Consider the following 72,089-nt stretch of genomic DNA (forward strand, 5'->3'; position numbering starts at 1 on the left):
ACCGCCCCCTGGCCCGGGAGGGCAGAGGCATCCCTGCCGTGGGAGCCGTGCCTCAGGGCCCCGGGGTCCCCCGCGGCGGTCGGGGCGCAGCAGGCCCTCCCCGGGGGCACAGACGCCGCAGGTGGATGGAGGCGGACGGAGAAGGCCAGAGGCGGGGAGGCTCGGCCGGGAGCCCAGGCCCAGAGGGAAGCGGGGGAGGAGACCCCTGGATGGGGGGCGCACAGGGCGGGGGGCACACACCACCCCACGACACCGGGGAAGCCCAGGGCACCCCCCCAGCCCCCCCGGAGTCCGGACATTCCAGCCTCGAGGGGGGAGGGGCGCTGACGCCACCATCCAGGCCCTGCCGGACCCGCCAGCAGCGCGGCTCCTCCGCGGGGAAGGTCAGGGCAGCCCGGGCAGGGCGCTCACGGCCGCCAGGGACTCGAGGGCTCGCGACCGTCTCGGGCCTGGGGGCGCACAGGGGCAGAGGGTGAGGGGCTGACATGGGGGCCAGGGGGCGGGGACCTGGGGGCGGGGACACAGGACCAGGGGGCGGGGACCCGGGACCAGGAGGCGGGACCCAGGACCAAGGGGCGGGGACCTCGGGACCGGGGGGCAGGGACCTCGGGACCAGGGGGTGGGGACCTCGGGGCCAGGGGGCGGGGACCTCGGGACCTGGGGGCAGGGACCTCGGGACCAGGGGGCGGGGACCTCGGGGCCAGGGGGGAGGGACCTCGGGACTGGGGGGCGGGGACCCAGGACCAGGGGGCGGGACCCAGGACCAGGGGGCGGGGACCTCGGGACCGGGGGGCAGGGACCTCGGGACCAGGGGGCGGGGACCTCGGGACCAGGGGGGAGGGACCTCGGGACTGGGGGGCGGGGACCCAGGACCAGGGGGCGGGACCCAGGACCGGGGGGCAGGGACCTCGGGACCAGGGGGTGGGGACCTCGGGGCCAGGGGGCGGGGACCTCGGGACCGGGGGGGCAGGGACCTCGGGACCAGGGGGCGGGGACCCAGGACCAGGGGGCGGGACCCAGGACCAGGGGGCAGGGACCTCGGGACCGGGGGGGCAGGGACCTCGGGACCAGGGGGCGGGGACCCAGGACCAGGGGGCGGGACCCAGGACCAGGGGGCAGGGACCTCGGGACCGGGGGGCGGGGACCTCGGGACCGGGGGGCGGGGACCTCGGGACCGGGGGGCGGGGACCTCGGGGCCAGGGGGGAGGGACCTCGAGGCCAGGGGGCGGGGACCCAGGACCAAGGGGCGGGGACCCAGGACCAGGGGGCGGGGACCTCAGGGCCAGGGGGCGGGACCCAGGACCAAGGGGCGGAGACCCAGGACCAGGGGGCGGGGACCTCAGGGCCAGGGGGCGGGACCCAGGACCAGGGGGCGGGACCCAAGGACCAGGGGCCGAGGACCCAGGACCAGGGCACAGGGACCTTGGGACCGGGGGCGGGGGGACCCAGGACCAGGGGCCGGGGACCTCGGGGTGACCCCAGGGCGGGGGCATCGGAGCCGCCAGTGCACCCCGCAGGCGCAGCGACGCCAGGGCCTCTGCTCCGAGGAGCCGCCCGGGGCCCCGGGGGCGAGGGGGGCACGTGTTTTTCTGGGCATTGATTTTTTCGGGGGACACGCGGAGCCGCGGAGCAGGTGGCAGGAGGAGCCGGCGCCATCCCGACAGCGGTGCTCGCGGGGCGCACGTGCCTGGAGCCCCGGGGCCAGCAGTCGGGGTGTCGGCAGGTGCGGGGCCCGGGCAGGGAGGCGCTCGCAGGGGTGACAGCTCAGCTGGGGACTGTATTTCCGAAGCGAAGCGCCGGTACACAGGTGTCTCCTCTCCTTCTCTATAAATTTTAACGTCCCTGAAGTCAGGATGCTCTTTAAATGGCTGTCGGCCGGGTGGCAGTTGTGATGTAGTCGCGTTGTCTTAGAAACACCTTACACGATTTCTGTCACTAAGGCTTTCCTGTTTCATGTAATCGCAAGAGGAACATATCACAAAAATCTGTTCTGGCCTGAAGGATCATTTTTAAGAAGTATAAAAAATCCTAAATGGCAAGAAAAACAGGTAAGTTTGACCGCTCCAGCCTCTCCTGAGACCATCTCAGTGGCTTCCCATCACGCGTAGCCCCAAATTAAAGCTCTTAGGGGAGCTTTCCAGACCTTCAGGATCTGCCTCCTTCCTCCTGGGCCTCATGCCTGACCCCCCTGCGTGCTAAGGGCTCTTCACCCTCCTCGCGGCTCCCCAGGCAGGCCTTTGGGGAGAGCCTTTGCATCTACTATTCTGCCTGATGTGCCCTTCTGCTGGGCATCCCACACTGTTCTCCCTCCACTCTGTTTACAAAGATACTCAAAGAACCTCAGAGTCTCTTGATGCCAGCTTCTCCAATGTAGAAAATTCCAGAACGAAGAGTCATCCCAACTGAAAATTTCATGACCTCTCTAGTTACAATCCAAGCTGATTTTCAACATTGATTTCTTGGTCAAACGTTGCATCCCCAACAAGAGAGAAGCTTCTTGACTCCGTGGGAAGTTCAAACTTCATCTCAGAGGTATTCTTGCCAAAAAATAATGTACTTGAATCTAATCGCGAGGATACCACCAGATAAATCTAGACTGTGATGCATTTTACGAAGCAACCGGCCTGAACGCTTCAAAAATGTCAGTACCACAAACAGCAACAATGAAAGCGGAGGAGAATGTTGTAGATCAGAGAAAAGTGAAGAAATGTAATAACCGAACACGAGGAATGAAACTCCGTTGGATTCTGGGGGAGAAATCTACAAGGGATCATTAGGAGATAATTAGGAAAATTTGAACATGAACCGTACATGTGATTATATTGAATTACTGGATTTCTTAGGTGTGATCATGAGGTTGAGAACACATGGGCAAACGTTGCTGTTGCTGTTCTTAACACATACGTGTGGAAGCAAATAGAAGGCACATCATGACATTTGGAATTTCCAAATGTTTCAACAAAATAATGTGGTAAGGGAAGCAAATGAGGCAAGATGTTCACTGATGGATCTGGGTAAAAAAGGTTTTTGATGTTCATGGTATTATTCTTTTGACTTTTCTATATGCTTGAAATTACAAAATAAGAAGAACTTAAAAATCCATTTCTCCTATATTGGAAACAAAACAAAAGAAAGATTTTTAAAACCCAAAGAATATCCTGGCCCTATCAATGTTTTTAAATAACTTACATAATGTAAAGAAAGTGTGCGCAACAACCACACAAAATTTCACCCCTGGAATTAACAGGAATATAGTGAGGGATAGGATATCGATAGGATGTGGATACATGCTGTCAGAACTAAAATCCTTAACCTGTTTTCTGAAATCTAGGATGTCTCCCACTGAAGGCCTGCAATTTATTTCCAGCAATAATCAGCTGGATACATTTATAAAACTTTCTTGTTATCAGGGTCTATTTAATTTTGCCAATACATGTCGTCAGTGGAGAACAAAGTGCCTCAACATTTAAAATGTATTTTAAAATGACTTAATGTCTACAATGTCAGAAGAAAGACTATAAAATATGGCAATCATTTCTACAGAAAGCAAAATATTAAACCTAGTAAACATTGAAAATATCCCTCAAAAAATGGTTTCCATGATAGTGAGACATGTAACTGTTTCATAACAAAGAATTTAACTCAAAATTTTCTAATATGTTTAAAACTTGAGCTATCATGTTATGTTCAATAATTTGATTTGTAGAATTCACTTAAAATGGCTTTGTTGCAATTATTACATGTAATTATTGTTGATGAGAAAAAAATAAGATGCTCTTATGTTTTCTTCTTACTTGAGGAATGACCACTGTTCTCACCAGAGCAATGAGTCATTATCAGTCCTGGTGAATAATGAAACAATACTAGTAAGGAGGATTACAAAAATAAAACAAAGAAATAAAAATACAGACAACAGAGTAGCAAATTTAAATCCATATTATTAGCACATTGTTAGGCATTTTAAATCAAGCACCGATTAGCTTTGCAATCTTTGAAATATTCCTTGCATGTTTTGTCTCCTTCTCAAGTCATTTAAAGTACCCAGAACACTTGATAATATTAGATTTGTGAACACCTAAATTAAATTTGTAATCAATATTTAAATGTGGGGAAGATCAAATTCGTTAAATGTCTAAGTTCTTTTTCATTTAATCACTGTGTAGCTAGTGTCTGAATATTTAGATAAATGTTGATGGTTGAAGATTAATAAATTGGACATTCAACTAAGTAGAAATTGTATCAAATATTTCTCTGCATGCACACACACACACACAACAGGAAAATTCCAGATTCTGCCAAGATTCACCATGTCCAGGAATAGATGCCTGGGCCATATATAAAGGCCTCTTTAGGCTAGTGGCCTAAGAGGAGCCTGGCAAGAGAAATCTGCCACTTTGCACTGCGACTAACCAAGGCAATCGGATCCCCTCTCCTACGGCTTGACTCTGAGATAAACAGACTCAACTGTCCATGTGTAAAACACAGAGAGAAATAGAAGAGCAGTGAGACACTTGTTTGCAAGGTGAGTGAAGATGACACCTGTTTCCAGGGAAGCAGCAAGGGGTGTCACCGTAGGTGCTTTCAGGTCCCTCCAACTGCTATTGGGTCTGGAACATCAATGAGCAGCATTCCAGGGCCCCATGAGCACCTGCAGTAATTTCCTGTACCTTCCACTTCTCCCCACAGCCCACAGTGCCATGGGAGTCCCCAACAGGACCAAAGGAAAGTCCATTGTAGGTTAAAGCCAGGCAGGAAACATTAGGGACATCTACCATGGTCACCTGTGCTGTTCCAAGCACCAGAGTAAATAAAATGTGACTTCTTCAACCTCGAGACACTTTTTTTTTTTTTAAGATTTAATTTATTTATTCATGAGAGACACAGAAAGAGGCAGAGACACAGGCAGAGGGAGAAGCAGGTTCCTCACAGGGAGCTGGATGTGGGACTCGGTCCCTGGACCCGTGAGCTGAAGGCAGACGCTCAACCACTGAGCCACCCAGGCGTCCCCCTCAAGACATTTGTAATCTAGCACTTAGAACGTAACATACTAGGGGCACCTGGTGGCTCAATCAGTTAAGTGTCTGCCTTTGGCTCAGGTCATGATCCCAGGGTCCTAGGATAGAGTCCCGCATCAAGCTCCCTGCTCTGTTGGGATTCTGCTTCTCCCTCTGCCTCTGCTCACTCCCCGGGACTGGTGCATGCTCTCTCTCTCTCTCTCTCTCTCTCTCTCTCTCTCTCGTAAATAAATAAATAACATAATATAACATAACATCTCTAAAGGCATCAACAGTACATATGAGCCAAGTGCCCCAAGGGCACCTAGAAGGAAACAATGAAAGCCTTACAAGCCAGAAACAGGAAGAAATGAGAATGGGCCGATTGGGTTGACCTTGCAAATCACCATAAAGGATTTTACCAAGAGGCAGAAAAGGGGAGGGAGCTCACAAACAAATGGTGCAGGGGCAGCATAGCCTGGTAGGGGTAAGAGGACAGATTTCTGCATGAATGCCTATTTTCTTATTTATTTATTTATTTATTTATTTATTTATTTATTTATTTATTTATCTATTTATTTATTTATTTTTGAATGCCTATTTTCAAACCTAGACCCCCACCATGTGCTAGCTCTGTGATCTGGCCCAGGCTATATAATCTTACTATCCCTCAGTTTCCCTATCTGTAAAATGGGGGTAATAATAGTGTCTACTCGTGAGATTACAATGAGGAATAAGTAAGGTAAAACTCGTAACCCTCTTAGATTAGTGCTTCACCCCGTGACTGGCACTTAATAATGTCAACTACTGCTTGCACCATTTCCATACCTCATACTGGTATGACAGTGCCAACTTTCCCTCCTTCCTTCTGCTTTTGGTAATTTGGGGGACACTTCATTCTTTGTGTTCTGTGCTTCCACACGTGTGTACTTTGGCTTGGCGTGTTCAGGCCCGGGTCTGCCCGGCATTGCACCAGGCTCACAGATGTGTTCTTGCGCTCATCCCATCTGCCGGCATTGTTTTCTCCTGCTTTAGACACCTTCCAGGCCGGGCCCATGGTCCACCTCAGTGAGTCAAAGAGGTACCTTAACCAGGGGCTCTTGATCTCGAGACAGATTCAAACGCAACTCTACCCTTTGATACCTTTTGTGAGACAAACTTGCTGAACCTTAGTTTTTTAATCCATAAAATGAGGGCAAGAATGCATATTTCATGGGGTTATCATTGCAAGGCTTCCATAAAAATAAGTAAGTATGCAGAGCTGTTTGACCCAGTGCCCCACACATAATAACGGCTTAACAATTAGTAGCATTAACATTAAAAATAATAACCTTGCCGTAATCTATAAATTTTATTATGTATTTGTTCATTTTTCTGAAGGGAGTCATAGCTTTTACCAAATTATCAGAGATCCTTACTCCTGCTTGGCATTTTCCCAGATAGAAAGAACCCGTATTCAGACTAGAATGCATGCATATCCTCTACTGCTGTGCTAGGACTCTCCTAAGCATAGAAGCTGTGTAATGAGTAAAACATAGAAGGGAAGCCTCCACAGACTTTGTCTTCCTTTACGGTGTCACCCACCCTGAGGAGGCTCAGGGAAGATGAATATGACACGGAAAAAAATTGGAATGAGCCAACTCAGGCTGCCCCTCCTTTCTTCTTTCCTCACACCCTCACCCCCAGTTCCCAGGGACCCCAATGTGTTCAGCTTCCTTTTCCCAGCTAACCTTATTTCCAGAAAAGGATCTGAGAAATACATTGGTACTGAGACCAGGATGAAAAAGAACACAAGACTCCCAGGGATATTTGCATTTGAGTAGCTGAGCAAAACTAAAAATCAAAGGGATGAAGGTCTAATTAGGGAATTATGGGCTTCGGGAATGTCAGCAAGGAAAAAACAATGTCAGTCAGGAAAACATTGAAACCAGGAGATGTTTGTTCCCGGGGCCACCGGAATGAGAATACACGAGGCCTGTCTCAGGTGTGGCAGTCTGTGGCTGGCCAGAACAGGAGTGGAAAATGGAAATGAAATCTCATTGTTTGAAAAATTGAATTAAAATGTAAAAGGTAAGACTAACAGCCTTGAAAAAGAATGAAGGGGATACATACGAGCTGATATGGGAAGAGACGTTAAGTGGGAGAAGCAAGATACAGATCAGTATGCCTAGAATGAATAGACATGTATATGCTTGCATATACATGGAAACTTCCAGAAAGATACAAAGCAAACTGGTTACAATGGCTATCTCTGGGGAGGGAGCCTTGGAGGATTCAAGTCTGGAGTGGAAGAAAGACTTGTTTCTGCTTGTTCACTTATATCATTTTATATTGCTGAGTTTTGTTTTGTTTTGCCAAATGTATGTATCACATTTTTTAATTGATACAATCAATCAATCAAAAAATTGATTTGAGAAGATAGTGTGAGTAAATTCAGTGAGCCATGAAACCTTTTGCTAAAACCAATAGCATGACATATTATTTTTGAAAGACTAATGAGAGACCGTAGTTAACGATAAAACAGGATGCCATGAATGAAACCCATAGCCAAAATATTTCACTAAGATTCAGAATTCAAGTTAAAGTCTGTGATTCAAAGTGTCACTAAAGGCAACTGAAGTACCAGGAAAATTAAGAGGAAAAATCCCCAAAGTTTGAGCTAGCTTTCTTAGCGATGTACTTTTTTTTTTTTTTTTCATCTTAGAAAGACCACCCACTACATTTCTACACCCGTTTTTGCACAGAGAAAGGGTTTCAGGAAGTTATATTCCTCATTAGCCAAATTGGCCCCCATGCCAAGCCTGCCTTCGCTTGTGAGCCTGAGAACCAGCACTACACACGCCAGCTGCCTTGTTCCTTATAAATAGAATTTTCCCCACTAGCTTGGAGTGATAAGTACGAAGGCGGGTCAAAATCAAAAGCCATAGAAGGTGTAGGTGTGTGCACACTCACGGGCCTGATCATCGTACTCATGATTCCAGGAACTGCTCTGAGAATTTTTGCTCAGTTTCTCATGTTTCTGCTTTGGGGATTTGATGATTACATTTGTTGATGGAGAAAGAGAAAACAAAAGCCCCACAAGTCCTGAAAATTAGAAAATTTCCCAGTGGAACACTCTATTAAGAAGGAGGGGGAAAAAAACTCACGTCTCCACCAGCCAGACACCACCATCAATTCCCAAAGGTGTTGAGAACAGCAAGAGAAAGTACTCCTGGAGAAATTACTTAGAAATATTCTGCTTCGCCAAATACTACACAAGTCAAACCAAAAAAACATATATTTTTTTAAAAGTTGGCTTTGAAAACACGCTATTAACATCCAAAATACTCATATTTTCTCAGCGTCACGAACATAGTAAATAAATTTGTGAACTAAAAAGGCAACTGAGAAACTAAAAAAGCAATTGATGAACATGTAAAGGCAGATGGATCTATAAATTGGACAGTAGATTTCACATTATAGGCAGTTTCCCGGTGATTTTCTTTAAGCATGTTGGCTCAAACATGCCAGAAACATTTGTTAAGAAATAGATCCAGAGAACCAAATTAATCCGCTGGAGAATCTACTGCATTTGGCACCGTGGGACAAAATAGGGAGATACTCCATTCTTAAGGAATTACTTTTTTGAGAGAGACGTATATAAATGCACTGCAACAATCAGAATAACACCGTATCCTGAGTGCGATCAAAGTGAATGCCTTTATTTTTTTTTTTTCAAATTGACCTCTATGAATAGTTTACAATATGTACCAGGCACTATGCTTAATGACTCAAACGTGTCATCTTATTTACTTCTCACCCCACCTCCACAGGGTAGATGCTACTACCATCTTCATCTTGCAAATGGTAAAACAGAGTCTTGGAAAGATCGGGAATTATCAAGTTCAGGGCTCAGGTCCTCAGCAAGTGCAATCCATTTCCTCTGAGCATTAATCTGATACAAGCAACAATCAGAAGCCACACATTTTCAGGCATTGGATCTGTGTCCAATCCTCAAATAACATCAAAAACCAAAAACAAACAAAAACAAAAACCTCCCTAATTTACTAGGTTTTCCCATAATCTGTTCAAAATCAGGTGGTAAAAATGTCACCTCAGTCATTGTGGTTACCTTTATGAACAATCCTTTGCCAGGTTTCACGGACCAAACATAAGACTCCGCATTTTCTTGGCCAGAAATGAAGGGGAAGCAAGTTGTCCTGCTATGTAGCCTGTAGATTATTCTTTTAACATTAGTAGGTTATATACAATTTTATTTCTCTTCTTTGCTTTAAAATGTTCCGTTACTTATACAAGGAAAATTAGATCAAATCAAAATATGTTTATATGACATAATAAATGTGTTTGAAGAAAGCGATATACAAACAGAATAGTAAGCTAAATACACTGAGGGAGCTAGGTATTCGAAAGAAAGCTATAATGAATCATTTTGTACTGCAAAGAAACCTCTCGCATGTATTTATTTATAATCCACTCCACGCCAAACACATTTCAGGCAGCTTACAAAGATGCATTTAACCCTATAAAATATAAAATCCGAAAACAGCAATGGATTCAAGGTAAACAGAACATAACGGCAGACAGGGGTGAACTGAGTGCCCCAAATCTGCAAAGGCCTTTGCATTTCACAGAGGTGGGACCCAGAGTGCCTAGCAGCCAAGGTCTAGGGCAAACCATAGCTGGTTGCATAGTGTAGTCATATATGATTTTACACAACAGGTTGATATTTTCAGAATGATTCCACACTTCCTGACCTAAGGAGACCCTCCATCTGCTCTGTGACTGGGTCCCCTGCAGCCACCTCTGGTGGAGGCTGCTCTTTCTCCCTCTGCCACTTACCTCAAGATCCTCGAGAGTTGGTACCATCTTCCACAGTCCCTGTTGTTTCCAGACCACTTTCCACCTACGTTTTTGTAAAAGCCTCCACTCCTCTGTCATCCTCCAGCTTCTGGGTACTTCCTCTGGTCCCACAAACACTTTGGCACCTCGCTCTCTTTCTTCCATTGCACACCTGTGTGTACCTGAGCAACTCTGGACCGAAATGGATGGCATTGAGCAATGTCCACTTGAAGCCTGTCTGCATGGTTTTCAGCATCCCGCTGTCTTCAACCTCATTGGGTTTCCTGATGCAGGAACCCTCTCCTTGGCACGTATCCACCCATGCCTCTCCTGTCTTCCTTTCTCATGCCTTTTGTCTCCCTTCCTAATTTCATTTCCATGTTTCATCACCTCAGCCACCCTTTTGCCAGTATCTTAACCTCTGTTGGCCCCCCCTTTTTTTTCATTAACAACTTCCCAAAAAAACTCCATGCTCAGTGAACCCAACTGTTCCCTTTTCAGTGCCTACAGCAGGACTTCTGAGAAGCGCTCAGGGGAAAAAAGAATCAATATTCTTCATGTACATTAAAAATTAAAAGAAAGAAATCTTAGCAAATTAAAAACAAAAGAATTTCCATAATTATAAAAATATGGATGGGGTGCCTGGGTGGTTCAGTTGGATAAGCACCCAGCTCTTAATTTCAACTCAGATCATGATCTCAGGGTCGTGAGAACAAGCCTTGTGTGGGGCTCTGTGGTGAACATGAAGCCTGCTTAAGATTCTCTCTCTCCTTACCCCGCTGCTGATAGATAGATAGATAGATAGATAGATAGATAGATAGATAGAATCTTATTAAAAATAGAATTTGCAGCAAACCATTTACACATAAAAATTCCAAATTATTCAGTTAAATTTTTAGAATTAAATAACAAATTTAGCACATTTTCTGGATAGATTATCAACATTCAAAATCAGTCATATTTCTCTATCCCAGCAGCAAAGAGTTTGAATTTGAAAAATGAGAAAACTTTTAAGATACCATTTACTTCAAAAGGTATCAAGTTGTCATAGTATACAATTGCCCAACAAAAATTTTTAAAAAACCACACACCCAAAAATCTACACATGAAATTTTACAGTGGCTTTCTTCATGACTGCCAAAACCTGGAAACAATCCAAACATCTCTCAACTGAAAAATGGATAAACTGGGGTATAAGCCTTCAGTGGAAAGTTGGCCAACAACACAGAGAAATTAACTATGGATACACACACAAAAGCATAGAAAAGTCTCAAATGCGTGATAGTAATAGAAGACAGATTCAAAAGGCTACACGCTGTAGGAGTGCAGTTACATGACATTATGGAAAAAGTACAACTATAGGAAGAGAAAACAGATGAGGGATCACCAGGAGCAGAGGTGGAGAGAAAAGATTACTAACATGTAGGACAGGGACCAATGAGACTGTTCCATAACCTTTTTTTTTTTTTAGCTTTATTGAGATACAATTGACATATACAATTTGTGAGTTTAAGGTGTACAATGTGATGATTTTATATACACATATATTGCAAAATAATTACAATAAAGTTAATTAACACATTCATCACCCTCACATAGTTACCTTTTGTGTGTGTGCAGTAAGAACTTTTAAGATTTACTGCCTTAGGGGGCATCTGGGTGGCTCAGAGGTTGAGCATCTGCCTTTGACTCAGGGCGTGATCCTGGGATCTGGGATTGAGTCTGCATCGGGCTCCCTGCAGGAAGCCTGCTTCTCCATCTGCCTGTGTCTCTGCCTCTCTCTCTCTCTGTGTCTCTTATGAATCAATAAATAAAATATTTTTTAATATTAAATATTTATTTTAAAAAAGATTTATTGTCTTACCAACTTTCAAGAATATAGTATGGTAACTCTAGTCATCATGCTGTACATTACATCCCAGAACTTACTTATCTTATCATTGGAAGGTTGTATTCTTTGCCCACCTTCACTCATTATCCCCAGCCCCCAGCCCCTGGCAACCATCAATCTATTCTGTTTCTATGAGTTTGATTTTTTTTTTTAGATTCCACGTGCAAGTGAGATCTTACAATATTTGTCTTTCTCTGTCTGACTTATTTCACTTAGCGTAGTATCCTCAAGGTTTATTTAAGTTGTGCAAATGACAAGGCTTCCTTCTCTTTTTATGGCTGAATAATATTACGTTGTGTATATAGACCACAATTTCTTTATCCATTCATCTATAAACAATTAGATTGTTTCCATGTCTTGGCTGTTGTATGTAATGCTGCAGTAAACATGGGGTGCAGATATCTCTTCAAGATAGCAACTTCATTTCCTATTGTCCTATATCTTGATTGTGATGGTGGTTACACAACAAAATGAATTTGTCAAAATTCACGGGCATGTATAATAATGAGTTAATTTTGCTGGATGAAGATTATACGTTAACTGTATAGGGTTTTGTTTTTTTTTAAGAAAAAAGAAACATTGCATTCCACTTGGAAGTTAAGTTTTCTTTTTCTTTTTTTGGAAGTTAAGTATTTTGAAATCTCAGTAGTAGAATTGTTTCAAGGGGAAATTTGCAACAATTCAAAATTGCTATTTGTGTGTTCTACAGTACTATATATTCCTGTGTTTAATAATAGATTTAAAATAAGCAATGATATATGTTATAATTTTAAGATAAAGAAATAGAACCTGAATTATTTAAACTTTACCCTTCTGTGAGATGGTTTGGAATTTTGATAAGCGAATTTTTGGGTTTTTTTAATTATTTTTTTAAGTAGGCTCCACACCCAGGATGGAGCCCAATACAGGGCTTGAATTCACAGCCCTGAGACCTGACCCGAGCTGAGATCAAGAGTTGGATGCTTAACTGACTGATGACTTATTTAAAAATAAAGAACAAAATAATAACATGCAATATTACATCAGTGGTACAATTCAGTAGCTTCCTAAATTATATCTTTTCCATACTGTTCAGATTTATTAAAAAATTTTTCTTAGATTTATTAAAATTTATTTATTAAAGATCACTTTTAAAGAATTTTTGTAACTACTTCCATACCTGTTTCTTCATGTAAAGGGAAAGTTTGAAATTAAAAGTAAACATATTCTTCAGTCAATTATAGAAAAGGTAAATTTAAAATTCTGGCTATGCTCTTTTGAACATGAATACACCAAGATCAATTTTGGCAGTCATTGGAAAACTTGCAGAAATAGGATTAAAAACAAGAGCAATGGGGAAAAGATAATTTTTTTCAACAAATAATGCTAAGTTAATTAAATACTCACATAGGAAAATAAAGAAAAAAACATTATTCCTCTTTTATACATAAAAGTCCTTTTCAGCTGGACTAAGACCATAATGCGAAAAATAAAACAATACAGATTTTAGAAGATAATATAGGAGAATATGTTCATGACCTTGAGTTGGAAATCAGTAGGTACAAAAGAAAAAATTGATTCACTTGACTCAAACTGAAATCAGATGAACAGAAATCTGTTCATCTAAAAATACCATTAAATGAATGGAAAGAGTGAGCTTAAAACTGATTTTAAAACTCTCTAAAAACTGATAAACTGTTGGCAAGGATGGAATTCTCAAACACTACTGGTAGGAGGGTAAATTGATAAAAGTTCTTTGAAACATCACCTAGAATTATCTAATAAAGATGAAAATAATATATTATATCATATGGATTTCTAGTTATAGCAGAATAAAGAGGTCAGCAAATCCTTTCCTCAGAAAACAAGTATAAAACCGGGCAAAATAATTTAAAACAATAATTTCATGGTTCTGGAAGTTTACCAAAGGTAAACAACAAATGGAGAGATATTTATTCATGAAAAGCTGCTAGAATGTTGGGGGAAGAACAGTAGGCATCTGCAAACATACTGCTGGGGGCAGCTCCAATCCCCTGCCACTTGGTCAGCCAGCTAGTTTTATTAGGTAATGAAAAACAGTAGCTTTGCTGCCATTGATGGGTTTAAAACACACACAGATATTATATGTAATATTTACACCATTATATGTATGTTATGTATTATAACATATAATATAGACATAAAATAATAAAAGCACAAAGGAGAGAAAAGGAGACAGATTTAGAGTAAAGAAAATTGCTGTATTTTACTGAAACAAGTCAATGTTAACCTGAAGTAGACAGTAACACATGGAGATGCATATTATAAGCACTAGAACAACCACTAAGAAAATAATTCATGAGATATATTTGAGATGTCAACTCAGGTGATGTACATGGGAATGGAGGAGTAAGAACATCCAAAAATCCTCTTCTCCATAAAAAAAATGAGAACACTGGCAAAAATGTATCAAAATCAACTTTTTCAGAACTCTGGAGATTAACCAAAGGCTTGAAGGAGTCTGGGAGTGTTTATTCAAGAAAAACAGCTGAATCTCAGTAAGAACAGTGAGTTCCCTGGCATTTTTAACTTGCCCGATTGCCATACCCTCCTCCTCAGCAGTATGGTAGCCTTAAAAACCAGCAGCCCACAATTGCAGTGAAATCTATCATTCCAGCAGTCACTGGAAAGGTTGGAGCTCTTTCAAAATCCCATTCCCAGAAAATTGTCATTATTGGACTTGCCTGGTGGTTCCCTGGAAGATCCCACTCACAAGGCTTGTTTTTATTTAACCTTATTCAGAGCTTGCCCAATAAAAACAACCATTACTCAAAGCTATTTGTTGAAAAAAATCAGCGGCAATCATTCAACATTGCAGTTGCCTGAGGTAGTAATAAGAGTTGGGAGCAAATAAATAATAAAAAACATTAAAAGAAAAGCTGGAGAATGAACTGTCCAGAAAGGGCTTTGGAAAGCTTCAATAAATTACTGGAAACCTGGAAGTCCATATGCATGCAGAGGGCTATGCTTATGCTCAGAATTGTGTGCATGTTCAGGAAAGACTAAGAAGGCCCCAAGCTCTGATTTCTGCTTGACCCTGAGGCTCTACCCAAGCAGGAAGTGAACAGTAAGGGAGTTATAAACTATCTGAGTGAGTCCTGAGCCCTTCAGCAAAAAATGGGAGACTTATTGGTTCCAGATATTTCAGGAAATCTCTTTCCAGCTATTCTCTGACCAATAAGCTAACCATGCAGAGACTCTGGTGGCCACACATGCCAAAGAATACAGGATTTATAGAATTGATTCTGGAGAATCACTAAACAAACAGCAACAACAGCAACTTCTGCATCAGTAACTAAACAACGAGTGCCAGAAAGGAAAAGAATCTGATTTCCAGAGGTACCACATTATATTATTTTAAACCTCCAGGGTTTTTTGTTTCGTTTTGTTTAAGAAAAAGTATAAGACATACAATGAAACAAGAAAGTATGGTTTCTACATAGAAAAAAACCAAGTTATAGAAACTGTCTTAGAAGAAGCCCAGATGCTAGACGTACTTTAAATTAGCTTTCTAAAAGACCTAAAGAAAGAAATGTTTAAAGAACTAAAGGAAAGTATTAGAATAGTAACTCATCAAATAGAGAAAACTAATGAAAAGATAGACTTTTTAAAAATCAAATAAAAATTCTGGAGTTGAAAAGTACAACACTGAATTGAAAAATCCACTAGAGGAGCTAAATTTAGATTCAATTAAGCAGAAGAAAGAACCGGGAACTTGAAGATACATTAATTGAGATGACCTGCTCTGAGAAATTAAAAGAATGAAGAAAAATGAAGAGCTTCAGATACCTATAGGACACTATCAAATGCTTAGTAGGAGTCACAGAGTGAAAAGAAGGGTCAAAAAGAATATTTGAAGAAATAACAGCTGAACATTTCCCAAATTTTTTTTTTTTAACATTTCCCAAATTTGATGAAAAACCTACATATCCAAAAAGCTCAACATATACTGGGTAATATAAACACAGAAAGATCCACATTAAATTCAAAGTTCTGCAGGACAAAGGCAAGGAAAGACTCTTAGAAGCAGCAAAAGAAAAACGTCTAATCGTGTTCAAGGGATCCTCTGTAAGATTAATGCTTGATTTCTAATTAAAGAGCATGGAGGCCCCAAATCAGTGGGTTGACATATTCAGAATGCTTAAAAGAAAAAAGACTGTCAATTAAAAATTTTAATCCAGCAAGACCATCCTTCAAAGATGAAGAGAAATTAAAATGTTGCCAGCTAAACCAAAACTGAGCAAATTCGTCCCCATCTGATCTGCCCAATAAGAAATCTATCCTTCAGGCTGAAATGAAAGGACTCTACACAATAATTTTCATCCACATGGATGTATTTGCATCCACATAGATAAATACAAGACAGTATAAATGTATTTTTTATTGAAAATGTTTTCTTTCATCTTATTTAAAAGATAATAGCATAATGCAATAACTATAAATCTGTGTTGACGGGCATACAACATATAAAGGAGTATTTGGGGGGTACTTGGGTAGTTCATAAGTTTAACATCTGATTCTTGATTTTGGCTCAGGTCATGATCTCAAGGTTGTGACATCGAGCCCCTTGCTGAACATGGAGTCTACTTTGTCCCTCTCCTTCTGCTCCTCCCTCAGCTCGTGCTCTCTCTCTCTCTTTCTCTATCTCTCTCTCCAGAATAAATAAATCTTTTTTAAAAAGAAGTAATTTGTAGGACAATAACAGCACATAGGAAGGAGGAGGGGAATGGAGTTACCTAGAAGCAAAGTGTTTTATACTAATGAACTTAAATTCATACTAATCCAAACTGCATTGTTATAAATTAAGATGTTAATTGTGATCCCCAAGGTAACTACTAAGAAAATAACAAAACATATATTTAAAAATGAGAGAAGAATTACAATAGTACACTAGAAAACATCTATTTAATACAGTATTGGGCAGTAATGGAGGAACAGAGCAACAAAAAAGACATAAGACATATAGAAAAAGAAGTAAAATGGCATGTATAAATTCCACTTATCAGTAATCTCTTAAAATGTAAATGGATTACGTACTCTGATCAAAGGCAAAGATCAGCAATATAGATTTTTTTTTAAGAAACAAAAACGTGAGGCACCTGGATGGCTCAGTGGTTGAGCATCTGTCTTTGGCTCAGGTCATGATCCATGGGGTCCTGGGATCAAGTCCTGCATTGGGGTCCCCACAGGGAGTCTGCTTCTCCCTCTGTCTCTCTCTGTGTCTCTCATGAATAAATAAATAAAATCTTTAAAAATAAATAAATAAAATTTTTTTAAAAAGAAACAAAAACATGATCCAGTTATATGCTATCTATAAAGAGACACCTTTTTGGTTCAAAGACAAAAGTTTACTAGAGACAAATGATAAGTAATGATAAGTGGGTTGACCCATCAAGAAGATAAGACAATTTTAAACATCTATACATATGTGACAAAAAAAGCCCCAAAATAGATGAGGCAAAAACTGATAGAACTGAAAGGAGAAGTAGAGAATCAACAATGGTAGTTGGAGACCTCACCCACATATAAAACTCCACAATGACATCCGAGTATGTATTATTCTAAAGTGCACATGTAACATTCCCCAGGCTAGATAATACATTAGGCCGAAAAACAAGTCTCAATAAATGTTAAAAGACTGAAAACATTTAGAGTATGTTCCCTGAACACAATGGAATGGAATTAGAAATCAATAACAGAAGGAAATTTGGAAAACTCACAATTTTGTGAAATTAAATAATACACTACTATATCACCAATAAGTCAAAGAAGAAATGACAAGGGAAATGAGAAAATACTTTGCGATGAACAAAACCAAAAACACAACAACCCAAAACTTGTGGGATGCAGTGAAATCAGTTCTCAGGGAATATTTATAGCTATTAAAAGCTTAACATTGAGAGCACCTGGGTGGTTCAGTGGTTGAGCATCTGCCTTTGGCTCAGGACATGATCCCAGGGTCATGGGATCGAGTCCCAAGTCGGGCTCCCCGCAAACAGCCTGCTTCTCCCTGTGCCTGTGTCTCTGTGTCTCTTATGAATAAATAAATAAAATCTTAAAAAAAAAGCTTAACATTGGAAAAGAAGAAAGATCTCAAACCAATAACCTAACCTTAATAAAATGGGAAAGGACCTAACTAAAGCAAGCATAAGGAAGAAAATAATAAGGATTAGGACAGCGCAATGAGTAGAGAAATAACACAGATAATCAATAAAACCAAAGTTGGTTCTTTAAAAAGATCAATAAAATTGACAAATCTTTAGTTATATTGACCCACAAATAAAGAACATTCAATTACAAATCAGGAATGAAAGAGGAAATATTACCACTGATCTTAGAAAAATAAAAATAACTGTAATATGAGCAACAGTACACCAATAAAACGAGAAATTCCAAGAAAGATACAAACTTCCAAAACTGACTGAAGAAAAAATGGAAAATCTGAATAAACCCATAACTAGTATAGAGAATGAATTAGTAGTAAAAAAAATTTCCCACAACAAAAGCTTCAGGCTTCACCATTAAATTGTATTAAAATTTTCAAAAATAATTAACACCAACCCTCTTCCATAGGGGAATCATTCCCATCTTATTCTATGAAGTCAAACTTAGCTTGATACTAAAATTAGCCCCAAGTGCTGGACTTCTGCTCACTGGAGAATCTGCTTCTCCCACCTCCTGCTCTTGGGATCTCTTATTTTCTCTCACTCTCTCCCTCTCCCTCTTAAATAAATAAATAAAATCTTTTTTAAAAAAGAAAAAAGAAAAAGAAATAAATGGAAATGCATTCCATGTTCATGGATTGAAAGATTTAATATTGTTAAAATGGCACAACTTCCCAAATTTGATCTACAGCTGGCATTTTTGTAGAAATGGATGAGTGATCCTAAAACTCATATAAAAGTTTGAAGACCCAGAATAGCCAAAAATTTTTGAAAAGAAAATATAAGAGGGATCCCTGGGTGGCGCAGCGGTTTGGCGCCTGCCTTTGGCCCAGGGCGCGATCCTGGAGACCCGGGATCGAATCCCACATTGGGCTCCTGGTGCATGGAGCCTGCTTCTCCCTCTGCCTGTGTCTCTGCCTCTCTCTCTCTCTGTAACTATCATAAATAAATAAAAAAATTAAAAAAAAAAAAGAAAATATAAGAAAAAAAAAGTTGGAATACTTACACCTGATTGATTTTCAAACTAATTGTATAACTACAATAATCAAAAGTGTTGGTGTAAGAGCAAAAATCAACTCTTGTGTTTATGGTTTCCTAATTTTTATAAGGTCACTAAGGCAGTTCAATAGGGAAAGCATAATTTTTTGTTTTTGTTTTTGTTTTTGTTTTTGTTTTTTAACAGATGCTTGTAGGAAAATTTCATATCTCACACATACACATGCATATGAGCTTAGAACTTTATCTCACACCATATATGGAATTTAACTCAAAATAGATAATTCACACAAATATGAAAACTAAAACCAAAACTTCTAAAAGAAAACATGAAAGAAAATTTTTGTTACTTTGATTACGCAAAGATTTTTTTTGAAAGATTTTATTTGTTTATTCATGAGAGACATAGAGAGAGAGGCAGAGACACAGGCAGAGGGAGAAGCAGGCTCCATGCAGGGAGCCCGATGTGGGACTCGATCCCGAGATAACAGGATCATACCCCAGGCCAAAGGCAGGTGCTAAACCGCTGAGCCACCCAGGGATCCCAAGCAAAGATTCTTTAAATATGGTGACAAAAGCACACTCCACAAATAAAAATTTGGGAAATTCGGTGTTATGTAAATCTAAAACTTTCACTTTTCAAAAACCACCATCAAGAAAATGAAAAGACAAGCTAAGACCAGGAGATACAATTTATATACTTGTCAGAAACTCTATAAAAAAAGTCGAATCCAGAAGATCCAGAATATAGAACAGACTCTTTCAATTAAAAAATAAAAAGATAAAACAACCCAATTTAAAAATGGGCAGACCTAAACAGCACTTCATCAAGCAAGATGGCAAATGAGCATATGAAATAATGTTCAACATCATTAGGGAAATGCAGATTAGAAGTGTCAGCAAGACACCATTACACTCCTATTAGTATGACTGAAATACTGATAATCTCAAGTGCTGATGAGCGTATAAAACGAGATATTCCACACATGCTGATGGAAATGCAAAATAGCAAAGCCACTCAGAAAATAGTCTGGCAGTATTTTATTAGGATAAATACACATATAACACATAATCGTGCAATCTCACTCCTGGGTATTTACTAAGGGAAATGAAAAGATACATTTACATAAAAAAGCTGTATGCATTTTTATGGCAGTTTTATTTATAACTGTCAAAAACTGGGAACAACCCACATGTTTCTACCAAAGAATGGATTGAATGGAATACTACTCAGGAATGAAAAGGGAGAAACATGGATCCATGCAACACAATGGAATAAATTATAAATGCATTTTGTTAAGTGAATGAAACAGAGCCAATAGGCTACATGTTACATTAACCCATAATATGACTGACTGGAAAGGAAACCTTATATGGATGGAAAACAAATCAGAGAGTTCTGGGGGCTGGGCATGGGGGAGAGTAAGGTTAATTATAATGGGGCCAGCAGAAAGGTACCTAGATATGAGAATGGGATCATGTCTCCATCCATCTACGAAAACCTGCAAAACTGTACACTACCAAGAGTGAATTTTACTGTATGTAAAATTAAATCAACCATAATGTGAGAGAAATCCAAAATGAAATAAAAATTGTAATAAATGAAGTTAATGATATTACAAATGAATAAAATAACCATGCTGCAGGGGATGGGGAAGAAAAGAACCTAAGAAGAAAAGAAACTAAGCCACTTTGGAAAACAGTATTTTGTGCATATATTTTAAGGTTAAAAAGACAAAAAGAACTTTTATGGGAAGCCTGGGTGGCTCAGTGGTTGAGCGCCTGCCTTCAGCCCAGGTGTGAACCCGGGGTCCTGGGATCGAGTCTCACGTCGGGCTCCCTGCATGGAGCCTGCTTCTTCCTCTGCCTGTGTCTCTGTCTCTCTCTCTCTCTCTGTGTCTCTCATGAATAGATAAGATCTTTAAAAAAAAGAACTTTTATTATATTGTTAAAATACAAGACTATATTTTAGTTAATAAATTTGTTTCTCCCAGCGGCATGGGTTAGCAATTCTGAAACTACTTTATGTGCATACTAAGGGTAAACAAATAAGTACGTATATTTTGATTAATGAGAGCCAGGTCTCTCTCATTGTTAGAGAGAGATGTCACAGATAAGAAAAGAGGAAGGCTATGAACAATTCTGCGGTGGTGAATTAGAGTCAGAAGTATCAGTGTGAACCTAGGGTTTTTTTTTTTTGTTTTTAAGATTTTATTTATTTATTCATGAGAGACACACACAGAGAGGCAGAGACACAGGCAGAGGGAGAAGCAGGCTCCCTGCAGGGAAGTCTGATGCAGTCTCAATCCCAGGACTCCAGGATCACGACCTGAGCCAAAGGCAGATGCTTAACCACTGAGCCACCCAGGCATCCCTGAATTTAGGGTTTTTAAACAAATATATATGTATGTATTTGCAAGGGTATATTAAAACTTTTGGAAATATATGTGCATATATATGTATTTCCAGAATTTGTCCCAAGGGAATATATAAGTGATGACACCCGGAGAGCAATGAGCATACCTAGTGACTGATCTTGCTTCTTCAATACCAATCTCCAATAAAAAAGAAACCAGAGCTTCTGTGAAAAGGGATTAATTCAAGAACTGGAGTGAGGAAAACACAAGATGAGCCTGGAGCATTTTATGATGCCAAAAAGCAAGAAAGTGCTCAAAATGGATGGCAGTCTGTTGAAAGGACACAGGACCCAACCTGAAAGAGTGCCCAGTGGCCAAAACTGGAAAAAAAAAAAAAAAAAAAAAGAGTGATAAAATAAATATTGATACTACTGAATTAAAAGCCATAGATTAAAATAAATATCCATGATCCCACACGGATATAATAACAAATAAATGAGGGAGAAGATTTATATAACAGAAGAATTCTGAATAATAAATATAGAGGGGATGGATAAATGCAAAATTGCCACAAGAGGACCACTATGAACATTGTTGCAGGCAAGTCTACCAATGGATGCTAAAGTTAGTGGGGAAAAGTTTTAGGAGAAACAGGAGATGGAGCTGGTCTCAAGGTATGTTCTCTAAGATCCCTATTAACTATAATAGGGGAAATAGTTACAATGGAGAAATCCATCATGCACAACCTCAACCAAATGGTCAATAATAGGACCAACTATGTTCATCAATAATAAGACATATTGATATGTAATCCCTAATGTGATACAGTAAGAAGAACACATTGCTTCTGTGAAATACTGGAAAATTCAGATTAAGGGAAATTCTACAAAGCAACTGACCAGTGCTCTTCAGAAATGTCAAGGTCATGAAAGAGAAGGGAAGACTAAGAAATATTTAGAGAAAGGAAGAGACTAAGGGGACGTGACCGTTCACTGTAGGGTGGGACCCAGGAACAGAAAAAGGACTTTAGCAGGGAAAGTGGTGAAAAACAAAGTCTGTAATTCAGTTAGTAGTATTGTATCAGTGTTAATATCATACTTTTGACAACTATGCTATTGTGTATAAGATGCTAACACTTGGAAAAGCTGCATATAGGCAATATGAGAATTCTCTGTACCATTTTGTGATTCTTTATAAATCCAAAATTATTTCAGAAAAAAGCTTTTAAAAGCAAATGTTGATATAATTTTAAAATGAAAAATATAGGAATTCTGATAAGCATTTGAAATAATCCTCAATGCCATTAGTCATAGTCCTGCTGTAATTTAAAATTACAATGAAATACTCCTACAAATCCACTAGGACAACTAAAATCCAAAGCAATGACCACAGAGAGAGAAAGAAAGCGGATGGGCAGTTGCCACGAAAACACACTGCTCTATTTGGGACATACCTTCTACATTTTGCCATTTCTTGCCTCCTCCACTACCACCTCCCTGGTCCAAGTGCCCATTATCTTCCATGTGAATTTCCACCATCACCTCTTGACAAGTCTTCTGCTTCTACCCTTACCCTCTATCAGCTACTTTCAGCACAGCTAACACCTAGATCCGATGGTCTCACTATTCTCTTAGAATCCTCCAGTGGTTTCTCATTTTACTCAGGGAAAAGCCAAAGTCCTCAGATGGCCCTGTATCTTCTCTCCTTTCCCCCAAACCCCCATGACTCAGAATATACCACTTGCTCTGGCCTCCTTGGTCTTCAAATTCCATCTCTTCAATGAGGCCTTACCTTGACATCTCTATTTAATACTGTAACCTGCTTCCTCCACCCCAGAACTCCAGATCTACGTAGGCTGCCCTCCTCTTTCTTTGTCCCCTAATGCTGACCATCTTCCAACATGCTAGATAATTGACTCACTGTATGTATTTTAATTCACTATTCTTGTTTATTATTTTAACTCCCCTCGTGAGAATGCAATCTCCACAAGGGCAGAACTCTTACTCTACTTTGTTAACTGATGTGTCCCAAACATCTAGAACAGCCCTTGGCACTTGGCAAGACATCAATAAATGTTTGTTGGAATGAATGAATGGCGCAGTTATATACCATTTCTGGTGAAGAGCCATTTACATTGACATTCATGTGAGATGGTTGAGATTCTCCCAACAGAGGACCAGGACCCTAGAATTATAGCTACAAAATAACTGCACTCACTCAGGGCCACTGCTAACTCATGAAGTGCCTTTGTGTGAGTTAGAAAGGATGCCCCTTCCTCCTGGGCGATGCAGCCCCGCACCAAGGTGACAGCTGGGTAATTGAAGTGTGGCCTGGGTTTTGTCCTACTCATATCCTCAGCCAGGTGATGCTGTGCAGTACCCGATCTGCCCAATTGTACGTGATAGTCCTGTGTCCACACGGACTTGCAGAAGAATCAGCACATGCCACTTGCTCTCCACTCCCTCTAGCCCATATCCCAGAACACACACAGGCTCCCCACCACAGCTGTGCTTAAGTCATCCTGCAAAAACTTAACACTCCCTGACGAGTGGCCCCCGTCTGGAGCCTGCCCACTCAGAACTCCCTGGGCACCATGGCAGATCCTTTGCCCCAGATTTATGTCTTTCTCACTGCTCACTGTTTTGCTTTCTAAATCCTTGCCTATCTCTGGACCCCATTTTTTCACGATCACTGTAATGGCCCACAGTTCCTCTCCTGGCCTAAAATTCTCTTCCCAAAACCAGCCTAAGGTCAGTAATAAGTCCTTCCTGGTCTAAGATTGCATCGAATCCCACCCGTCCCCCTGCTCACCCCATGGTCCTCAAGCTGTGCTTCAGAACCTTCCGAGCTGCTGCTCTATGCTGTATGGAGTTGGACGGTGGGGGAAGGGAAACCCAGGGCTAGGACACGAGGTCCCTTAGGCCATTTTTAGCAAATGAGCCTTTACTCACAGTATTTACAGCTTTCAAGCATGACTTTTACCTGGAAAAAAAGCTTTATGTTTAAACACTAGAATGTGGGTATTCTGTGCCTTCAAGAGGAACACAGTCATTTTAACTTGGAAAAACTTTAAGTCCCAGTCATATTCCTTTTAAAAGCATTTTAATAGAGCACCTATGGAATGTCTGGCTTTGAGTGATGGAACTATCTGGTGAGCCCTTCAAGATTAAAAGGCTATAATAGGCACACCTGGGTAACTTACTCTAGTATTATAAAGACGATTAAAGTTAAGACAAAAACTACCACAGAAAATGACTGATTTTTAAGTGCTTGATCTTTCTGAAAGTAATTATATAGGAGGGCCAGAATCTCCCTGTAATCCAGGGATTCACCCCCTAGTTTATCTGTTCTGGAAGTCCCCATCTTAGTATGTGTGATGGGGCACACCTATACTTACACGAGACCCAAAATGTAAATGATAAAAGCGACTCATGATGACTCATATTCCTATTTGTCTGCTCACATTTGCCATAGGGGCAGTGGGCAGATGCTCCTTGAGAGCAGGATGGGTAGCTTGTCAGACTCTGAGGAGGATATGGGGGTGGGAAACAGAGAATGGGAGTTGCAGAAGCTTCTAAAAATACCTTCTGACTCAATAATCCAAAATAAACAACCCTACTTAAAAATGGGCAAAGGACTTGAATGGCCGTTTCTCCGAAGAAGATACATAAACGAGCAACAAGCACAAGAAAAGATGCTCAACATTGTTCATCCTTAGGGAAATGCAAAGTAAAACCACAATGAGGTAACACATCATACCCATTAGGACAGCTACTATGAAAAAAATAATAAGTGTTGGCAAGGATGTGGAGAAACTGGAACCCTTGTGCCCTGTGGGTAAGGATAAGATGGTGCAGCCACTAATGGAAAACTGTCTTCACACAGTTATGAACAGAATTATATGATCCAACAATTCTACTTGTGGGTATAAACCCAAAAGAATTGAAAGCAAGAACTCAAAGCCACTTATGCTTATAGCAGCATTCTTCACGATGGACAAAAGACAGAAGCAACCCATGTGTCCACTGATGAATGAATGATCAACAAAATGTGCTGTACCCATACAATGGAATAGTATTGTCACAAAAAGGAAGGAACTTCTGACACACTTTACGAGATGGATGAACATTGAGGACTTTAGTGAAATAAGCCATTACTAAAGATGAATATTGTATGACCCCATTTGATGAGATACCTAGAATAGTCAAATTCGTAGGAACAGAAAGAATGGCGGTTGCCCGGGGTTAGAGGAAGGGGGTCAGAATGGCAAGTTAGTGTTTAATGGAAATGAGGTTTCAGTTTGGAAGGGCAAAAACATTCTGGTGGAGGATGGTGATCCATGGTCGCACCACAACATGAATTATTACCCAGCACTACTGAGCCATATACTTAAAATTGGTTAAGATGGCAAATTTTACGTTATGTGTATTTTACTACAATACAAATATGGGGGGGGGGTGGAATAATCCTATGAACTTAAAAGGGAAGGCCGCTGTGGCCTGGGAGAAGAGATAAGTGAGCCTACCTCATTTTTGACCTAAATTTCAACGAGGAGCATATATTTTCAAAATCTGGTCTACAGCATCATCAGAGGTATGACCAGTTGGTATGACCTTCCTGAAAGACCTTGGTATGACCAGTTGGTATGACCAGTTGGTATGACCAGTTGGTATGACCTTCCTGGAAGACAGTGTGGAAATACATAAAAAAGACCTTGCCCTCTGATGTGGCAATTCCACTTCTAGGCATTTTATCTTAAGAAATAATCATAGATGTTCACAAGATGTATCTACAAGGGTGAGCATTTGCGTACAGTATCAAACGCTTGGGAACACCATAAAAGGTACGACAGTGGAGAATGGTAAAACAGATGAAGGTGTTACCCTGCCACTACACAATTAATAAAAACAGTATTGTCAACGAATATGTAGTGGCATGAGAAATGTTCTCAACGTATCGCTAAATGTTTAAAAAAATTACAGAACGGTAAGTCCACTATGCATATATTTTTACTAAAAAATTCCACGTGTCTATTTAAAGAGAGGAAAAGATTTACAGTACCAGTGATTTTATTTTCACCTTTCTATTTATTTTTCCAAATTCCCATATGTAGTGTTCATGTGATTAGATATAAAAATACTCTTTAAATATTTTTGAGTTAAATCTGAGTGCCCTCGGTTTCTAGTTGAGTCACTGAGCCCTGGTTAGGTTGAAATTTTTCCTTGTATTCAAAAAGGGGTGCTAAAAAAATGCCATTTATTTATTGTCTTAAGTCATGTTTTACTGTCAAAAACCAGATTGTAAGGGAGGATTTAAAATGTTTAAGAGAATAAATTTTGCAATCACTTCAAAAGCACCTATTTGCATGCAAGCCATTGGTATGCTAATTTCCAATCATTCCCATCTCATTCATTAAAACCAGTCGCCCAAGGTTCTCTCCAATCAATAACTGAAAGTAGGGGTAGGGGAGGGAGAGTGGGAAAAAGGATGGGGAGGGCCTCCAAGGCCGGGAATTAGAGCTACATTTCCTTGAACATCAATTCTGTGTTTCAGACTTTCAACTCAGATACTCGTTTCCCCTGTTCGATCCTCCAGGAATGTCCACAGGGCAAGTTTTATTCCCAAAGTCCAGCTGAGCAGGCTCACCCCTGCCTGGACTTACGGTGGAACTTCCTTTTTGTGTTTGTGCCAACCTTAGTGGGGACTGGGTTTGGGAGCCACAGTCTGGAAGCCCTCGGCAGATGATAACTGAAATGTTAGCCCTGTAATCCCAGCAAGAGGGAGAAAGTTGAGCTTTGTGCAGTCCAGAAAAAGGTGGGCCTCATGGGCCTGCCCATGAGGTTCACTTGGGCCTGCCAATGGGCTGCTGGGGCCCAGAGATGCTCCAAAGCCCTGAGACACCTCAGTTATGTTCACTTCAGCAGCGAACCCCGTGTGACTGTATCCAAGGCTAGCAATGTGTAAAACCTTCAGCGCAAGGAAAAGAGAAAATGATGAGCCCTGTTGACTCAGCCGGGAAGGCTGACTGGGCTCAGTTCACTCTTCCTCAGCAGGTCCAGGGGATCTGTGTGGGTTCAGCCTGGCTGCACCTACCTGGGCAGCTCTGCTCCTCAAGATCCCCAGGATCCCACAGGGGCTGGCTGAGCAGCAGGGAGGATCTTTAAGACTCAATTCTAACCATCCCATGCTTTAAAGTCTTCTAGAACTCTCATGATCATCAGGACACGGCTGTTCCCCTCAGAGTGTCTGCAGGCCCTTTCCTGATGGCTCCAGACCCTCAGGCAGGACTTGGGGTAGTACAGGGTGGGCCTTACTGCCTCTGCTCTTGTTCTCCCCTGGGATGCACTTTTCTCCTGTGTCTGCCTGGGAACATTTACGCCAGCTTGGAAACCAGCTCAAAAATCACCTCCTCCAAAGTCCTCAGACAAAGAGGTAAATAGACCATGAACCTACAGACCAAGATGATCTGAATTTGAATTTTGGCTGTATTACCTGCCAGCTGTGTGGTCTCAGGCACAGTAACCTTGCAAAGCATCGCGTCTCCACCGGGTCACATAGGAGTAGCAAAATCTACTCCACAGAGCGCCTTTAGGAATTAAATGAGGATGCTGCCTTCATCCTTCCCCTCAAACTGTGGGACCCGCAGAGGTGTCCTATTGATTTATCTCCCCTTTACTACTGGAGGGGATAGAGAGAAAGAGAGAGACAGAGAGAGAGAGAGCCAACTGACAGATTTCTCTTTGGTGGGCTAGAAGTCTGGCACACTTGCATGTGGATTTAGAGTGGTGATTCTCCATGTAATTGTGCCTTGGGGAGGTTTTTAAAAAATGTAGTTGCTGCTTCCCCTCTCCTCAACCCGCCAAGCAGAGATTCTGCTTCTGGGGGAGAAGCACAGAGGAGGACAAGGCCTTGTTGATAGTCCCTCCTCAACCCAAAGGATTGCAAGGTGCATCAGGGCTGGTTCTGAGACACAGGTATGAACCACCCCACCTTCTAAGGACAGGAGTCCACGCAAAGTGGGAGGAGTAATGAAGGAGCTCTGGACAGGAAGCACAGTAGCTGGGGTGACACATGACCCACCCCAGTTAGAGGACTGAAGGACACACGTGTCAGTACATAAGCAGACGTATACCACCAGTGGTGGGGGTTGGCCACCGCCCAAGTGTCTTCCTGTGCAATCAATCGACCGAACAGTGGAGTCAGGATGCTCTCCAGGCAGTGCCCTACCAACCAGGACATGTGCATGAGCGGACCAACGCTCGCAGGCCGGTCCACTCAACCCCTTTGAGTTCAGGGACCTTTGGGATCCCTGAAAGGTCAGCCTGGCCCTCTCAAGCAGGAAGACAGCCACAGAGGCATCCCAGTGCACCACTTCCTTGGCCCCCAGATCCCCGCCACCTCCCACAGAAATCCCAGCAAGGAATGTCGTCATGCACTTGTACTTGGGCTCTAGGGAAAGAGGAGGTCAGTTAACTCACCCAGCCACACCCAGGAGGGAAACCACAAATTTGGCTGACACATTCTTCTTTTGTCAGACTTTGGGAGGAAGAGTCAGCCACCTACTCCTAAGAAACAGATAAGGATTCTTTCACATGCAGAAGAGGAGGCAGGGCTCGAGGGACACTCCCTGGAAAAGGCAAAGAGGTTGTCATGGCCCAGCCCTCAGGAACTGGTAGTGCTAGCCACACAAAGCCATTCTGCCACCCTCCTTCCTTTCTTTCTTCTGGGCTCAGGCTCCCCATCACCTGCTCACAGGGGGAGGCCAACTGCCACTGCTCCTGCCACCCCCTCTGCCTTCCCACTCCTGGGAGACAGCTGCCACCAGAGCTCCACCCTCTCCCTTCACCCAGTAGGGTCCCTGTCTCTTTCTGGGTTGGCAAGAGCGATTTCTCTGGTCTGTCTGCGGGGAAACAGCCGGCCCACCCTGGATTGGGAGACCTCTGGCTCTAAGTGGATGATCTCCCATCTAGACTCATTCTGTGAGCCTGAATTCCTCTCCAGTCCACTTCTGGGCCAGTTCCAGACACAAGCGTCGCCTTTATCTGCCTTCCAATGACATCACCTCCCCACGTCCTGAGGGCTTTTCTCCTATTGTTATACTGTCACTGAGCTCTGTCCCAACCCTCACAATGCCACAGTTGGGCAGCATCCTTGAGCTCTTGAAAATATAACAGAAATGTCTTGAAGCAAGAAATCAATATATGGGAAAATATGTAGGAAAAAGAGCCTCGCAGAATTAGGGAAGGCCCTAGTTGGTTTAATTTTCACTGACCCAGTTTCACTGCTCAAAGCGCGGTACCTAGAGCAAGGGACAGTGACCTCACACACATAAAAACCTCCCCACTGTTCTGTAAAATGTCTTCTCTCTTCTACCACCAATCCATGGTTTATTTAACTACACACGAGTGGGTGACAAAGAGAATTTCCCATGCTAAGATGGCAGTTGAGTCTGCCAGTGACTTAAGACAAGTGATTCTTGTATGTACAATGGGGAAAAAAATCACTGTACTCATTTTTATATGAGAATTTATTGGGGTGGGAGGAAGGAGCTTTGGGTTGGTACATGGGACCAATCCATGCCTGCATGTAACTTCCAGGAATCCAGTGCCTGCAGGTAAGTCCCTGAGCGAGCAGGAGGGGGACATGGATCACCTTTTTCTTAGTTGGACCTCACTTTCCATGACAATGCACACTGCTGAAACTGTGGAAAGAAAGTCTGAATGATTTGAAGAGTTTTAGGTTGACTGATAAAGCTGCAAATTTTACTACGTAACAAGTAAGTGGTGACAGCTCCACCACCATCCCCAGGAGGAGATCAACATGTTCAGCAAGGGCCCCCCAAAAACCCTGACTCAGGAAAGATTACAGAGACTAATCATATCATCTACAGAAAGGCCAAGGTGAGAATGGGAGGGAAGAGCCAGAAAGTCAGACTCTTGTGAGGCTTCCAGAAGCATTACAAGTAGTGAAACACTTGAGCAAAATAACTTTTTAATATGATACCTCTGTGGAACAAAAATTGTTCTTTAGCCCCAAATCTTTGGTAAAGTCTGCTGCCCAAGCAAAAGATTTCTCAGGTGAATATTTTTCTACCTGAGAGCAGAGAGTTTGGGAAAATTAACAAAGAGCCTGAATTCCCCATCCGGGTCAGGGTTACAGGAGCATGGGGTGGTGAGATTGGGAGCCAGAGGTGACTGTGGGTGGGTAAGCCCTCCAACACTTGCATATATCCTGAAGAAGGCATTATTAGACTTCCCGTAATTTGTAGCATAATAAGGCAATCTCATTTAATTCTTAAAGGTCAGGGTTACCCAACTAACATCTGGGTTACATATGTAATGTGAATTGAATTTGCATTGCACTTATGTTGATGCTTCTGATTCTTATACAGGGATAGAAGAGAAAAACATGGCTATTAAAGTGTTCAGATGGATGGTGTTTATCAGTCTACTACACAATGTAAGTACTAGTGCTGTGCCAGGTCCCATGCTCGATGCTCCAGGATGGTGCTTCACCACCTATGATCAAGGCCCAGCCACTGCCATTCCCAATTCTTGCAGACTGATGCATGGCCCTATGCTCATGGCTTGCGTATCATCTGTACAACATGGGACATTCCTCAGTGCAGGAATTCAACAGTACTCAGTCTGGTCTAGATCCTATTCAACCAAGCGAGCCCAGGATACAAGCTTGGATGTAGATGTCACAACAGTGGCACACTGCAGGAAAATTCCTAAATCTTAGTCTCAAATTGCTGTACTTACCTCGTTCCAGTTCCATACGAGTTTGCTGATAGATACTGGTCTGCACTCCAGTTTGAATAGCACCACTCTGAGACATACAGAGAAATATAAAATTCCTGCTCTCACACAAATAAAACAAAATTCCTGCTTTTTAAAAAATATTTTATTTATTTGTTTGAGACGAGTCAAAGAGAGAGAAAGAGGAACAAGCAGACTCCATTGCAGAGCTCGATGGGGCTCGATCCCACGACCCTGAGATCATGACCTGAGCAGAAATCAGGAGTTGGGTGCTCAGCTGGCTGAGCGATCCAGGTGCCCCAAATTCTTGCTTTTTTTGTAATTAAAAAAAAACTCACAAATCTTCTATTAAATTAATAAGCATAGAAGTATGTTCATTATAAGACAAGGCAATCACAAAATTTGCTTACAGGACCAGGATGATTAATTCCAAAATGGATTAATAAATAATACAAATTATGAGTTTTTAAAACAGAGAAATTTAGGGAAACAAGATTAGGAAGGAAAGAAGGAGAATTAGTTTGTGGGATAGAAGAGAAGAGAGGTTTGTGAAGGGGGGAAACCTGAAGGAGGTCTTGAGGGCTGTTTAAGATCAGGATCGTTGTAGAGAAATCCAGAAGCATGTGATTAAAGACATGGAGGTCTCAACTTTCCAAGTGAGTTTAAGGAACAGTAAGCAGATAGAATGGATGGGAAAGGGGAGATGGTGCAGAAACGTAATGGAAAAACAAGCAGAAAAGACAGGTAGGGCTAGAATGTAGAAGACATTAAGTGCCAGAAATACAGAGCTTAGGCTTCATCCTGCATATTTATAGACAACAGAACCAGAAACCAGCATTTTATGATGACTTGTTTAGTCTATAAATTATTCAATAAACACTGCAGGCAGAAGGGACTGTGCGAGATGCTGAGTGACGTGCAGGACATGCTGGGGGCACGCAGATGCAATCTGAGGCCGCAACCCAAGGTTAGGGGATGACTCTAGAGCCTGAACTAGGGCAGTCATGAATAAAGAAGAAATGGGATAAATCCAAGATGATGAATCTGAGAAATCCAAGATGATAAACAAATCCAAGATGATAAATCTGAGATGATAAATCTGAGAAATCCAAGATGATAAACAAATCCAAGATGATAAATCTGAGATGATAAATCTGAGAAATCCAAGATGATAAACAAATCCAAGATGATAAATCTGAGATGATAAATCCGAGAAAAATAAAGGGAGAGGTGTCTTTAATTACTATTTGTGATTGCAAATGAGGACTACCTTCCTCCATGTCCCCTGCCCCCACGGGGCAATTCTCCACCATCCTTCAAAGACTCAGCTCAAATTCACCCCCTCGGCAAAGCCTTCCCTGGTAGGGGTTCTCTACTTTCCCCTATGTGCTCACAGCACACCTCTTCACCAACTAAGTTCAAACTTCTCACTAATAAAGTGAATGAATGAAAAATGAAAGAAGAGTCACAGGTGGTTCTGAAGGTTTCAAGGAAAGGCAATTGGGCAAACGGCTGCATGTGGCACTATTTTTGGCAAGGCTCCTATCAGAACCCACGCCCTAGGAATTACACTGATAGAACAGTGTCCTGGACTCATGTTGCCCAAACAATAAAGCAAATACTAAATAAAGGTTAAGTTCATATCAGATAACAAAAGTATACACATATATGCACACTTAACCTCTATCTATATAAAAATCACATTTATTATGACATTAGCACATTTCTTCAGTGGAGAAATACTAGGAAAAAGTGTCTAGTTCAATAGCTAAATAGTTTCCTTGTCATGGTAACCCCCCAGCTATTCCTCTGAAGTGATCAGGAGGGGATGGGCAGGGTGTCATCAAGTTACAATGTCACTCTCATGGAGTATATTCATTCATGGACACTGTCTGGGTCAGAGCACTGCAGATACTAAGAGTGAGAAGAGAACTAGAACCATAAGTTATAACAAAACCACAGTCAATGGGGTGGATTTTCTTATAGACCATACTTCTCTATTTATTTTCTCAGAAATAAAGGAAATAAGCATGATCTATACAAAGAAATGAAGTGTTTTACATATATGAATCCATATAATAACCCTACTTCTAAAATATATTTCTATATACATATATGCATGTATAAACATATACATAACTCACTGGATTCTTAAAATTGAATATTGAACTATGACAAATTGCATTTAAATATTGAAGACTCGTGTTAACATAGCTTTATATTAACACAACGGAAATCTTTTCCTACAAAAAGTGGCAGTTCTCCCAACCCTGGGGGATGAGGGTGGAGGAGAGATGCACTGCAAGGAAGGGGGTAGTGTTGTCTCCTGGGCTGGAGCAGATTTCAAAATGCAAGGAGAGGGCAGAGCTGGGAGCTGACCTTAGAAGTCAAGGGGGCATCCCTGGGTGGCTTAGTGGGTTAGTGCCTGCCTTCAGCCCAGAGTGTGATCCTGGAGACCTGGAATCGAGTCCCACATCGGGCTCTCTGCATGGGGCCTGCTTCTCCCTCTGCCTGTGTCTCTGCTTCTCTCTCCCTCTTTCTTTCACATTCATTCTCATGAATGAATGAATAAAATCTAAAAAAAAAGAAGTCAAGAATGGAGTTCATATAGGTTCACCCACCAAATGGGTACAAAGCCAAGACAAATGCTGGGAACACAGAATGGACCCCCAAAATGAGTAGGGATAAGTCTGGGGCAACCTCTGGAGCTCATTAATAAGCACACGACTTGGCATGGTGTGGTATGATGTGTCATGGAGTGACACGGTGTGGCACGGCATCGTCTGGAATGGCATAGCATGGTACACTGTGGTATAGTCTGATGTAGTGTAATGTGATATAGTGTGGTGGGGTGTGGCATGGCATAGTGTAGTCGAGGATGGCATGGCACAGTGTGGTACAATCTGGTGTGTCATGGTTGGGTATGGCGTGGTCAGGTGTGGCAGGGCATGGCGTGGCATGTTTCACGGCACGGCATGGAGTGACAATTCGAACCAATATGCAGGAGGACCAGATACAGCATGGACAGTGATATCATAAGAGAGAGGGTGGTTGAGGGCTGAAGTGGAAGAGACAAACAGAACTGCTAACTGCAGGGATGTCCTGTAGGCAACTGGAGAGAGACACGGGAAGAGCACCCAAGGGAAGAGTAAGTCCTGGACAGGTGATGCGAGTCTTCCTCTAGAGGGGACCAGTAACGCCATAGTAACAGGAGGGCCATCCGCGGAGCACCTGTGGGCAGGGATGCGGCCACGTGCTTTACGTTATCTCACCAATCCTCACAGTGACCCTGTATGATAGCACTTGAGAAAGTGAGGCTCAGAGAGGTAAACTACTTTGTCCAAGGTCACACAGCTAACATGTGAACACAGGTTTGTTTGAGTTCCCTCAACAGAGTGTTTTCTAGGGGGATTCACAGGCTTTTGCAGAGGTTTTCAGAAAGTGCTCTACATGCATCCAGGGAAAATAAGGGAATGATTCCAATGATTGCAAACCACCTGTACCAGTTAGCAATAGCAGTTGATGGTAGGTAATAGAAACCCCCAAATGGTGGCTTAAACAAGATAGAGATTTTTTTTTTTGTATATTAGACGCTTTATTTTTTTCATTTAAATTCAATTAATTAACATATAATGTATTATTGGTTTCAAAGATAGAGGTCAGTGATTCATCAGTCTTATATAACACCCAGTGCTCATTACCTCACATGCCCTCCTTAATGCCCATCACCCAGTTACCCCATCTCCCCTCCTCCCCTCCAGTGACCCTCCATTTGTTTCCTATGATTAAGAGTCTCTTATAGTTTGTCTCCCTCTCTGATTTCATCTTGTTTTATTTTTTCCTCTCTTCCCCTATGATCCTCTGTTTTGTTTCTTAAATTCCACATATGAGTGAGATCATATGATAATTGTCTTTCTCTGATTGACTTATTTCGCTTAGCATAATATCCTCTAGTTCCATCCATGTCATTGCAAATGGCAAGATTTCATTTTTTGATGGCTGTGTAGTATTCCATCGTATATCTATACCAAATCTTCTTTATTCATTCCTCTGTCGATGGACATCTGGGCTCTTTCCATAGTTTTGCTATTGTGGACATTGATGCCATAAACATTGGGGTACAAAACCATTGGGTGGCCTGCTCCAGAGACGACAGTTCACATTGTGCTCCAGGGGAAGCCATTATAGATACCAGCAGCCCTTGGGGCTTGTTTTTCTCCCATGTGACAAGAAATCAGAAAAGGACAGGCCAGGGCTATGTGGCAGTCATGAAAAACTCAGGTTCTGTCTAGATTTTCATTCTATCCTCATGTTCATGTTTACAAGATGGCTGCTTGGACTCCAGCCATCACACCCATGTTTTAGATAGGAAGAAGGAGAAAGGGCAAAGAACAAAACGAACAGATTGTCTGAGGCAGCGCCCTGTACATTGTTTTTCTGAAACCTTGGAAACCCACTTGGTCCCCTTCATTGATACCTTCTTGCTATAAACCATATTCCATCCTCATTTTTACCTAAGATAAGAGGACAGGAAAGGTAGTTTTTTGCACTTGGCATATTACTAACCCCAAAGTGAGATGGGAATTCTGTGCAAGAGAGAAGGGTGCCAGAGATCAACAGAACAAGATCTGCCACCTTGACTTCAGTGACCCAACTACGCCTGGATACTCTACTGCCTAGTGCCAGCAAAATTCACAGAATCAGTCCCAGGCACAAAAAATAAATCCAACCTCTGACTGGAGAATTTCATACTAACTCCAAGAAATATTCGTAGAGAATGTGGATTTCATCAGAACATGGCAACAGGAGACTTTAGAACATTCATGTCCTCATGAAGAGACTGGATAGAGGGAATGTTACAACCACGGTCACAATGTCCTATCGCTAGGACAGGACCATGACTCAACTTTGAGGAATTTGGGCCTTTGTGTCAACGGATGAATCCAGTTAACTGGATTAGGTTCTGAAAGGAATAAACCCTGATAAGGCACTATTCTTCAAGGGGGCATTGCTTATCTGCTCCATGTAGCCTGGACTCCAGAATCCTGGCAGAAATTGTTACTTGGGTACAAGCCAACCAGATCTCCATCTTTCACAATATCCGGAAATGTCCTGTTATGGGTTGTATTTTATCCTCCAAGATTCTTATGTTGAGATCCTAAGCCTCAGTACCTCATGTGGGATTGTGTTTGAAGACACATCCTTAGCGAGGTAATTAAGTTAAAATGAGGTCACGAGGGTGGGTCTTAATCCAACATGACTGGTGTCCTTACAAGAAGAGGAAATGAGGCCACAATACATACAGAGGGAAGACTGTGTGAGGGCAGAGGGGGAGGTCAGCCATCCACAAGCCAGGGAGAGAGGCCTCGGGAGGAAGCAGCCCGGCCAACACTCCGATCCGGGCCCTCCAGCCTCCAGAACTGACAGGAAATAGATGTTGGTTGTTTCATCTACCTGGTCTGTGCTATTCCTTAGGGCAGCCCTAGCAGACTAATTCAGGTTCTCTCACAAAAGAAACCACTAAGACTGATTGAACCTAACATGAAAGAATGAGAACCCACGCCATTGACTGAGGAGTTAACTTAAGCATAATGTTCACCTATCAGGCTACAATTTACGCGCCGTGGAGTCGTCCCTAACTTTTAATCCCTGTCGCTGGGAAATTGGGCCTCCCTGGGGTAAATGCCTCTGTCTTAGTTTGGCTCGGACACATCGATCCTCTCCTTCTGCTTGGTCTTTCTTTGATTCTGGATTTTTAATACCAGTCCCAGAGAGCCCTTTATCTCATCGTCGGCTATTCTTCAAAGCCCCATTTTTTAGTGGAGTTTCCATCAACTCTATTTCTAGACTCTGGTGAAAGCCAGACCTATACGATGCTGAAAGGCACAATGCTTCCCCTTCCTTCCAGGCACCAGCTCCTTGGTGTTCTGGCAGCAGCTGCTTGTTAGCTGGGAAATGGCTTCTCTATTCATGCTCTTTGCTTTGTCCTGTGATGGGGGGGAGGGTAATTGATAGGCGACCCTGAGATTTTGCTGGAAAGAAAGAAACTTCCTCTTTGGATACTGTTACCAGTCAAACAACTTCCCATCATTCCACAGGCTTCCTTGACTCAATTAATACTTCTTATTTGACAATATTACACCCCACCTCCCGTCTGCTTCCCAACTTTGGTATTTAACTATTTCATACTGACGACGTGTAGGCTCCGGGAGCTTTGCCAACTCTTCCTGGCTGGTGGTTTTTGAATCAAAGCAGAGGAGAATTCTGTGAAAGCAGGCCAGAGGGGCATGGCACAGCTCCGGGATCCCCAGAGCCCCACAGCCTCCCCTCTCAGGACATCCCACCTCCACTCTCCCTCACCATGAAGCCTAGGCCTCTTATGTGTCATTTAGTGGGGACGCTGATTAAATAAACAGCTTAATATTAGCAAAAAGAATACATTAGAGAGAGAGCAAATACACCCTGACATAATGGAAAGCAGGATGAACTAAAGAATTATGGATGAAAGCTTGAAAAAAGCTTGCGCAGTCAGGGAGACAACTGACTCTGGGTTTCGGCTCAGGTGGTGATGTCGTGGGGGTCCACGCCCAGTGTGGAGTCAGCTTGAGATGCTCTCTCCCCCTCTCTTTCTCTCTCTAATAAATAAATAAATCTTTAAAGAAAAGAAAGCTGGAAAGTTTTAAAAGTAAATAACTAAATGTTATAGGCTAAATAATAACGTCAAAAGGGTAAAACAGGATTATTCGGTTCTTTTCGATTCAATGTTGCTAATAGAATGCACTGAAGGAGGGTGAAGAGACCAATACAAGAGGGTCCCCTGGAGCAATGGGGCCTGAGGCCAGAGGAACAGCTGGGGGCCCAGGGGTGGAAGCTGGGCGCCTGCCTCCCTCACAGACCAGGCCCGAGGTCCAGGACCACTCGCTATAGGGCAAAAAGCATCCGCCAGCAGTGCCTCTGCCCTGTAGGCTGAGAAGTCTGGGGAGCCCCTTAGCTATTCCAGATGATTTCCCTGCGGCCCAGCCAGCATGTAAATCCAACACCCAGTTGGCAGGCAGGATAATTCCTCCTCAAACAGACAGGCCACCTGCCAGAGTGGGGTGAGCGCTCAGAGGAGCTAACCAAGGAGAATATAAAATCTGCTAATGAGGCCGTTTCTAAACACACAAACTATCTTGGAGAGAAGGGGGGGAAAGACTGTAATTCAACGAACAAATCAGACCTCGGGAAGAAGGATGTGTAAAAATGGTGCTGGGCAGCATTCTGTCCCCAGCTTGTCCCTAACCAGCTGAGGGACTCTGGGCAAGTCAGTTATTTACTATGTGTCACGGTGGCCTCATAAGTAAACGAGGAGAATAAGCCACAGGAGCTCCACGGTCCCTCTCGGCTCCTAGGGCGCTGGGCCCATCTGCTCATTCTCCTCACACCGGGGCTGCTACCTCTGCCTGCCCCACCGTGCACAAGGCAGGCGCTGCTTCCTGCCCTCGGCCCTGGCGTGGCAGCCCAGAGCCTGGCCCGATCTCCAGGAGGGCAGGTTCACCCCTAGGAACCAGCACCAAGGAGCAAGGCCGGAAACCCAAAGCAGGTCAGGCTCCCGGGAGGATGTGCAGGCCTGGGCTGTGCAGGCCTGGGCTGTGGAGGCTGAACTTGACCAGGATTCAGGAAGGGGTCTGCAGGGGCCTTCCATGTGGAGCAGGATGAGGCCAAGGGTGGGAACTACAGGCAAAGCTGAGTTCCAGGACAGGAGGGACCAGGGAAGGGACAAGAATGTTCCAGGTGGTTCTTTGAAGACAGGCTGTCAGGCGCTCCTGCTGAAAGCCCTAACCCCACCCTTGTGGCAGGGGATCTGAGCTCTAACTTAGGTCTACCTGGATGTGGTTGTCACTGAGATGTGCTGCCCACATGCCCTCCGGAGAAGGACTTGCTACCCAGCTGCGGGCAGCATGTCAGCCCACTTGTCGGCTCCTTCGGGGTGGATCCTGAGACTGAACCAGGCAGGGCCGTGAAGGTCTGGCTGTTTCAGATCCACACAGGATGACTTTTGGGGCCTGTGTCATACATGGTTTGGCTTCTCCTTCTGCCCCGTGTGCTGTTTCCTCCCCAAACTCCATCCAGGGCCTGCTTCCCCAAAACCCACGCTGCACTCTTAATAGCTCCATGATGACCCAGGGTCTCCAGATTGCTGGCTGTATCTCCTGGGGCCTCGTCTAGGGACGGGACCTAGGCAGAGGTGTGCTTCAGCTCATTCATATGGGCCGATGAGACTGTGCATGCCTTCCCAACTCAGTGATGGAAGCGCATAGCTTAAAATTGGCCATGGTGGGAATTTTTACACTATGGAAATCACCAAACACTGCAAATCAGGACTTTTTTTCTTTTTCTTTTTTTTTTTTTTCTGGGGAGATGATTGTTAAACATTTACCAGCACACCACTACTTTTGGATAATAATAGCACCGGACTATTCATAGAGACCTACTTTGCTCAATGGCATATCGTGCAGAGAGCAGGAGTTAAGGAAGAGAAAGGAAAATTAGAGAAAATGCAGAGTCAAGTTGCACATGAATTATTTTAGGAGCAGACATTCTGAAGAGGGTTCTTGGATGCCCTGTTCTTATGAGGTATGGGATTGAGCTGGCAGAAACAGAATATAGAAGCCCCAAACATGGGTTGCCTGGGTGGCTCAGTTAGTTGAGCATCTGCCTTCAGCTCAGGTCGTGAACCTGGGGTCCTGGGATCGAGTCCTGCATTGGGCTCCCTGCTCAGCGGGAAGCCTACTTCTCCCTCTCTCCCTTGTTTGTGCTCTCTCGTTCTCACTCTCTCTTTCTCAAATAAATAAAATCTTTACCAAAGAAAATAACCCCCAAATATGGCACCTCTCATCACCTAGAAGAAGTCTGTTCAGGTTCTTGGCATCATGGGTGCAGCTAGGCAAGATCGTCTCTCTAATTCAGGGGCTGAAGACTTTAGCACACGCCTCAAAGGCAGTTTGTGATACCATCTCCTTAGCAGTGTGCAAGGCAGCCACCACCCTACTAAAGACCCTTCCTGCTGTCTTGGCAAGTCACTATCTGCCCTCCACATCCTACTAGTAAGGTGGACACATTATTTCTTTTCTAGTCCCTAACAATTTAGAGAGTCATTGCACACATACCTCCACACACCCTCAGTGTGTCTCCAACTTGACATCTCATTTTTGAAATATTGCTGACCTATAATCCCAGGTAAGAGCAGTGGAAAGTACTGAACACAATCTCTAGAAAGTATTTTTGTGAGGTATACACACTTATTTGACAAATACATATCCAGTGCCCAATGCAAGGTATTTTGCTCTCATATTCTATGAGTGTAATGAGAGTTACCCTCTGAAGGGGTCTAACTGGTTGGGTCCATATACATGGAAGACAATGAAACTCTGCACTGGAAAAGAGGTAGGAATATATTTACTGTCCTTTAAGTGTAGAGAACATGTTTCCATTAAGCTAATAATTCACCTCTAAGCGAATTATTCATAGGGAAGTGATTCACCCATTTTCTGATGGTTGGTTCAGATATTGCTCATAGTGGAAACATCATAGATACTTGTTAAATGAATAAATGAGCCAACCTTGACTTTCAGATAAACAAGAGATGATTAATTCTGCCTTAGGATATGTAAAATATGTAAAGACTTAAAAGGTAGCCAAAGAGAGACCATACGTATGAGCAGAGAGCACACACATTGACAGAGAAAACGTGTATGTTAAGAAAAACAGGAAGCCTGCCAGGGAATCACATCAGATCTGGAAAGAAGATGCACTTATCCGCTCAGCTGGACCACTTAAAGGTGACATGGTAGGATGGACTTACCTTGTTTCCAATAACGTTTCCTTGAAAGGAAAAAAAAAAAAAAAAACAAGGATAAAGCATCTAAACCTCCTTGAAAGTGGGAAGATGCAAATTCTAAATTAAGGTGTCCCACAATTACATATAAAATATTTCACAGAAACCTAAACATCAGGCTCCTTATTTTTAGAACCTCAAATATCCAAGAAAGAATTCTTTAGTCATTGAGTGAATGGTAGACTGTAGGAAATGAAAGGAAAGTCGTAGTAGAGGAAACCTGAAGGAAGAAGGTGATGTTGTCATTATGGACAATATTTCAAAAGTTAGCCACATTTTCCTTCCAGGACTCTAACTTCTTCAGAGGAGTGTCCTTTACCCTTGTGGGGAGATAGACAAGAAACAAAGAAACCTTGTGCTTTGAGAATCCTGCCAAGGGGTCCAGTGGACAGGTGACCCTGGCCTCTCAGTCCTGCAGCTTCTAACATTCAGGTGGATCTGGGCTGCCCCACTTGGGTCTTGCCAAATGGAGAAATCCATTGTATCCAGCAGGACTGCAGCAATTCTGGTGTTTAAAGCCTCCTCCAGAAAAACCTTTGCACTAGCCAAGTTCTTGAACTCAGGAGGGAAAGCAAAGAAGACCCATATATTAAGGAAAAAATGTTCTATTTTTCCACTGAGAAGGAAGTTGGTAAATTTGAAAATAAAGTATAAGAGGGCACCTGAGTGGCTCAGTCAGTTGAGCGGCCGATCTTGGTTTTGGCTCAGATCAGGAACGGTCTTGCAGTCATGGCACTGAACCCCCACGTTCAGCTCTGTGCTCAGCTTGGAGTCTGCTTCAAAATCTCTTTCCTTCTCCCTCCCACTCTCTCTTTCTTTCTCTCTCAACTAAATAAAATCTTAAGAAAAAAAAAAAAGTATAAGAGCAAGTAATTCAGGAGCCCAGCCTGGGAAAGAGCATGGTGAATCCCATGGAATAACAAAACCACCCAGCTCCTTACTGGGTCAGGCCAAGGTCCTCTTGCTTTCCCTCCATTCTCTTCAGCCTCATGGCATGTGAGGGCTATAGATGGTCCACGAGGTTCTTTGTATTTCATTTCCCAGAGAAAAAGCTTGAAAATTGGACCTTTCTAGCAGGCTGAAAACAGACAATGAAGGAAGGTAAGAGGAAAGGTAGGGGTTGCTGGTTCTCTGGCTTTTTACAGCCTTCCAACTGGAATGAAGCAGTGGGTGGAGTTGGGACGTACTAAAATACAAAGGAAGGGATCTTCGAAACTATCTGCAAAGAGGGGTTTGTAAACTTGAGGTTATCTGGAGCATGCACAATCATCCCTTTTATCTGGTTTTACAGCTGTTCCTGGGCCAGCAGAGTCCCCAGTACACCTCCACACCCCCAAGTCCCCATCCAAGACCTCCTTTTGTCATTTCAAATGAACTTTCCTCTCCTTGAGTAGAGGGAGGAAAGTGGCAGGATGGGACCAGAAGAAAATGTTACCTTGGCCAGGGATTTATCCCCAAAAAGAGTCAATGACATACACAGAGCTAAAACTAGAAGGATGTGAAAGACTCAACCAAAATAGCCATCAATCAGGGTTCAGTTCAAAAATGGTTAAAAATCCATATGATGAAATGTGATGTAGCCATTATGCTTGACATTGAGGCTTATATATTAATGTCACCATGTGCTATTAGGTTAGCAAGTAGCAGGGCATTATGGCTCCATTTTTGTAAAACAAGCATATAAATATAAATAGAATTTTGAATGTTGAGCTAATAGTAGCTTAACTCTGATTACCCCCTTATTATAAGTAATTCATTTATATATATAGTATACTGGAGACCTTGTACTGAGAAAGAGAAATTGTTCCAGTAAATCAAGTACTTCATCTGCACAGAGAAAACCATTGCCCTGAGAATAGTTAACCCAGGAGTTTCCAGATTCCTCCAGGGTGGAAACCCAACCTTGATGAGTTCTGAGACTCCCCCATTGGCAGGAACTGGGCAGGGGGTGGAGTGGACAGGGCAACCTTGTGGTTGGAGAGAGGACAGGTGCAGCAGACACAAGCTCAACCTGTAAGTATGAGTTTCCTTCACACTGCCACTTTAATGCCAAGCTTCTAAGGTTGGTTCTTATTCTACAAATTAAGGAAAAAAAGGGCTAACAAAAGAAAAATACTTAGGTAAATTAATAAATACAAGGTAGGAAGTTTAGAGAGGGATTTTCAAAGGTTAGAGGAAAAAAACTTGTGAAAGGACTAAAACGTTTTAATGGAATTATTATTTTTTAAAAAAGAGTTTAAAATAATGAGCTGAAATAGAGGGAAAACAGAAGTCAATGAGATTTAGTTGTTAAAAACACAAAAGTAAGCATTGAAAGCTAAAAATCATTGAGATAATATGTTTGTAGTGTAAAAGCAGATACTTTTGAGGATAAAGAACAATAATAAAAATACAAAAGCTATAAAAGTAAAAAAGGATTTCTGGAAAATGTCCTTAAAGCAAAATAAAAGCAAAAGTCTTGAAAATTAAAGGTGGGAGAAGGGGAGAAGGAAAATATAGAAGGAATTATTTAAGCATAAATTGGGATAATAAAACAAGCTGCTACTTTAGCAAGGTAACAAGCTAACTGCAGTTAAGTAGAAATCCACACTGTCCCCTTGGTAATTTCTATTGTGATTTCCTCTTTTATGGTTTACAAATACATGAGTTTACCTCTTGTCATATATTCTTTTTATTGTGTATTTCTAAATAAATTGCATTATAGTCAGAGATTATGATTGTGTTATTAAGGGTGTCAATTTTTATAAATGTTCAAAGTGTGCTGGAAAATAATGTACAATATCTCTATTAGGTGTAGGAATTATGCATCTTACTATCTAATTAAACCATTTTTTAATTGTGCTGTTGAAATCCTTTATATATTTATTTTTTATCAAGTTATCTTTCATTTTCCTTATACATTTTCCTTGTAATTCTTTTAGTGTTGTTTTATATGTTGACATGTATTGTTAAGAACATACAAATTTCTGATTATCATCTGTTGCAGAATTGTTCTTTTCTTTTTGTGAATGTTCCTTTTTATCCCTGTAAATGAATCTTTGTTCTAAAATTCATCTGCCAGTTTAATTTTTCCAATTAGTTTTTTCAGTGTAAATTTTTACTATTATTTTTTAAGTATGCCTCTTGTTAATAGCACAAAGTGTAATTTAATTTTTAAAAATCAAATTTGAAAGTCTATGTCTTTTAAAAGACCTACAACTTTTTACATTTACTGTAATTACTGATCCCTTTAAACATATTTCTACCACTTTATTCCATGTTTTTTCACTTGCTTCTTTTTTTCTCCTTTTCTAACTTCCCCTAAATTTTGTTAATGTTTACTTTATTCCTTCTGAGTCTTTTGCTGCTTTGGAAGGATATGTTGTGTTCTGTTGTTTTATTTGCATTTTTCAATTTTTAACTATCATAATTAATCATAAATAAGGAAGTTAAAAAATTGTCTTTCTTCTTCTTTCAAACATGACAAGAAATGCTTCAACTACCCACTGAAAATATTCTTCCTTATGGTTATTGTTTAGAATTTGAGTTACACTGCCTTTTTAAACATACACACAAAAATTAGATTTTCTTCTCATTGATTTCCTTTGGTAAAATATATTTTATTAAAGATTTATGTTCACCATTGCTTCTAAGATCCTGCCCTTCCTTCTGGGTTTATTTTTCCTCTATTGAAATACATCTTCATTAGTTCTTCCAGGGAGAATCTTTAGGTGGTGAACTCATTTAATCTTTGTCTAAAAATTTATTTACCCTCTTGCATAAATAGTTTAGTGAAGTATAGAATTCTAGGTTGTCTATTTTCCATTTACCTTTGAAAATATTATTCCAGTGTCTCCTATCATCTATTGTGGTTAAGTAGATGTCTTATGTATTCAAGGTATTGTTTTCATAGATTTACTGTTTATTTTTTTCTAATAGCCTTTAACATTTTATCCTTATACTTGATATTCAGTGTTTCATTATAGTACTTCCAGGTATGCAATTACTTTTATTGATTCAGTTTACACTTTTAATCTGAAAACCAATGGCTTTCTTCAGCTTTGAAAAATTACCATCAATGTATCTTCAAATTTTGATGTTCACCATTGAGCCAATTCTTGCCTTCTTCTAGAGCTCCTACTATATGATTATTGAGGTCCCTCGGACTCCCTTCTGTAACTTCTAACTGCTCTTTCATGTGTTTCTTTTTTCTCTTCATACTGCATTCTAGTGATATTTCCAGTTCATCAATTTTCTCAAGTGGATGGTAGAGTTTATTTCATTTATTGTGTTTTTAAATTTCACTTATTGTTTTTACTTGAGGATTTCTGGGGGTTTTTTCCATATTCACCTACTGATGTTTTATTTCTGCTTATTTTCGTTATTTCTTATTCACCTTTTATCTAAGTTTTCTTTCCTTGATTCTCTTTGAGTATCCACAGATGTAATGGCTTAACACAACAGTGACTATTTTTAGTTAGCAGTCCTATGTAGGGGAACAGGATGGTAAGCCAGTTTTCCTCTAAAAAATCATTGAAGGATCCAGCTCTGCCTTTTCTACATGTTCTTGCTCCCAAGGTTACGATGGATGTCTCTATCCCAATCAGCTTGTACATGGAAAAAAAATTTTAGAGGAGTGCTTGTGGGAAGTTTTTGTGGGCCAGATATGCAAATAGCAGACCTCATTTCTCCTAGCACTTCTTTGGCTCATAAGGCCACAATTAACTGCAAGGATGGCTAATAAATGCTCTCTAGCTATCTGTTTAATAAGAAAAGGAAGTGGAATCAGAAAGAAATAGAACATTTGAACAGATTGATTACCAGCAATGAAAATGAATCTGTAGTCAAAAACTCCCAACAAACGAAAGTTCAGGACTAGAGGGCTTCACAGATGAATTCTACTAAACATTTAAAGAAGAGTTAATACCTATTCTTCTCAAACTATTCCAAAAAACAAAAACAAAAAGAAAAACTTCCAAATTCATTCTACAAGGCCAGCATTACCCTGACACCAAAAACCACGTAAAGATAACTACAAAGAAAGAGAACTACAGGACAATATCTCTGATAAACATAGATGCAAAAATCCTCTACAAAATATCAGCAAACCACATCCAACAATGTATTTATTTATAAATCATTCACCACAATCAAGTGAGATTTATTCCTGGGATGCAAAGGTGTTTAATATTCACAAATCACTCAACATGATACATCACATCACTAAGAAAAATGGTAAGAACCAAACAATCATTTCAACAGATGCAGAAAAAGTATTTGACAAAGTACACCATCCATTCCTGATAAAAACTCTCAACAAAGTAGGTTTAGAGTAACATGTCTCAACACAGTAAAGGTCATATATGAAAAACCCACAGCTAACATCATACTCAATGGGGGAAAACTGAGAACTTCTCCTCTAAGATCAGGAGCAAGACAAGGACGTCCACTCATATCACTTTTATTTTACATAGTCCCGGAAGGTCTAGCCACAGCTATTGGACAACAAAATAAAATAAAAGGCATCCAAATTGGTAAGAAAGAAATAAAACTTTCACTATTTGCAGATAACATGATACTCTATGGAGAAAACCCTAAAGACTCCACCAAAAAACTACTAGAACTGATAAACAAATTCAATAAGGTCACAGGATACAAAATCAATATACAGAAATTTGTTGCATTTCTATACACAAATAATGACGTAGCATGATGAGTTTTTTTTAAAAAATTGGGCAAAAGCACCAAAAATAATAAAATACCTAGGAATAAACTCAACCAAGGAGGTGAGAGACCTGTACTCTGAAAGTTATAAGATGTTGATGTAAGAAATTAAAGATGATACAAGCAAATGGAAAGATATTCCATTTCATGGATTGGGAAAAAATATTGTTAAAATGTACATTCTACTCTAAGCAATCTACAGATTTAATGTAATACATATCAAAATGCCAAGAGCATTTTTCATAGAACCAAAACAAATAATTCTAAACTTTGTATGGTACCACAAAAGACCCCAAATAACTAAAGCCATCTTGAAAAAGAACAAAGCTGGGTATCACAGACCCAGATTTCAAGATATACTGCAAAGCTGTTGTAATCAAAACAGTGTTATACTGGCAGAAAAATAGATACATAGATCAATGGAATAGAATAGAGAACCCAGAAATAAACCCATGATTATATAGTCAATTAATTTTTGACAATGGAAGTAAGAATATGCAAGGAGAAAAAGACAGTCTCTTCAACAAATGGTGTTGGGAAAGCTGGACAGTTACATGCAAAAGAATGAAACTGGACTACTTTCTTTCTTACACCATACACAAAAATAAACTAAAAATGGATTAAGGACCTAAATGTGAGAGCTGAAGTCATAAAAATCCTTGAAGAGCATAGGCAGTAATTTCTCTGACGTTGATCATAGCAACATTTTTCTAGATGTGTCTCCTAAGGCAAAGGAAGCCAAAACAAAAATAAACTATTGGGACTACATCAAAATAAAGACCTTCTACACAGCAAAAGAAATAATCAACAAAACTAGATGACAATCTACTGAATGAAAGAGGATACTTGCAAATGACATATCTGAAATATATATATATATAATTTATGCAACTTGGGACATGTGGATAGCTCAGTTGGTTGAGTGTCCTACTCTCAATTTCAGCTCAAGTCATGATCTCAGGGTTGTGAAATGGAGCCCTGTGTCAGGAAGTCTGCTTGAGATTCTCTCTCTCCCTCTGCCCCTCCCCACCCACTCTCTCTCTCAAATAAATAAAATAATCTTTAAAAAAAGAAATTATGCAACTTAACACCAAAAAAACCCAAGTAACCAAATTTAAAAATGGGCAGAAGACATGAACAGACATTTCTCCAAAGATAACCACATGGCCAACAAACACATGAAAAATGCTCAACATCCATCATTATCAGAGAAATGTAAATCACAATGAGATATTACTTCATACATGTCAGAATGGCTAAAATTAAAAAAAAAAACAAGAGTTGGCAAGGATGTGAAGAAAAAAGAATCTTTGTACACTGTTGATGGGAATGCAAACTGGTATAGCCACTGGAAAACTGCAAAATTAAAGAATAGAATTATCATATGATCTAGTAATTCCAATACTGAATATTTACCCAAAGAATATGAAAACACTAATTCAAAAAGATATATGTTCCCCTATGTGTATTGCAGCATTATTTACAGTAACCAAATTATGGAAGGATCCCAAGAGTCCATTGATAAATGAATGGATAAAGAAAAGGTAGTATACATTTATAAAGGAATATTCCTCAGCCATAAAAAAAAGAATGAAATCTTGCCATCTGAAACAACATGGATGGATCTAGAGAGTATAAGGCTCAGTGAAATAAGTCAATCAGAGAAAGGCAACTACCATATGATTTTGCTCATGTGGAATTTAAGAAACAAAACAAATGAACAAAGGAAAAAGAGACAAACCATTAAAACAGCCTCTTAACTATAGAGAACAAACTGATGGTTCCCAGAGGGGAGGTGGGTGGGGGGATGGGTGAAGTAGGTGATGGGGATTAAGAGTGCACTTGATGAGCACTGAGTAATGTATAGAATTGTTGAATCACTACATTGTACCCCTGAAACTAGTATAATATACTATGTTAACTCTACTGGAATTTTTAAAATGGGATGGGGTGTATTTTGATTAGCTAAGTAGTCTTCTATTATTATCGTTTTGTCTAGAATGAGTTAAACTCCCAATAGCTTCTTTTGTTGGTAGTCTTCCTTAGTGTTCATTTTCAATCTGTTTAGGAACTTTAGTTTGTATGCTCATCTTGAATGGAAGTGTCTGTCTCCTTTCCTCTCCTCTCTTCTCTTCCTTCTCTTCCTGTTTAGCAGTTTGATGGTACCTCTATGTGCCCCTCTCTAAGGTCTCTCAAACTAGAACCAGATATTATATTGGTGGCTCAAGACTTCCATGTTACAGAGAATGAAATATCTCAGATTAAGTTATTGTGGCAGCAGGTTATTTGACCCAGGTCCTGGTTACAAGATTGGGTCTGCTTCCTCTTACCTCTCTGCTATTTGTATAAGTCAGGGGCTCCAAAGCAGAATAAGTAATCAGTGGTAAGTTCCACCAACCTCTATCAATATAGGGGGAGCCCCATTCCAGCACCTAATTTCATGCAATGTGCCTAGCCCAGACCCCCTGCCCCAAGTGAAGTTCTTTTAGTGCCCATAACTTTGCAAAATATAAATTCCCATCCATTTTACCTACTTCAAGATTTAAGCCCAGAAGGCCCATGACCAGCACGTCCCTCTGAGTTGTGTTCCTGTTACACTTTTAGACCATGAAAATTTTGTATTATTTTCAAATGACTATAATTTGTTAAGGTCTTCTTTTTGTGTGATATCTATCACTGATAAGTGATCTTTTTTTGAGAAGATTTATTGTGGGAATAGTAAATTTACAATGTTATTTGCACCTTGCTAAAAGAAAAACAAAAGAGAGGAGGAATATAAAAGATGAGTGGAAATTAACTAAAAGTGGACAAGCAGTGTGAGTTAGCCCCATGGGTTTCCCTGTAGGTCACTTGCCATTTTAATGTCCTGCATTCACGGAGAAGTAAAAGGCACAGTTAACATGGTGCATTGACTCCTAAGTCCAGAGGATGCTCTTCAATTCACAGGTGTCTCAGCTTTTACCTCTAAGGACAGGGGATTGTCTATATACAAACTTATTCCCAGAACAGAATAAGTGATCATTATTCTTGACCCTGTAAGCTTCCTGATAAACATATTGATGATCAGTATCCAGTGTAAAGTGTCAGTATAGCATGGTGGGTGAGTGAGAGCATGGACTTTGGGTCCAGATAGCCTGGGTACAGTGACCTCTGAGAGCTTGGGCAGGGCAGAAAACCTCTGAGCCTTCACTCTCTCATCTGCAAAATAAGGATAATAATAGTATCTTCCTCAAAGTTTTATTTGCCTTAAATGAGTAAATATTTGCAAAGTGACTAACACATAGCAAGTGCTATATAAGTATGTGCCAAATTAAAATATATACATTGCAGGACTTCCTTCATTATCTGCTTATCTTATCCACTTTCAACCACAACGATTAACTGGTAGAAATCAGTATCTTTAATTCAGACCTTCACCAGAACCCCAGCTACTTAGTTCCCACTGCCTATTGGCTATCTCTATTTGGTTGTCCCACTAACACAGCAAGCTCAGTGAGCCAAAAACTAAATTACCTTGCCTGATGATCTGCCTCTCTTCTCATGCTCCCTTCATGCTCACTGGTTTCACCATACACATTAGAAGAAACCTGGAAGTCCTCCCAGAGGGCACTCTTCACTTCACTTCTCCATTTTCCCAGCTTCCTTGTTCCCCCGACACACACCACTCCCCACTTCCAATAAGACCAAACCTTGACCACTGTTCCCCTTCCATCCCCAGTCTCCATTTCTATCCCCTCTACTACCTACTGCCTTGGTCCCAGCTCTCTGCAAGTTTCTTAGGAAAGAAGAGAGGAGAATGGATGCTGACTTCACAATAGTAGTGCCCACTAAAGAGCAGAACAAACACATTCCTGTTACTAAAAACAAACAACTCTCATCCCAGCAACCATGTCACACTGAAGGCAGGTCTCTCATATCATCTTTCCAATGATGGAAAGCATAGTTCTTTGGTGCTGGAGCCAAGGGGCAATGGTGTCTGACTGCTGAGAAAAGACCAATAATGTGAACAGCCACCATGAACAAGAAACTATGTGAACAAGGATTTTGGAGTAAAGCCCAGTCAGGGCAGAATAAATATATTCTGAAATCACAGCCTATCTCAGTCCCCCTCCCTTTCCTTTTCCCAGTATAATTATTTGAATTAAAGAGTATGTGAATTTAAAATGTTAAAGATGTAGACAAATTTTGCTATCAAAGTGTTGGATAAATTTTCACTCCCACCAAAGTGGTGATAGATGCAAGTTCCTCCAAACCGGGGCCATCCGGGCCAACACCGGCTATTATTGGACTTAAATTTTTGCCAATTTGACAAGTAAAATCTGCACACTATGTTGTTTTGATTTGCATTTCTTTAATTATGAATAAAGTTGAACATCTTTTCATATGGTTAAAAGTCACTTTCGTTTTTTCTTTGCATGCCTACTTACACGCTCTGTCCATTTTTGGCTATTGAATGGATGATTCTGTTTCTTACTCATTTGTGAGAGCTCTTTCTATATTAAGACAATTAACTCTTTGCGATATGAATTGCAAATATTTTTCCCATTTTGTCTTTCCCCCCCTTTTTTTGGGTAGATTTCTCAAGACAATATTTTTTTGTTTCTACATTATAAAATATATCAATCTTTTTCTTTATGATGCATGGATATTTTGTGTTTCTTGCTTAGAGCTTTAATGACTTGAGGGATTGAAGTCTACATAAAGAGTGTTACTAGTAACTGCTGTCTCTCCTCTTCCTCAGCCCGTCCAAGCACTCTGGCTTCTATCCCCAGGAGCTGAACACCTCCTTCAGCAGGGTTGACACTCAGTTGAGGCCTTTTATGATCATCCCTTTGTCATAAACTTAAAATTCATCATATGCCAGGTACTGTTTTGGCTCTGAAGATAGTAAGATTCAGAGGTAAAGAAGATCTAGCTCCCACCCTCCAGGAGCTCTGTTGGGTCATGTGAACAAATACATTGCATAAATTAAAGTTTGCACAGGGTAAAATAGGGCCAAAATAGAACATAACAAAACCAGCTAAGGGAATTTTATAAAAGTGATTTGATTTGAGCCCTGAAAGTAGAACAGGAGTTTCCACTAGGTAAAGCATACGTAGAATGAAGAAGGGAATTGCAGACAGATAGACCGTCTGAGTGTAGCAGATGACTACAGCAATGGGAAACTTATTACATATGGGGGATTAGTCAAATAAACTAGCATAACAAGAATTGTGGGAGCCAAGTTTCTTACTGTTGGAATAAGGCATTACAAATGTGGAAAGAGAGAAACTAGTTTGAACCCTGTGCTCTTGTTTTGGAATTGAAGACATTAGTGTGAACTGGAGATATACATAGAAATAGAGATTGAGAGGTAGATAGGGATACATACCACCATAAAGAGATACTTAACTATATACAGAAATACACATCTCAAAGTTGAAGTAAATACAGGTGTAAATGCAAGTATATATACCAGGTCCATTCTTTTGTCCTGTCTGCTAAGAGAATCTAGATGCCTTGACACCCGGTAGCATAAGAACACTTAATATCTAAATTGTGGCTTCTAAACATCATCCTGCACTGAATGGAGCCAGGGTTTCTTGGAGAAATGACTGATATGATGACTCAAGCAGAGAAAGGACAAGAATGAGTCTGGAATATCTTTTTCTATCAGAAGGAAGAGAAGTGCCCCCCAAATTAGTGTATGTTTCAAAAGGACACAGAAGCCAGCTTAATGAGGCAAACACTGACCAAATCAGGGATAATCTGATCATAAAAATAAATAGTGGAAGTTACATATCATCGACCATTAAATAAAATAGAATCTCATGAATCCATACTGACATTATATATATAAAGTGCTGAAATTTATATATAGATATTTATATATAAAATTTATATATATGTATGCTGAAATTTTGATGTGAAAGTATACATTCATATTGTCTCAAAGTACTTCCCTACAAAATATGAATTAAAATTCCAATAGGAAATGGAGTAATTCTGCAGTGGAAAAGTCTGGCAGATAATGACTTTAATCAAGTGATCAAAATAAGCTTTTCCAATGATTAAACAAATTGAAATCATGTGCCAGATGATAGGATGCAAGGAGACAAATACAGTATCATCTTCTGCCAAAGATGCAAAATCCGAATCCAGTCATGAGGAAACATCAGATAAACTCAAATTGAGGGACATTCTACAAAATCACTGGGCTCTCCTCTTTTAAAATGCCTAAGTCACAAAAGTCAAGGATTCTTTAAAGGACATTATTGGGATGAGTAGGAAGACTTGAATGGAGTCTGTGGGTGAGAATTCTTTGTTCATAAGAAATATGCATTAAATCATTCTGGTAGATGGAACTTCAGGTGACCAATTACTCTTAAATAGTTCAGAAAAAAAGGCTTTGTCCTGTTTTGCCACTTTTCTATAAATTTAAGATTGTCTCAAGAACAAAAAATGTAAATAAAAGAAAAACATGAAAATGTTTGTCTTAAGATACCAGATCATTGCAGGAGACTTCTAGAAAAGTTGTTTCTCCTCCTGAATAGATTCTTTCTCTTCTGGATAATGTTAGGCATTGAGGTGAAATCCGGAGCAGTGTCACTACAGGCCTGAGAAAAAAGCAGAGCCAAGAGGAACCAGATACATGCGTCCAGAGCCACTGGATTAAGTCAGGGCAGTACCCAGCCTTCCTCCTGACCCTTCCAGTTACAAGTATCATTAAAATTCCTTACCATTTAAGCTAGTTGTGTGAGGTTTTCAATTATTTGCCACCAAAATCTTCCTGACCTATTCACGGTCATTGAAAAAGGATTCCAATGTTCTCCAACAATGAACCCCACTCCTATTCTAACAAATACTTCCCATTTATAAAATACTTAAGTGGAAATCTTGCTCGTGGATAAATAAAGTGGATCCCATTTACTAACAGGAAATGTGTGCATTGAGTATCTTCTAGAGCCTGTGACTTTTAGATTTCAAGTAACAAGTAGACTAGGGAGTAAAGGAACATGCTTAGTTTGTCATAGTAGGGCACCTCAGTAAGACAAGAACAAATGCCAAGTGGAGTAGTCATGTAACTGAGTTGAAGACAGTCTAAGAGAATTTCTACAAATCTGCAGAAAATTTCCCCCTTATTTCCTTTTCTACTTAATCACCTTATTTAATTCTATGGAAATGTCTATTAATTCTACTCCTCTGGTAACATCTTACCCTTCTTTCCTAAGAAACTTTGAATAACTCACCATTACCTAAAAGATAAAATCATGACACTCGAGATCCTTCCTAAGCAGATCCCTTCACATCTGTCCTCTCTTTCTCAATATACCTTATTCTCCAGCTATGCTGTTCACATGAGGCTATGCTATATACTAGATGTTGTGTCCCCCTCTCCCCCACCCCCAACAAAATACACATGTTGAAATCCTAGTCTCCACTGTGATGGTATTCAGAGGTGGGGCCTTTGGGAGGTGATTAGGTCATAAGGGCGGAGACCTCATGAATGGGGCTAGTGCCCTTAGAGAGTACCTTTGCCCCAATCTGCCATGTGAGGGCACAGCAAAAAGACAGCGTTCTATGAACCAGGAAACAAACTTCACCAGACATTGAATGTGTTGGCACCTTGATCTTGGACTTCCCAGCCTCTAGAGCTATGAGAAAGAAATTTTGGTCCTTTATAAGCCACCCAGTATATGATATTTTTGTTATAGCCTGAACAGACTAAGACAGGCTTCATTCCACTGCTGAAGAGGAAATTTACAAGTATGGAAAGGGGGAAAAGCTAGACTAAACCCTGAGGTGTTGTTTGGAATTGAAGACATTGGTGTGAACTCATAGATTTCAATATGTATAGATGGATATAGAAATAACTACAGATATAAGTACAAGTATATATGAGGATCTATTCCCTGTATACCGAGAGGATCTAACAGCAATAGCACTCTCTCTAGTAATCAACAAGAACATCTACTTATAGGAATAGGAATCATCTTGAATTTTTACTTCTTTATGCTTACTTATACCTGGCCCTACCATTTCCTATATTAAAACATCTTTTTTTTTTTTAAAGATTTTATTTATTTATTCATGAGAGACACAAAGAGAGAGGCAGAAACATAGGCAGAGGGAGAAGCAGGCTCCCTCCGGAGAGCCTGATATGGGACTTGGTCCCAGGACCCAAGGTCATGACCTGAGCCAAAGGCAGATACTCAACCACTAAGCCACCCAGGTGCCCCTTAAAACACCTTTGTTATGCTCAGCCTAGCAAAATTCTACTGAAATGAAATTACAAAATATAGAGCACCAAATATATGCCATCAGCTATTATTTATCCCTTCATCTCCATCAAAATCTGGCTTAAAGGTCATCTCTTTTGTGAAGCCTCCTCTGGAATATGAAGGCAAAATTTACATTTACTACCTCTGCACATGGAAGACTTCCTACACCTTCATGTAACACCAGTTTTAACACCACAATTCTTTGTAATTGTGATAGTTGTTTACAGGCCCATCTCTCCCACTATATTATGAATTTATGTGGGTGGTTTTTGACTCTGTTTTTCTTTGTCCCCCAAACCCCGAGCACAGGGACTGGCAAATATTAGGTGTTTAGTGAAGGCATTTTGAATGAGATGGAGTCTTTCTCCATGGAACAGACTGAAGTTAATTGGCCTGCCTACAGAGCTAATCCCTGGAGCTGGCCTAATTAGCACTGGGCTCTACCTAAGGAAGCCAGTCACAGGGACAAAGCCACCAGAGCTCTTTGTTCCAGCCCTATTTCTGTAGAAGACTATTTCACTTTGCTGAATAGGAGGCAGTCTTCAGAGAGGTGACTCACCTGCTTAACAGGTCTTTCTCAGAAACATTTGACTGGATGCTTTGCTTATGTTGCAAAATAAGCCACACTCTACTTTACAACTGGAGATGGTGAATGCATGAAATGAATGTTCACCCTTTTTATGACAGCTTCCTTGGAGTCTGGCTGCTGGGCAAACTCCCCAGCATTTACAAGTATGGAAAGTGGTGATGAAATGACCAAATTCTGGCTCCCCAGGAAGGCTGTGGGAGTCCAAATATGTTGTACTAAGGGAAGCTCCTAACCAGCTCCTGGGGCTTTCTTCACTCACCAGGCAGACAAAGACTAGCTTCAGAGAAGTGCTTTGCAACCCAAAAAATCTTGGATGGTAGGAAGAAATGGTGAATCTTCCCACAGACTCTGACCTTCACAAAGCCCTTTATTAGTTTTCTATTGTTGCCAGAACAAATCACATGAATTTGATAACTCACATTTATTATCTCACAATTATGTAACACAGATGGCTGGGTACGGTATAGCTTGGCTGGGTCCTCCTTTTAGAGTCTCTCAGGGGTGAGATCAAGCTATCAGCAGAACTACACCCCTAGGGAAGGCTCTAGAGAAGAATCTACTTCCAAGCTCACTCAGATTGTTGGCAAATTCAGTTCCTTATGGTTGCAGAACTGAGGTCGCTGTACCCTTGCTGACTGTCAGTAGGGTGCCACCCTTTGTACCCTGAATCCTCTCTTGAGTCCTTGTACGTGGATCCTATACCTCAAAACCCACAAAGACATGCTGAATGCATTTCACAAATGGAAATCTCCTTGACTTCTCCTTCTACTGCATCTCTCTGACCCTATCCAGAGAGATCTCTGCTTTGTAAGGGCCTAGAACATTAGATTGGGCCCACCTGGGTAATCTACCTGTCTTAAGGTCAATAGGTTGCAGTACATTTGCAAACCTCCTTTTGCCATATAAGGTACACCTGGTTCCAGGTATTAGGGTGTGGACATCTTTGAGGAACCATAGTGGATATAACTTTTGACAGAGCCCTACATTTACATCACAGGACTAGGACCCCTCCTGGCATAAATACAATGGAACTTTTCTTGGTAGAGCACAGCTAGTATTTGATTTGCAATATATGAGAAAAAACGTAAATCTCCAAATATAGAAAATCTAGGCCTTTGAGCATATTTCTGAGACACATGGACTGTTCATCTTTAGGCTTATGGAATTGCACCCGCAGCCTATCCTTAACATTTAGTAGCTACTTAGAAACACAGGTAGATCCAGGAAAGCCAGGATCAGGAGTCCAAGAGGTTCCTGAGGACCATGAAAAACCCAGTATTAGAAATACATGGCAAGGCTGGGGGTAAGTTATTACAAGATATGAGCCTTGGTGTCCATCGAAAGATGAATGGGGGATCCCTGGGTGGCGCAGCGGTTTGGCGCCTGCCTTTGGCCCAGGGCGCGATCCTGGAGACCCGGGATCGAATCCCACGTCAGGCTCCCGGTGCATGGAGCCTGCTTCTCCCTCTGCCTGTGTCTCTGCCTCTCTCTCTCTCTCTCTCTGTGACTATCATAAATAAATAAAAATTAAAAAAAAAAAAAGAAAGATGAATGGATAAAGAAGATGTGGTTTATGTATACAATGGAATATTCCTCAGCCATTAGAAATGACAAATACCCACCATTTGCTTCAACGTGGATGGAACTGGAGGGTATGATGCTAAGTGAAGTAAGTCAATCGGAGAAGGACAAACATTGTATGTTCTCATTCATTTGGGGAATATAAATAATAGTGAAAGGGAATATAAGGGAAGGGAGAAGAAATGTGTGGGAAATATCAGAAAGGGAGACAGAACATAAAGACTCCTAACTCTGGGAAACGAACTAGGGGTGGTAGAAGGGGAGGAGGGCGGGGGGTGGGGGTGAATGGGTGACAGGCACTGAGGGGAACACTTGATGGGATGAGCACTGGGTGTTATTCTGTATGTTGGTAAATTGAACACCAATAAAAAATAAATTTATTATAAAAAAACAAACAAACAAGATATGACCTTAGAGTTAGGTCTAACACAGGCTGAGGAGGGGATGCAAGGCAAAATTTGGTGATAGCTCAGATGAGGTCCAGGATCTAGGGTCATATCTAACCAAATGCTATAAGCAGGTGATAGACACAAGTTCTATTGGAGGCAACCAACTTGCATTAGCATCAGAAATGGGGAGATATAGATATGGGTATCTGATACAATCAAGGGAAATTGAGATCCAAAGAAAGGAAACCCATTCTCAGGAAGAATATGGGTAGCAAGCAAGAACTATATAATAAGGACTACATATAGGAAGTAGGTTTCTAAGATCAAAGCTGGTCCAACAACAGAATCAGTGGGCTAAGAACAGATAAGCTGTATAGCGCCTGTGCTTTGAGACTAAATCTGATGGTGAGGGGTGGAGGGGTAGAGAGGTGGGGTTCTGGGGCAAACTCAAAACTAGGAAGAAATAAAGGGAGCCAGTAACAAGGTGGCAGGCCCTGTACCAGGCACCGGAGATATAACTACCCACATCACATTTCTTTCATCAAGGATCATATGGTCTTGGAGGCAATAATTCAATTACATGAGAGAAGCCAAGAGAAGTAACCAGCAGGGCTGTGGTGGCATATAGGAGGAATGAGAAAGGATTCTAGAAGAACTGGTTCCATGTAGAGACCTAATGGTCAAAGAGGAGTTAGGTTGTCTCCAGAGGCTTCCAAAGCTGGGGCAAGATTCAGAATAGGGAGAGATCATAGCCTTTCAAGAGTTTAGCAGTCGATCAATCAATCAATTAAGTTTAGTAAGTAGTTCAGTAAAAGCTGGGTACATGGCATATGAGGTCTACTTTGCTGACACTGAAACATCACTGACTAATGTTTCATTTTCATTCGTAGCATTTGAAGGCTATTGTAAGGATGTATTATTTCAATGAAAAGGTCTAAAATTATCTTCTGTATTTTGCTAGAAATTTCTGCCCTCTCTCTCCACCATGGAACAATGTCAGAATTCAAGACTGAACCCATTAGCCTGACATTTTCCTTCAGAACTAAAAGAATCAGAGCCAAGACTGGTTCTCCAGACCCTTCTTTTGCTTGTTGAGATTCACTCAGCTCTTTGTTTCTTGGCGGCTCCAGGTGCAATCATGACTAATACTGTTCTTGGGCTCAAGTTACCTGTTTAGAAATGATTCTCAGACCATCTGATACAGCCTTCTGTTTCCCAGAAATGAGTTCTAGCCAGAGAGACACATGTTTTATTCTCTCTACTGAATATGCTTCAACAGTCTACACTCCCCACCCCACCCTACCCCCAATTTATCCAGCTATGGTCCCTGCTCCACTTGAACTGTCAGGACAACCATTCAACAAACATGGTCCAGAGCATAAAGTTATGCATTGCATTGCACCAAGTCAGGGATGCTAATTGCCTGAAACTTTGTGGAACCAGAGTACTAAGATAAACTAGAGTACTTGGGGTTTAACTATCTTCTACTTCAGAATAAAGTTAATTATTGAAGAGAAATGGTGTCCTAACGTTATACCCACTGTTCCAAATATGTTTTCTAATGTCAAGTCAAGAGAATTCCATTTGGCAAGTAATCATCATTCCTTCCTTTATCTAAATAATATTCAAACATCCCTTAATAGAGGTAGCAAAGAATTCTTTGAAGTTTCAGTGTACTTAGAATTATTTATGGCTTGAGCTCATCTGAGCTCTACTGAGAGCCCAGAAGACCAAAGTAAGCAGAAGTGATGAACAGAGTTAGGGATACTAATTCTGATGAGCCTGCCTGCCTGCTCTAGCTAGTTTATCTATCCTCTTATCTTGGTGCAATCACAGGAATGGAAATACTGGAAATCTGTAGAACTGCCATAACTAAGGCTCTGTACTATTTAGAGTTCTTCAGGGAAATAGAACCAACTGGATGTGTATATGTACGTATATTTATTTATACGTATATTTATTATATACATGTATTTATATAAATGTATATGTAATATATATTTATACATATCTACGTTTATTTATGTATAGATAGATTTATTTTGAGGAATTGGCTTACATGATCGTGGAGACTGGCAAGTCCAAATTTGCAGGGTAGGCTGGCAGTCTGGAGACTCAGAGAAAATCCCATGTTGCATTTCCAGTTTGAAGGTATGGAAACCCATGGAAAAGCCAATGTTGCAAAGGCCATCTGTTGACAGAATTCCTTCTTGCTTGGGGGCTATCAGTCTTTTGTTCTAGTCAGACCTTCATCTAATTGAATAAAGCTCACTCACATTATAGAGGGCAATTAGAATGGCTTTACTCCAAGTCCACCAATTCATACGTTAATCTCATCCATAAATGTCCTCACGATAACATCCAGAATAATCTTTGACCACATATTTGGGCACCATGGCCCAAGCATGATGATACATCAGATTAACCATTAAGGCCTCCAATTAGGACGTTCTCCTTTTCCTTTACTGACAAAGGCCTCAGGACCAACTGGATTTCCTCTCCTACTTATGGCTGTCCCCACCTCATGATCTCCTCTGGTTCTTCTGCCCCCAAGCCTGGCTGAAGAGGGGCCAGCCTCCCCAACTTCATTAAAGACAGACCTATAGGCTTTTGTACTGATCATGATCAGGAACAACAACAACAAAAAATACACATGTGGAGATTCCAGGTTTAAAAAATCATCCTGTGCTCTCCCCATCCCCAACCCACTTCTTGATCCCCTTTCTGAGGTGGTAACTGAAAATGCCAGGCTTCTATTGTCTACATATATCTTTGAAGGTAGAGCTTATCTAACCACCGGTCTCAACACATGAAGTTCCAGCAAGATAAGACATAACCCAATGCAAGGACCTTTAATCTGAAGAGGATTATTTGCATTTCTGAGGAAATGTTCGACTCTCTGCTCTTCAAGCAAGAATATTCCCTTGGGGTATATTCTCCCTGGAATCTTGTCCCTAGAGAGGAGTTTCTAAAATCCTTAGAACACTGGGTACAACCATTTCAAAAAGCCTAAGCAGTCACGGTTTCTAACTGGGCAGAAAGTAAGAAGTTACTCATCCTCTCTTCCCTTCTGCCTCACACTGCATACCAGTAAAGCAGGAATTTCCACCTTTTCCATAGAGGAGAATTCTGTGGCAATTGTGTGAGGCCCTGAGCATTGCCCTCCAGCTCAGCCTGGTGACCCACCCAGACCCAACACCCAGTGCCCCCCATTATCCTGGTCCACTCCTCTTTTCAAAGCCAAGCCAGATGGGCAAGACATTGGGAAGTATGGCTTTTTCCCTCCTCTTCTTAGCTGTTTGGAATCTTTTATGAATTTTACTGTTATTATTCAGGAGAGGGAAAAATAGGCAGTGTTAAGAATGGCAGAAACCATCAGAAGAGGCCATAGTATCAAAATGTCTATGGAGCCCTTCCTTGTTTCATTCATTTTTTTGACTGTGACTCCTTTTCCATCTCATCTCCACTAATAACAGATGAGTCTATGGCCTCACAATTTGATGCCCCATGACCCCAGGTACCTCCTCACTAACCTTCGTCTCACTGCTCTCCCTAAAAACCCTCTGCCCTTCAACCCATCTTCCATATGGCACTCAGGCTACTCTTTGCTAAAACATCCCCTTCAGAGAGTTATATCCCAATTCAAAACTTTCAGTGGGTCCCCAGTTCCTATCCTAGACCTTCCACAATCTAACCATTTCCAATATGTCCACTCTCTCACTGACTCATCCATTCAATCATTCAATAGATATATATACATATTGAGCACATACTATGTGCCAGGCCCTAGTGATACGAGTCTCTGCTCTTGTGGACTTACAGCCTGGTTGGGAAGATGGAGACTCCAATAAGTCATTTCAATGAAATGTGACGAGGGTGACAAGGAGGAAAAACAAGGCACCAGGATCCTTTCCCTCATTTGTATGGACAGATCTCTGTCTCCACTTGGCTGGCTTCCTTATTGGCCACCGAAAAGACAGCACATTCCTCCCTCTGAGAATTTGCTCAACCATTCCCCTCCTCTATGCTGCCCTTCCACCCCTAACCCTTTGTGTCTTTGAAGGTCCAGATCATATCCTACCTGCTCTGTTGAGCTTTTTCTGTCCCATGTAGCCCACAAGGAACCTTCATTTCTGTGTAGCCACAAACACTCATAATGTGCTCAAAGCATCGTTCCAAGCAGCATCTTTGATGCCCTGCAACCTGCATTCTGCATTCCGATTTGTCAGGAGGGAGTAGTCACTCGCAGTCCTCTTAGCCAGGGTAGCTCACGTTGGGGGGCAGCAAGAAGTACATCCCTCCCCACCCCTTTTCCAACCCTCAATGCTCTAGACACTGCACACATGCTGCATTGTTTCTATGACCACTCTGTTTTGCAGAGGGAAAAAAAATTGAGCCTATACAAGGTAAAGTAACTTGCCCAAGTTCACCCAGGTAGTCTGGCAGGCGGCAGGATGTGGCTGCAGGTGTACCTCCTGCAGCACTCACCTGCTTTCCCCGCCTCTAGGGCCTCCCTGGTCAGTACCTGAGAGGGTCAGAAGCTGCTTCTTCTCAAGGGGGAGAAGCATGGTGGGAATCCCAGAGCCCCAGACTTGCTGACTTTCTAGCTAGAGTCAATTATCCCTCCAGCTTCTTGACTATAAAATACAGGCAGAGTTTCCATGCCTGAGCACATGAAGCCTCAGGACCCCTACTCAGGCTCCCCCAGCCCTGCCTCCCAAGCGTATGATCTGACATGTGTTGTTACTCATCTTCATTCAGAGGCAGGCAGGGTGGCGTGATAGCGGCGTGGCTCACAGACGCAGGGAGCCCAGAAGGATGAAAAGGAGTAGCAGCCGTGGGCGTGCGCGGGGTGGGGGAGGCAGGCTATGCCACGGTGCTAGAGTCAGAGATTCAGATTCCAGCCCTGCCTCTGCTGCAATATTGCGAGCTCTCATTTACAGCATGTTATGTGTGGGGCACTGAGCTAAACCCTCCGCATGATCTGTCTCATTTAATACTCTAGTCACCAAAGGCGAGCATGGAAGTAACCAAGATAGCTCCTCCAGTGACATCTTATTTCACTGGGGGCCGGGTACAAACTTTCTTGGCTTCTGTGCAGAGCCCTTGGGACAGACTATGTATTGGAGGGTGTCTGGATCCCCTGGGTCCCAAGTAAAGTTTGAAAAAAAAAAAAGACATTCCACTGTAGGTGGAGACCTGTCCGGATGAGGAGGGATTCCAAACCAGGACAAAGAAATTCTTTCTCCACTTCCTAAAAATATACACACATACCACCCCACCACTGCCTCTCCCTTCATTCTCCACCAGCTCTTACAGCTTCTCAACTATTTCCACAATGTCTCTATTATTCTACTGGGCTGTGGAGAATGTGCTGATTTCACCCCATATCTACACATACACGCAGATGCACACACGTGCACGCACACACATTCTTCCTCTGGGAACTGCACAATGGGGATGCTGGAGGGATCTCCAGAGATCCTCTAATGGGGCGATAACAAAAACACCCTTCTTACCAGTAAGTGTTTCTCCACATTAATCCACTCATAAAAATAAAACTGGGCCTGTCATTTTCTCAGCCTGTCATTTTCTCAGGTTGCGTCTCTCCCTACCTTGCTGACCCCAGTCTTCCTAACATTCCCTGAAGGCAGGACAATGACTTATGCTTCTCAGCAATGCTTCACATTTGACTTTTCACATTGATCAGTCTAAGAACACTAGCGCACTCCAAGAGGCCAACTCACAAGTTGAAGGTAGGCTGGAAGGAGACCTCACCGGCTCCCACTTTGCCTCTCTTAACCTTTGGATTCAAGATAGGAGTTTTTTCTCAGCTTTATCCACAAATAAAATTGTATATATTTGAAGTGTACAATATTATGATGGATATATGTATACACTGTGAAATGATGACCATAATTTAATGAATACATCCATCATCTCACTTAGTGGCCATTTTGTGTGTGCGGTGAGAACAGTTAATAATATTTACTTTCTTAGCAACTTTCGAGTATGCAATAGTGTTAACTATAGTCACCATACTGTACATTTTACCACCAGAACTCATTTATCTTATAACTAAAATTTTGTGCACTTTGGCCAACCTCTCCCTATTTCCACCCCTCAGCCCTGGGCAATCACCATTCTACTCTCTGTTTCTAGGAGTTCATTTTTTTTTTCTTTTTTCTTAAGGTTCCAAGATGTAGGTAAGATCATACAGCATTTGTCTTTCTGTGTCTGGCTTATTTCACTTAACATAGTGCCCTCAAGGTTCATCTGTATTGTTGTATCATGAATGACAGGAGTTCCTTTTTATGGCTAAATAATATTCCTCTGTGTGTGTGTGTATGTGTGTGTACACATTTTCTTTATTCTTTCATCTATTGATGGACACTCGAGTTGTTTCCATATCTTGGCTATTGTGAATAATGCTGCAATAAGCATGAGAATGCCCGTATCTTTTTGAGATACTAATTTCATTTCCTTCAGATGTGTATTCAGAAGTAGAATTTCTAGATCATACAGTAGTTCTATTTTTAATCTTTTGAGAAACCTCCATTCTGTTTCCCATAGTGGCTGCACCAACTTATATTCTCCCCAACATGGCACAAGGGTTCCCTTTTCTCCACATCCTTGCTAGCACTTGCTATCTTTTGTCTTCTTGAAATCGCTTATCTTTTCAAATAACAGGTGTGAGGTGATATCTCATTATGGTTTTGATTTGCATTTTCCTTCTAATGATTAGTGTACATGAAAGGTGTTGAGCACCTTTTCATGTACCTGTTGGCTATTTGTATGTCCTCTTTGGAAAAATGTCTATTGAGGTCCTTTTTCTCATTTTTGAATTCGTTCTCTGCTCTTTTTATTTTTTATTTTTTTGCAATTGAGTTATATGACTTCCTTATATCTTCTAGATATATCAGATCTATGATTTGCAAATGTTTTCTCCCGTTCCATAGGTTGCCTTTTCATTATGATGGTTTTTCTTGCTATGAAGCAGATTTTAGTTTCATGTTGTCCCTCTCCTTTATTTTTGCTCTTCTTTCGTATGTTTTTGGCGTCATATCCAAAAAAAATCACTGCCAAGCCCAATGCCCACTACTCTGTTTTTTTCTAGGAGTTTTATGGTTTCAGGTCTTACATTTGAGTCCTTACTGCATTTTGAGTCAATTTTTGTAAGTGGTATAGATGGGCCTGGTTTTGTTCTTCTACATGAAGACATCGTTTTCCCAACACCACTTATTGAGGAGATTATCCTTTCCCCATTGTGTATTCTTGGTTCCCTCCCCAGAGATCTGTTGACAGTATATGTATGGTCTTATTTCTGTGCTCTCTATTTTGTTCCAATGTTTGATGTGCCTATTTTTGATTTTCCCTACCATATTGTTTTGATTACCAGAGCTTTGTAACATGGTTGAAATCAGGAAGGTGACATCTCCAGCTTTGTTCTTCCTTCTCAAGATTGCTTTGGTCATTGGGTTTTTTGTTGTTGTTGTTGTTATTGTTTTGTTTTGTTTTTTTGTGGGTCTCTATGAAGTTAGGTTTGCTTTTTCTATTTCTGTAAAAAAATCCTTTGATAAGGATTGCTTTGGGTAATATGGACATTTTAACAACATTAATTCCCCAATTTGTGAACATGGAATATCTTTCCATTTATTTGTGTCCTCTCCAATTTCTTTTATCAAAGTCTTACAATTACAGTAAAGGCCTTTTACCTCCTTGGCTAAAAATATTCCTACATGTTGTTAATGGGATTGTTTTCTTAGTTTCTTTTTCAGGTATTTTGTTATACTGTACAGAAATGCAACTGAGTTTTGTATATTGATTATATATATTGCAACTTTCTAAATTTATTGATCTAAGTTTTTCTGGTGAAGTCTTTAGGGTTGTCTATACATAAGATTATATCATCTGCAAACAGAGACTTTTCTTCATCCTTCCTGTTGTGGGTGCCCATTTATTTTTTTCTTGCCTGATTGCTCTTGCTAGGACTTCCAGTACTATGTTGAATAAAAGTGGCAAGAGTGGGCATCTTTGTCTTGTTCCTGATCTTAGAAGAAAAGGTTTTTAGCTTTTCATAACTGAGTATGTTACCTGCAGGCTTTTCATATGTGGTTTTTACTATCTTGAGGCACATTCTTTTTACACTTCACTTTGTTGAGTGTTTTTACTATGAAAGAATGTTTTCTGGCTCAAACTTTTTTCTGCATCTATTGAAATGATCACATAATTTTTATCCTTCATTCTATTAACGTGATTTAAAATTGATTTGCGTATGTCAAAGCAACCTTGCATCCCAGGAATAATTGCCACCTGATTACGGTGTATGATCCTTTTAATGCGCTGCTGAATTCAGCGTGCTAATACTTTGTTGTGGATTTTTGCATCTATATGCATCGTAGATATTAGCCTGTAATTTTCTTTTCTTGTAATGTTCTTCTCTGACTTTGATTCACTTGGTAGTCTGTGTGTTTCTAGGAATTTTTCCATTCTAGGCTGTCCAATTAGTTGGTATATACTAATTCATGGTGGTCTCTTATTGTCTTTTGTATTTCTGTGATATCAATTGTAGTATCTTCTCTTTCATTTCTGATTTTATTTGAATCTTCTCTTTTTTTTTCTTAGCCTAGATAAAGGTTTGTCGATTTTGTTTATCTTTTCCAAGAAATGGCTTTCGGTTTCATTGATCTTATCTATTTTTTTGTATCTATTTATTTATTTCTGCTCTGATCTTTGTTATTTCCTTACTTTTACTAACCCTGGACTTAGTTTCTTCTTCTTTCTTTAGTTACTTGAACTAAAAAGTCAGGTTATTTGAGATATTTGTTTTTTCTCAATGTAGGCATTTATCTCTACAAACCCTCTTAGAATTGTTTTTGCTGCCTCCCTTAAGTTTTGGTATGCTATTTTTCCATGTTTTGTTTCAATAAAATTTTAAATTTCCCTCTTAATTTCATCTTTGACTCATTGGTTTTTTGGGATTATGTTGTTCAATTTCTCATATTTGTGAATTTTCCAGCTTTCTTTCTGTTATTGTTTTTTTTGTACCAAACCATTTGTGTCCAGAAAAGATATTTTATATGATTTCAACCTTCTTAAACTTGTTAAGACTTGTTTTGTGACCTCCTATCCTGGAGAAGAATGCATATCCTGCTGCCATTGGATGAATGTTCTGTTGATCTACTTGGTCTAAAGTATAGCTCTAGTCCAATGTTATCTCATTGATTTTCTGTGTGGATGATCTGTTCATTGTTGAAAGTGGGATTTTGAAGTCCCCTGCTATTGTTTCATTGCTGTCCATTTCTCTCTATATTTGTTAATGTTTGTTTAATTATATTTAGGTGTTTAAATCTTAAGTGCATATATATTTACTGTTATTATATCCTCTTGATTAATTGACCTCTTTATCATTGTGTAATGACCTTCTTTGTCTCTTGTTACTTTTTTTTTTACTTAAAGTCTATTTTGTCTGATTTAAGAATAGCTACTCCTGCTCTCTTTTGGTTTCCATTTCCATTATATTTCCTTTTGCATCCCCTCACTTTCAGCCTATGTGCGTCCTTGAAGTTGAAGTGAGTCTGTTATAGGCAGCATATAGTGGGTCTTGTTTTTTATCCATTCAGCCATTCTGGTAAAATTTGATCTATTTGATTTTATACTAATTATTGATAGGTAAGGGCTTATCATTGCCATCTTGTTAATTGTTTTCTGGCTGTTTTGTATTTCTTTTGTTTATTATTTTTCCCTCGTGCTGTCTAACTCTGTGATTTGATAATTTTCTATAGTGATATGCTCAGCTTGCTTTCTCCTTATCTTTTGTGCATCTACTACAAGTTTTTACTTTGTCATTACCATGATATCTACATAAAAGATCTTATAGCAGTCTACTTTAAGTTGACAACAACTTAACTTCCAACACATACAAAAACTCTACTCTTTTACCTATCCTTCCATGTTTTGTTTTGATGTCCCAATTTACATCTTTTTTATACTGTATATCCATTAACAAATTATTATACCTATAGCTTTGTAATACTTTTATCTTTTAACCCTTATACTAGAGTTAAATGATTTACATAGCAGTATTATACAGTATTAGAATATTCTGAATTTGACTACTTACTTTTACCAGTGAGGTTTATATTTTCAAATGTTTTCATGTTACGATTTAATGTCCTTTTATTTCTGCTTGCACAACTTCCTTTAGCATTTTTTGCAAGGCAGGTCTAGAGGTGATAAACTCTCTTAGCTTTTGTTTTGTTTGGAATCTTTATTTCTTTCTCATTTCTGAAGGACAGCTTTTCCAATTAAAGTATTCTTGGTTGGCAGGTTTTTTTTTCCTTTAACACTTTGAATATATCACCTCACTCTCTCCTAGATCTATAAGTTTTCATCTGAGAAATCCACTGATAGTCTTGTGGGGATGCTTTTGTATGCAATGAGTTTCTTCTATTCTTATTGCTTAAAAGGTTTCTGATTTTTGAATTTTACTGTCCTGCATCTCAGTGAAATCCTCTTTGGGGTAAATCTCTTTTGGGAAATATGAGTTCCTGTATATGGATGTCCATCTCTTTACCCAGATTTGGAACATTTTCAGCCATCATTCCTTTAAATAAACACTCTTTCCCTCACCCCTCCCTCTCCATCCACCTTCTAAGATACTTATAATACATATATTGTTTCATCTACTGGTGTCCTATAATTCACTTAGGCATTCTTCACTTTTTCATTCTGCTTTTCTTTTGTTTTCTGACTGGATATTTTCAAAAGATCTATCTTTGATTTCACAGATTCTTTCATCTGCTTCATCAAGTATGATATTGATGCTTTCTTTTGCATTTTTCATTCATTCAATGAATTCTTCTAAATGTTCTGTTTGGTTCTTTTTTTATTATTTTTATCTCTTTTTTGTTCACATTTTGTTCACATATTGTTTTCCTGATTTCATTAATTTGTCTATCTGTTCTCTTGTAGCTCATTGAGATTCCTTAAACAATTAATTTGAGTTCTTTGTCAGACAATTCATTGATCTCCATTTCTTTGCAGTGGTTTACTACAAAGTTATTGTGTTCCTTGGCTGGAACACATTTTCTTTGATTTTTTTGTGTTTCTTCAAGTCTTGCAGTGTTGTCTTTGCACTGAAGAAGCTTCATCTCCCCCAGCCTTTACTGATTGGCTTGAGAAAGAAATAACCTTCATTAGTATGTCCAGTTAGAGATTCTGAGGCTTTTGTAGACCTTTTCTATGCTTGTACCCACATCACACTTTCTGTTGAAGTGCACAGAACATTAGAGGTGCCCATGGGCCAGTTAGGTGAACCACAGGTGAGCCATTCCCAGTGGCTTGTGGGTAGACTTTCTGATGGAGACCATGAAGCATTTAATAGGGTGAATGGCAAAAGTTAGTAGCATCCTTGTAATTAGTGCTGAGTTCCAGCTGTGCTCCTAGCTTCTCCCAACACCCCTCAACTGCCCAAATCACTTCAATATTCTGGGTGGGGATAAAAAGAACTGGGCCACTTAGGATGTTGGTGTCTGCTTACACACTATTGTCTTCCCCTGTGGGATAAATGGAAGCCAAAGGGGTCTCTCTTGGCACTGAGCAATGCCAGCTTAGGAGAAGGGTAATGCAGGAAAGTGAAACTATTTTTCTTACCTTCTTCAATGCATCCAATCTCTGACTTTTTTTTTATTCATTGTATGCTGGGATTTGCTTTCTGGACTCCTGGGCTCCCACAAAAGTATTTTCATCCATGGGTGATTATCAAACCAATGTTCTGTGAGGGGATGACAGTAGAAAACACCTATTCGGCCATCTTGCTGGTATCACTCTCCTCACAATTTGTTTTAGATTTCATGGTTCTCATGAATCTTACCTTGTGAGCCTTCTTCTAAGAGATGGTTTCTGCATATCTTTAGGGGAGATTGGATCAAAGCATCATTAATTCTAGGGGACCTTAAGTTCTCCTTTACTCTTTAGGTTGTAAAAACCTTCTAATGACTTTATAGATTTGGGGACCTCTCTTCCTGTCAGTTGGAGGTACCTTTGATAATTAACATTTTCAACTAATTTTCTTAAAAGTTCCCTCCCTCTCATGTCTCTTACATTTATACTTTTGTTCCTGCTTCTTTTCTGTTTCTCTCAGGATAATGAAGCAGTTAAAACCTAGGGCTTTGGGATTGAGTTGCTTGGACTCCAACCCCTGCTGACTAGCTCTGTGAGCTTACTTGCACCGAGTATCAATTTCCTTTCTGTTAAATGGGAAGATGTTAGTATCCACTCAGGTGGATTAAAGATTAAGTGGGATAATGCTTGCAAAATGCTTAGCAGAGTGACTGACACATACTAAGAGCTTCATAATGCTTTTTTTTCTTTTTCATGCAGACTTATAGGCATTCATTGTTCACAGTGGTTACCATCCTCCTTCCCCATCCCCCTCCCCCGACCCATCTGTTAAAAGTTTTAGCTATAACCTGCAACAAAGACAAAGAGGTTAGCAGAAGTGTATTCAACAAACAAGGTAACTTATTGGAACCACTAAAAGCCAGAAATGATGGGTTTCCTTACAGAATCCAGGACTGGCCCAAACCTGATAGGAGCATAAAAAGCTCTGGCTACAGGAGTCTCAGGGCTAAGTGGACACTGCTAAAAATCAAATAATTTCTTCTTCTACAAAATGACAAAAATTTATATTATCCTTTAATTCTGGCTCATGATGTTTTCTTTTTCCTTCTTCCTAAACGTGCACCTTTGCCAAACTTTGTCTTGTCTTACTCCACACTCTTCCCTCTGGGGCCAGTCTACATCCAGGGCCCCTTCCAGATCTTTGTCTCCTGAAACTGTTGCTTCAGCCCCAACCTCTTTCCAGACTTCTGTTCCAAATTTCCAGCTGTGGGATGCTTCCACCTCAATGTCCCACCATCAGCACCTCAGACTTGGCAAGTAGAAAATAGCTCATTATCTGCCCCCACACACCAGCTTTTTTTTCCATTTGTGTCACCCTTATATTCCTTGTCACTGGGTCTTAAAAACCTCAGCCATCTCTGTTTCCACCGCACCCCTCAATCAATTCCATAGCTAATACTTCTCTCTCTCTCTCTCTCTCTCTCTCTCTCTCTTTGAGCATCAGTTGCCCCTTGCTTTCCATACTCTCCCAGCCCTGTCTATCTGGCCCTTCTCACCTCCAGCCTAGATCTCCTGTACCAGCCCTTAACTCATTCCCTGGGTTACAGCCAATCATTTGTCCAATCCAGCCTATATATATACTGCCACCAGACTGACCTTTGACCCAGGCACACTTCTATATCAAATCATTCATCTTCCTCATTGCCTATGAAGCAAAGTGTACTGTCTCTGGTTCTAGCATGAACCTCCTCAATTCCACCTCTCTCCCTCTAATTTTTCACAGACTCAGCCAAACAATCATTACCTCAATCTCCAAACATGTTTTGTTCTTGTTGCCTTGTGCCTTTGCAAACTTGCCTCTAGGATCCAATTTCATTTCCAATCTCTATTTATTCTTCAAGGTCTAGCTCAGCTTCTTTCCCTTCCATGAAGTCTTCTCCCACCTCCCAGACAGAAATACTCCCTTAGAAAGTCTCATGCCTCTGAATCTCCAGAGCTCTTTGACCTCCTATGGCTGTTTTCAAGAATTTAATTCAACAAACACATATTGAACACAAACGAAATGAAAGAGCATCGTCCTTAGAGCTGGGGGAAGGGAATGGAAGAGAGAGAGCAGCTCTTCTCTTCTTAGGATCTCAGTCACCAGACCTATGAGTCAACAGCTCCAAGATATAACAAAGCTATTATAGAGTTGTGAAGAATGTGTTATTAGAGTAAGGAATTACTCAGCATCTCTTTCTCCCCCACAGTCCCAGTGCTGGGTCCCTCCATTTTATAACAGGGTTATGAAACTCCATTGGAAGAAACCCTGGTTTCTGTGGGAGCTTGCCAGGTTCTATGGATTGTTTTGGAGGAAGAGATAGGCTCTGGATATTTTTGTCTTGTTGATATTTTGTGAGATTTTTATGAGATTATCTCCCTTTATTTTGCTTTATATATTGTGATAAGATCATTTCTGAATACAATTCTTTTCTCTGCCTTTATGCAAATTATACCTACAAATACCCAGAAAATGCTCATTTTTCTTCCAAATACAAAGACTGGGCTAAAGAAAGAACTCAATGGAACTATCACCAATCAGAGAAAAAAATGCATTAGATTTGTCATATTGTGATTTAGGTAATAAACAATGTAAAATGAATAACAAAATGTTATTATAACTCTACAAAACCTCTATTCTCAACCTAACATATCAGTATTTCATATTTATCTTTTCTCAGATTCTCCTCTCATCTCTTCCACTTCAGCTTTACCTGACTGTTGCCAGATTAACCACTGGTCTCTGCTCCCTCATAAGATATGCCACAATGCCCATGAAACTGGGCAGTAAGGAAGCTACTCACTGGCACACCCACATATACTTCTTCTTTTTTTTATTTTTAGTGTGAATTATTGCATTGAGATTTATATACATTTATATGAATAAAACACACACATAGAGCTTAATGAATAATAAGACAGTGAACTCCTGTTTAACCCTCCTAGAGGGCCCATTGCCAGTACCCAGAAGCCCTCCTTGGACCCCTCCCAAATTCATACACACC

General features: G+C 40.8%; 2 long non-coding RNA genes across 4 annotated transcripts; one reads left to right on the plus strand and one right to left on the minus strand.

Annotated features, from left to right (window-relative positions):
- Nucleotides 1–1,946: 1,946 nt before the first annotated feature.
- Nucleotides 1,947–31,191, plus strand: LOC111094044. Its single transcript, XR_005384245.1, has 3 exons — nucleotides 1,947–2,048; nucleotides 27,455–27,691; nucleotides 30,651–31,191. It is a non-coding gene; the product is annotated as an uncharacterized LOC111094044 (long non-coding RNA).
- Nucleotides 29,798–53,991, minus strand: LOC100682564. Of its 3 annotated transcripts, XR_005384244.1 has the most exons (6): nucleotides 53,320–53,991; nucleotides 53,085–53,196; nucleotides 41,839–41,975; nucleotides 41,560–41,736; nucleotides 40,865–40,884; nucleotides 29,798–29,960 (listed from the first exon to the last, which is right to left on the minus strand). It is a non-coding gene; the product is annotated as an uncharacterized LOC100682564 (long non-coding RNA). The 3 variants fall into 3 exon arrangements; XR_005384242.1 differs by lacking the exon at nucleotides 40,865–40,884; XR_005384243.1 differs by lacking the exons at nucleotides 29,798–29,960; nucleotides 40,865–40,884 and having other exon boundaries at nucleotides 41,487–41,736.
- Nucleotides 53,992–72,089: the final 18,098 nt, after the last annotated feature.

Source organism: Canis lupus, chromosome 35, assembly GCF_011100685.1.
Source record: "Canis lupus familiaris isolate Mischka breed German Shepherd chromosome 35, alternate assembly UU_Cfam_GSD_1.0, whole genome shotgun sequence".
Classification (NCBI taxonomy): domain Eukaryota; kingdom Metazoa; phylum Chordata; class Mammalia; order Carnivora; family Canidae; genus Canis; species Canis lupus.